The sequence below is a fragment of the Coregonus clupeaformis genome, chromosome 36 (assembly GCF_020615455.1).
Source record: "Coregonus clupeaformis isolate EN_2021a chromosome 36, ASM2061545v1, whole genome shotgun sequence".
NCBI classification, from domain to species: Eukaryota; Metazoa; Chordata; class Actinopteri; order Salmoniformes; family Salmonidae; genus Coregonus; species Coregonus clupeaformis.
In genome coordinates this window covers 12,051,589-12,112,414 of record NC_059227.1, presented here as the reverse complement: position 1 = coordinate 12,112,414, position 60,826 = coordinate 12,051,589, and the positions used below count along the sequence as shown (strand labels likewise).

The 60,826-nt window shown below is 41.8% G+C and overlaps 1 protein-coding gene and 1 long non-coding RNA gene across 9 annotated transcripts in view; both read right to left on the bottom strand.

The window, feature by feature from the left end:
* Positions 1-4,585, bottom strand: part of LOC121552916 — a 5,664-nt gene extending 1,079 nt beyond the window's left edge. For 2 of the 7 annotated variants that reach the window (XR_005997329.2, XR_005997330.2), the window contains exons 1-8: positions 3,968-4,257; positions 3,631-3,706; positions 3,437-3,496; positions 2,124-2,180; positions 1,908-2,026; positions 1,731-1,823; positions 1,568-1,627; positions 439-1,153 (exon numbers count right to left, since the gene is read on the bottom strand). This is a non-coding gene — a long non-coding RNA (uncharacterized LOC121552916). Of the gene's footprint in view, positions 1-438; positions 1,154-1,567; positions 1,628-1,730; positions 1,824-1,907; positions 2,027-2,123; positions 2,181-3,436; positions 3,497-3,630; positions 3,707-3,967; positions 4,258-4,546 lie in introns of those variants that run through there. The other 5 variants (XR_005997331.2, XR_005997333.2, XR_005997332.2 and 2 more) reach the window with 5 other exon arrangements.
* A 14,075-nt stretch (positions 4,586-18,660) lies between these two features.
* snapc1a (small nuclear RNA activating complex, polypeptide 1a) lies at positions 18,661-57,026 on the bottom strand. Of its 2 annotated transcripts, none has more exons than XM_041865613.1 (11): positions 56,920-57,026; positions 56,700-56,838; positions 45,988-46,147; positions 43,565-43,705; positions 40,083-40,187; positions 31,293-31,436; positions 30,685-30,741; positions 30,316-30,378; positions 29,727-29,868; positions 21,314-21,373; positions 18,661-18,929 (listed from the first exon to the last, which is right to left on the bottom strand). In XM_041865613.1, exons 1-11 carry the CDS (start codon positions 56,927-56,929, stop codon positions 18,892-18,894), a joined length of 1,059 nt encoding a protein of 352 aa, XP_041721547.1. In that variant the 5' UTR covers positions 56,930-57,026; the 3' UTR covers positions 18,661-18,891. The 2 variants fall into 2 exon arrangements, with proteins under 2 accessions (XP_041721547.1, XP_041721548.1); XM_041865614.1 differs by having other exon boundaries at positions 45,988-46,063.
* Between the last annotated feature and the right edge of the window lie 3,800 nt (positions 57,027-60,826).

Genomic DNA, 60,826 nt, shown 5'->3' with positions numbered 1-60,826 from the left:
TGTGTTGAAGAAGTACTTGCAGTGTCACGCCCTGGCTCTGGGGACTTTTATATGTTGAGCCAGGGTGTTAGTTTAGATGTGTTAGTTTCTGGGTGTTAGGTTCTATGTTTCGTTTTCTATGTTCTTGTTCTAGTTTATGTGTTTCTATGTTGGCCGGGGTGGTTCCCAATTAGAGACAGCTGTGGCTCGTTGTCTCTGATTGGGAACCATACTTAGGCAGCCTGTTGTGCACTTGTCTTTTGTGGGATCTTGTTCCGTTTAGGTTTGTGTTGTATGACCGAGGACTTCACGTTTCGTTTTGTTGTATTGTGCAAAGTACGCATTAAAAGATGTACGCATATCATGCTGCGCCTTGGTCCACTTATTACGACGATCGTGACATGCAGTGAGAACATACCAATTGTTTGCGAAAATTCTCCACTGTTGAGATCCGCTTACACAGTAGCTTCAGGTCAGCCACAGAGTCTAACGGTGATGGCAGAATGTCGAGGTTCTCAGCTGTGGTCGATGGCCTTGTAGCATTAAGGAGCCTCAGTTGCTCTTACTGGTTCTCAATTATAATGTCTAGCTTCATCAGTACCTTTGTCTGGAAGGCTTAACAAGACAACATCATTGATTAGAACGGAGACACATAATTGGGTCCTAGACAAGCTGTTTTAGCAGAAAGGATTAAAGGGGAGTTGCTATTTTGACCAAAGCACTGTTAAATCACAGATGAACATTTACAGTACTAACAAGACATCATTGCAATTATCTCCTGAGACTGCACAGCACTTGTGGATGCAGATTCCTTTTGTTGGATATCTATGAGAATGGATAGGAGGTTCAGCGTAAAGCAATTAATTCATTCTTAACAGTGCATTGTGACATTTCAGAAAAACACAACAGTTTTGGTTGAGGGGAAAAATAGAGAGGGATGTGTTGATGTGGGTTCAATTCCCACGGGGGGCCAGTATGAAAAAAAAAAAAAAAAAAAGATAATGTAAGTCGCTCTGGATAAGAGCGTCTGCTAAATGACTAAAATGTAATGTAAATGTTGATACTGTTGGGCACTACTAAGGGAGGTTGACTATGTACTATAACAGAGATGCAAAATTCTTACTGGATGCTGCAGGTGGCGCTACTACGCCAGTTGTTGTTTTGGCTGGTAGGCCTGTAGGAAGTTGTAGAAGATTAGATAAAACTCAGGTATGTGAATTCAATATTCTATTACAGTCAACACCAAAGATAAATGGACAGTGACACATTTTAGATCTATACTACTCCACCTCAGATTTGAAATGCATTTTGGAGTGTGTCTGTGGGGCACAGTCATGCTGCAACAGGAAAGGGCCTTCCCCAAACTGTTTCCACAAAGTTGGAAGCACCCAATTGTCTAAAATGTCTGTGTATCCTGTAGCGTTAAAATGACCTTCACTGGAACTAAAGGCTTAGCTGGATTTATGCACCTGTTAGCAATGGGTGTGGCTGAAACACCTGAACTCAATAATTAGTAGGGGTGTCCACATACTTTTGTAGTATTTAGTATATGTCACTGTCCAAAACGTTGGTTCCTCTCAATACTCACTGCATGACACAGTTTGTGGTGCACTGGACACTTTGGAGACCTTTCCTTTTTGCGGGATATCTTTGGGTAATTACAAAATCACAAGAAGCATGATTTATTTGGCATTGCATTGGGCCAAAATTCTGTTAGTTGTGAAATCTTAAATCATTTTTCCATATAAGACCTTAATTTGTGTCCTAATATCTGGGCGGTAGAGGTAAACGTAAAGTTTTCACTGGAAAGCAGGGTTCCATAAAGAACTCATCTATATCAGTTGCTAGATACAAAAACAAAACAGAAAACATGTCATAAGCATCAGATCTACACATATGTTAATATACTCAGTGTATAATCAACTTACTGCTGCTGTCATCATAACAACCAGTTTGGTATCGAGCTGGGATGGTGTGTGGTCGTGCCTCCATTTCACTAGTGCTTTCCACATTGGAGGTTTTTTCTGCTTTTTTTGCAAAGCGGCATCTGAGAAATTTGGACAAATATGATTACATTTGGGGTAACAGTGACACAGTGACTTTTGGTTGATTATGGACAAACTACATTGGTGGTACACTTTTACCAGTTGTTGTGTGAGGATGACACAGATGCATGTTGATGGCCAGTAGCACAGGAATCCCTGAAAGGGAAAAAGTACTTGATTGTCATCCACGGGCATTAACAGCACAGTACAGACCAAGTATGAATTAGTTTAATGTTATGGTTCTATTTCACAGCTTCTAAAGGCTCTGGCTGGTGCATCACACACTACACATCTCAGAAGGATTTTTACTTGCCTGCCCCTATAAACCATTACCTCATCTTGAAGCTTCTTCATCTCTTGTATGGTATCATTAAGAAAGGCGAGATCATTCGGTTTAGAATTTCCACATGACAGTGAAACTGGGAAAACTATCGGTGGAGTGTTGACACCACACAACACAGACCAGGTTACGGTTTTTGAGCTCTGGAATAGGGGTAGTCCATCAACATTCAGAGACACATTCAAATACTCAGTCTCATCTGTGAAGCAACTGGGACACTTGTATAAGATCTTCTTCAGCATGTTCTCTACTCCCAAAAACACATAGTCAATGCCAGACTTCATTTCGACCCGCACATTTTTATCAGTTTTTAACAGTGTACGTGCACTACATGGCAGATCATCAACACCATGTTTTTTCAGTATCTTGGGAAAACCATCTGCTGCGGTGTGCTTTATATCATTCACAACAAGCCAAGAGGCTAAGTCTTCTTTTAGAGTGGATTCCATCACTGTGTCATTATCTGAGTCCCCATAAATATCCCTTTGACTGATTTCCCCATCATCGGCTCCATGAATGTCCCCTTCACTGATTTCCCCATCATCATCATTGTTGGCTCCATGATTGTCACTTTCTCTGATTTTGTTTGATGTGTCTAAGTCATAGATCCAGGCTCTGTCGCAGCCGGCCGCGACCGGGAGACTCATGGGCAGCGCACAATTGGCCTAGCGTTGTCCAGGGTAGGGGAGGGAATGGCCGGCAGGGATGTAGCTCAGTTGATAGAGCATGGCGTTTGCAACGCCAGGGTTGTGGGTTCGATTCCCACGGGGTACCAGTATGAAAAAAATAAAATGTATAAAAATATGTATTCACTAACTGTAAGTCGCTCTGGATAAGAGCGTCTGCTAAATGACTAAAATGTAAATGTCATAAGGACTTGGTCAATTTCCTGTTGTAGCAGCGTTTTCTCGCACTATCCATTATATCCTGAATTAAATGTATTGGTCGTGTCTTTGAGAAATATACACTGTGGCTATGGGTGCTTAGTTGAGTAATTTGGTGGGTTAATTCATTTAAATAATTCAGATAATCGCTTTATGTTAGCTGGCTGGAGGAGGAGGAAGACTCTTACTAAGAGTAAGTTACCAAGGGCTACAGCTGGTTCGTTGACTGGCTGGTTGGCAGGCTGTAACTGTAGACAGAAAACAGAGATTGCCATGTTTCAATGCAAGGTGACTTGATCTAAATTACATTGGAACATATGTGTCAGTGTCAGCGAACACACCCGGGGCTTGGCTTGAGAAATCCGAAGCAGCAGTAACTTACTTGGCAAAAGGAGAATGATGATCCGAAGAACACAAGGCAAGGGGGTAACGTTACGGCTGGTCAGCTGGCTGGTTAACTAGCAGAACGGTAAAGTTAGTGTTAATAAGCCTAGTTTACTCTAACGTTAGTCAACTTAGCTAACGTTAACATTACGTTAAGTGAGTCAACTGAGTTAGGTAAGCTAACGTTAGCTAACGTTACCTTGTACTAAAACGTTAACATACTTAACTTAACGTTAGCTAGCTAACTCCAGGCATTCAGTTGTTTAATAATCTAACATCAAAACTGATTACATAATTAAAAGCTAATGTTACATGTTATTACATATAATAATTACCAAGTGACACGACAACGTTACTGCAGTGAATTAACTTAAGTGACAGTTAGAAAAGAGCGTCTTATCTGCAAGCGGTCGCGCGTTTCGGCATTCCGCAAACAAATTGATGGAAATGTGCGTTTCTATGGCAATGGGAGTGCAAGCAAAAGTTCATTTTGAAACCTAGTGACAACGTTTATAAACGTTGGCCAAGAGTTCCCTTTCGTATGTGTCAAACAGTACCAAATCCCTACCTATTGGCAACTTTGGAATAGGTTTCAAATACATTTATTTTTAAACGTTCATTTTAAAACCTCCTGACAACGTTTAGAAACGTTGACCAAGAGTTCCATTTCATACGTGTCAAACAGCACCAAATCTCAACCTATTGGCAACTTTGGAATATGTTTCAAATACATTTATTTTAAAACGTTTATTTAGCAATGTTGCGAGAACGTTGTTACAACACCAATATACAACATTTCCCAACCTGTCCAACGTTGGTTTAGGTTCCAGGAACGTTTTGTGCTACATGGGTAGTCAGTAAGTAGTTAGACAGGCAGCCCCAGTGGCAATAAATGAATAAAACCAAAAGCTTACCTTGACTTAGAAGAGTTCCAGTGTTGTGTTGGATAGCCATTGCCAGCTACCTAACATAGCATCCCTCTGTTTGAGCCTGGTGTTTGAGTAACTAAACTAGCCAGCTGCATTTGCTAGCTAAGTAAGTGAAACTGAAAGTGAAAAGAAAATGACGAAATCTCTCTCTCTTGCTTCTCCTTCATTTTTCAAGAAATTAATTGGTTGAAAACTGTTCACCTATTGTCTCGCTCTCTTTGAGTCAACTACTCACCACATTTTATGCACTGCAGTGCTAGCTAGCTGTAGCTTATGCTTTCAGTACTAGATTCATTCTCTGATCCTTTGATTGGGTGGACAACATGTCAGTTCTTACTACAAGAGCTCTGATAGGTTGGAGGACGTCCTCCGGAAGTTGTAATAATTACTGTGTACGTCTATGGAAGGGGGTGAGAACCAAGAGCCTCCTAGGTTTTGTATTGAAGTCAATGTACCAAGAGGAGGACTGAAGCTAGCTGTCCTCCGGCTACACCATGGTGCTACCCTACAGAGTGCTGTTGAGGCTACTGTAGACCTTCATTGCAAAACAGTATGTTTTAACCAATTATTTGGTGATTTTAATATATTTAGTATAGTTTTATCTAAAAATGATAACTTTTTCAATGTTTTACCATTTTTATTTTTATGAAATTCACTGAGGAGGATGGTCCTCCCCTTCCTCCACTGAGGAGCCTCCACTGCTGTCCACTGCTCTTTCTCTGCCTTTTTCTCATAGTCCCCCCATAAAACCTAGCGGTCAAACATGGAAATGGTTCCAATCGTTTTTCCACCATTCATTTTTCACATAGTGAATTTTACAAACACTTCAAAAATAAGTATGTGTTTGGTGTTGGCTTACCTTGGCGTTAAGTTTTTAGAACCTTGTAATTCTCTCTCGGACAACGTGAGTTTTATCAATATATTAGCCTAAATGTACTCAAAAAAATAATTAGCAACAGATAAGACCTCAGCAAGACTACAGGAAGCTCCTGCACGTCATCTCTAGCCGACACTGTCAGCTACTGTTCACCAGCGCGATCAGAGACCTTCTGTGCCCAATCCATGATGTATCCATGTGCTGTATTAAAATGAATTAAAAAGTGTTTAACTTCTTACGTCCCCTTTCTCTGTCTTAGCTAGCCACTGACTACACTTTAGCTAGCTAGCTAGCTAGCTAGCAGAGCATCAAACAATTATTTTGTTTTAGTTACCTAGATAATTGTTTGTACAGTATGTCAACTTTGGTGTCTAGTTCAGACCTTATGGCATTTTTTATTTTTGTAAAATGTTAAATTTTTGCTAACCATAACCCTTTTATTAACCTAATTATCCTAAACTGCTACGTTAATTATCCTAACCTGCTACGAACAGTCAAATCTGATGTTAATTTGACAAATGCTGGATTCCTACTAGCCATGTCTATGTTCGAGAGCATCAAAATGACTGCAGGCGACTGCCGACTGACTAATCTACAAATCACCTTTCATCATAAATAACGACTCATTATTATTTGTAGATCAGTCAGTCAGTCACAAGTTACCCATGACACATTGCGGTTTTGATCCTCTCGAACATGGCCATAGCACAGAATGATTAAATGACAATATTTCTAATTAACTGGCAACAAAGCAAAATCAAAGCAACATCCCTCGTGCCTGGAACTTCAATGTTTCCACTGAACTCCAAATAAGAAGTAAGTAGAGTTGGGTAGGACACACTGTACGCAGTGGTGGAAAGAGTACCCAATTGTCATACTTGAGTAAAAGTTAAGATACCTTAATAGAAAATTACTCAAGTAAGTGAATGTCACCCAGTAAAATACTACTAGAGTAAAAGTCTAAAAGTATTTGGTTTTAAATATACTTAAGTATCAAAAGCAAATGTTATTGCTAAAATATACGTAAGTATTGAAAGTAAAAGTATAAATAGTTTCATTCTCTATATTAAGCAAACCAGACGCACCATTTTCTTGTTTTGTTTTTTTATTACGGAGAGCCAGGGGCACACTCCAACACTCAGACATAATTTACAAACAAACCATTTGTGTTTAGTGAGTCCGCCAGATCAGATGTACTGCTAGCCATTCAAAATGTAACGAGTACTTTTGGGTGTCAGGGAAAATGTATGGAGTAAAAGTAAAAGTTGTCAAAAATATAAACACCCCCAAAAACAACTTAAGTAGTACTTTAAAGTATTTTTACTTAAGTACTTTACACCACTAACCGTACGAAAATAATCTGGACTGCTTAACGAGAGAGAGAATCTAAGGATGGGAGAGCCATCACTTCCAGCCAATCTCCTTGCTGAGGGTGGTGTTGATCATGCACTGCTTCTCGTGGGGTGAGCCTGATGTTTCGCATGTCACGCCTCAAAAAAAAAAACATGGGGAAAAGGGGACAACGTAAAAATGTCGATGCATCTAGAAATGCAATGTTTTACACAGAATTGTATCATATTTGATGAGCTACTGATCTGAGTTACTGACAAAGAGGCATTTAGTCAGTGGTGGGTCTTGGAGGTTTACAAGTGCACAGCAAGTCTGCACCAGCACAGTACTATAAAGCAGATACGGTGGGATGAATCTCAGGATTTAGAAATATGTTAGTCAAGCATTTGCCCTCTCAACATAGATCATGTTTCTCACTATGTCTTTTGTGAGATGTATCTCACTCTCTGTGAACCTTCCGTGTTTCAGGAATGTAGGAATGTTCACTGACTCCTGCAGGCATCAAGCTCTGGATCAAGAAGCCTTTGTCTGCCAAAGTCATGTCTCCAGACGTGAAGATCTCCTCAAACTCAGACTTCTGGACAAAGTATTTTTCCGACACAGATCCTGGATACAGATCACTGCAGTATGTTATCACCGTATTAGGTGCATCTCCCAGGAGTAGCTTGAAGGAGTGCATTGAACGGTACACAGAGTAGGTTTGCTTCTGCAGATCCATCTGACTTGGAGTAGCAACTTCTATGTCAGTACAGTCAATGACCATCCTGAAGTTTCTGCTGGACCCCTGAAAAGACACAGGCAAGCACGTTTGGTTCTTCTCCCGACTTGGAAGTCTTCATGATGCTAATGAAAAAAAGCTTGTGGATCACATGAATGAAAGTGATGGTAACATTGCTGACAGTGCTTGCACTACAACGGAATAGTTGAGCCAGGTGCGAGTTGGTGTAGCTGTGACGCAACTTCATAAGCGCCATAAACACTTGATCCTCAAATGACAGCACCTCGACCCTCCACTTGGCAAAATAGACAACACAGTCCTTGTAACGTTCCAAGTATTCAACAACGATGTTGAACATGTCTTTGTCTGGAAGTCCTGTTTCCAAGTACTTTATCAGACAGCTGTGATGCTGCATACCTGTTGTGGGTATACAGCTCATTCTCCTGTAGAACCTTCAACTGCGCTAATGTTTCCTCAAGATTCAACTCAGTGAGAACATTCTGCAACTCTGCAGACAGCAGACACCTACATTCTTCAGCGGGGATTGTCTGAAAGGGACTGACATGCAGGGATGGAACATAAGGATTTTGGGCACTGGCCAGTAGACCATGGTTTCTACTAGCCCAGGTAACATTCAGGTCCTAAATCTATGGCATGCGATGTTTGTAACGGCAAAATGTCAATGCTGTGTCAGGCTAGTTTAGCACATTGTCTACAAGCCCAGTCTGAAAAGTACTAGCCTCGGGCTAGCTTAATTTCCATCCCTTCTGACATGTCTATCTGACTTCACAGATCATTTGATTAGTCATGTACAACAGATGCACTCGTGGAACAAACCCGTTTCTGTGTTTTGTATGGGGAAAACATTAAGCCCACAAGTCCTTTGTGAACTAGCTAGCCAGCTAGCTAACTTTAGCTAATGTAGCTAACTAGCCAACCAAGGTACCTAACTAGCTAGCCCACAAGGCGATATTTAGCTAGCTCACCGGTCATGTGGTCAGACTTTTCTAAGTGGTGACATGCTAGCTAACCAACTATCCTTGCCATGGTGCCGGCCTAACGTTAGCTAGCAAGTCTGACTACACGAATGGTGAGTTAACGTTAACTAGCTAGCTAAATATCCCTTCCCTGGTGGGCTAACGCTAGCTAGCATGTCACCACATGAAACAGTATGACTACAGAAACCGCTTAACTAGCTGGCTAGCTCACTAAAGACTTGTCAATAAAAGGTCACAACAGTCATTATGCTAGCCTATGCTGGTTTTCTTTTTATTTGTAAGGAAGGTAACGTGCATTGTCCACATAACTACAGTCAGTGGTTATCTAGCTAGCTAATTTTCAAAAGCACCTAGCTAACCACAGATCTTTGACCTAATGCAAAATGGTTTTGTTACAGTCTAATGCTATGTAAATGCTTGAGTTGCCCTTACAAAAAAGTCCTACAGGAATCCTGCATGAAAAATCCTGCAGGAATCCTTCAGAATATATATCCAGGAATAGGAAGTCCTGCAGGATATCCCACAGGATTTCCGGGGCGACTTTCCTGTAGGACAATTCCTGCAGGATCCTGTAGATAGTCCTCAAATAAATCCTGCAGGATTGTTTCCTGAAGGACTACCTGTAGGAATTGTCATAGAACAAAATGGCCCAAAAATCCTGTGGGATATCTTGTAGGTAAGAGTCCTGCAGGTAGTTCCACAAGATTTCCAGGGCCATTTTCCTGTAGGACAACCTGCTGGATTCCTTCCTCATCCTTCAGAGAATTTCATGTAGGACAATCCACATTCTTTCAAAAGAATGGACAGATTGCACAAGATATAAGATTGCATGGACATGTTATTATACAATGAAGCAACAGCTGACATGTTTGATTGTCCATTTCACCAGCACTGCATAAAATATGATTCCTCAGAGAAGAAAATGAGAATAAATAAATATGGTAAAAACATATTTTGTAACAAGAGTGAGAGTAATGGTGACATCACATGAACAGCTTATGTGTATCGGTGTGAAGGGAAACGGATGTCTGCAATGGTAAACTTGGTGATGGTTGGTTTTAATATGGCTGGTACACCAACAACATCTGTGAGTATGCATGTGTGTGTTAGGCTCCATTTTTAAAGGGAGAAATGAGAGGCTGAAACTGTGTGTGGTGTTACCTTCACCTGCATGGCTGTCCAGTGCTGCCTTCTGTGGTAGTCAGCCTCACTGTTGTTAAACAGGCCCTGTTAACTGGGAAGGACAGAAGAGAGATGAGAGGGGCAGAGTTCACAGGATGTAACAGCAGAAACTCTGTGTGTGTGTGTTTCATGAAGAACAGTGACAAAGGAAATAACAAGTAACAGTAAGTATTATTCTGGTAAGTATGACCCATCATGAATCAAACTCAATGAAAGCGGTCATACTTGGAACAGTAACAAACGTGATCGTTGTTAAACATCGCTATTAAGCCCATTATTGCGGTATTACTAATACGCTGTCAACTCAGTCACATGGGTAATGATTAGCATATGTAATGATATACTATTAAACATGTTACAAAAAAAACACTGGCCATAACTTCCTTTTTCCTTTTATAAAATATTGATGATCTTTTCTCTCTATGCTGAAAAAAAAGAAGCACATCTCATTGGTCCAAACCATGCAAATGTCCTCATTAAGACATGGTCAGTCAATACGGAAAATGTCAAGAACTTTGAAAGTTTCTTCAAGTGCAGTCGCAAAAAACATCAAGCGCTATGATGAAACTGTCACTCATGAGGACCGCCACAGGAATGGAAGACCCAGAGTTACCTCTGCTGCAGAGGATAAGTTCATTAGAGTTACCAGCCTCAGAAATTGCAGCCCAAATAAATGCTTCACAGAGTTCAAGTAACAGACACATCTCAACATCAACTGTTCAGAGGAGACTGTGTGAATCAGGCCTTCATTTTACATTTACGTTACTTTGGTCTGGAGTCCAAATTAGAGAATTTTGGTTCCAACCGGAGTCTTTGTGAGACGCGGTGTGTGTGAACGGATGACCTCCGCATGTGTATTTCCTATGTGTAAAACCCTTGTTGGCAATCACAGATGTCAGACGTTTCTTGTAGTTGGCCACCAGGTTTGCACACATCTCAGGAAGGATTTTGTTCCACTCCTCTTTGCAGATCTTCTCCAAGTCATTAAAGTTTCGAGGCTGACGTTTGGGAACTCGAACCTTCAGCTCCCTCCACAGATTTTCTATGGGATTAAGGTCTGGAGACTGGCTAGACCACTCCAGGACTTTAATGTGCTTCTTCTTGAGCCACTCTTTGTTGCCTTGGCCGTGTGTTTTGGGTCATTGTCATGCTGGAATACCCATCCACAACCCATTTTCAATGCCCTGGCTGAGGGAAGGAGGTTCTCACCCAAGATTTGATGGTACATGGCCCCGTCCATCGTCCCTTTGATGCGGTGAAGTTGTCCTGTCCCCTTGGCAGAAAAACACCCCCAAAGCATAATGTTTCCACCTCCATGTTTGACGGTGGGGATGGTGTTCTTGGGGTCATAGGCAGCATTCCTCCTCCTCCAAACATGGCGAGTTGAGTTGATGCCAAAGAGCTCGATTTTGGTCTCATCTGACCACAACACTTTCACCCAGTTCTCCTCTGAATCATTCAGATGTTCATTGGCAAACTTCAGACGGCCCTGTATATGTGCTTTCTTAAGCAGGGGGACCTTGCGGGCGCTGCAGGATTTCAGTCCTTCACGGCGTAGTGTGTTACCAATTGTTTTCTTGGTGACTATGGTCCCAGCTGCATTGAGATCATTGACAAGATACTCCCGTGTAGTTCTAGGGTGATTCCTCACCGTTCTCATGATCATTGCAACTCCACGAGGTGAGATCTTGCATTGAGCCCCAGGCCGAGGGAGATTGACAGTTATTTTGTGTTTCTTCCATTTGCGAATAATCGCACCAACTGTTGTCACCAAGCTGCTTGGCGATGGTCTTGTAGCCCATTCCAGCCTTGTGTAGGTCTACAATCTTGTCCCTGACATCCTTGGAGAGCTCTTTGGTCTTGGCCATGGTGGAGAGTTTGGAATCTGATTGATTGATTGCTTCTGTGGACAGGTGTCTTTTATACAGGTAACAAACTGAGATTAGGAGCACTGCCTTTAAGAGTGTGCTCCTAATCTCTGCTCGTTACCTGTATAAAAGACACCTGGGAGCCAGAAATCTTTCTGATTGAGAGGGGGTCAAATACTTATTTCCCTCATTGAAATGCTAATCAATTTAGAACATTTTTGACATGCGTTTTTCTGGATGTTTTTTTGTTATTCTGTCTCTCACTGTTCAAATAAACCTACCATTAAAATTATAGACTGATCATTTCTTTGTCAGTGGGCAAATGTCCAAATCAGCAGGGGATCAAATACTTTTTTCACTCACTGTATATATATTTGTTTAACACTTTTTTGGTTACTACATGATTCCATATGTGTTATTTCATAGTTTTGATGTCTAAATTATTATTCTACAATGTAGAAAATTGTTAAAATAAAAAATAAAAAAATAAAACTTGAATGAGTAGGTGTTCTAAAACTTTTGACCGGTAGTGTACATACAGCGCATTCGGAAAGTATTCAGACCTCTTGACTTTTTCCACATTTTGTTACATTACAGCCTTATTCTAAAATGGATTGAATTCATTTTGTTCCTCATCAATCTACACACAATACCCCATAATGACAAAGCGAAAACAGGTTTTCACATAAGTATTCAGACCCTTTGCTATAAGACCCGAAATTGAGCTCAGGTGCATTCTGTTTCCATTGATCATCCTTGAGATGTTTCTACAACTTGATTGGAGTCCACCTTTGGTGAACTCAATTGATAGGACATGATTTGGAAAGGCACACACCGGTCTATATAAGGTCCCACAGTTGACAGTGCATGTCAGAGCAAAAACCAAGCCATGAGGTCAAAGGAATTGTCCATAGAGCTAAGAGACAGGATTGTGTCGAGGCATAGATCTGGGGAAGGGTACCAAAAAATGTCTGCAGCATTGAAGGTCCCCAAGAACACAGTGGCCTCCATCATTCTTAAATGGAAGAAGTTTGGAACCACTAAGATTCTTCCTAGAGCTGGCCGCCCGGCCAAACTGAGCAATCGGGGGAGAAGGGCCTTGGTCAGGGAGGTGAAACTAAGATTGAACTCTTTGGCCTGAATGCCAAGCATCACGTCTGGAGGAAACCTGGCACCATCCCTACGATGAAGCATGGTGGTGGCAGCATCATGCTGTGGGGATGTTTTTCATCAGCAGGGACTGGGAGACTAGTCAGGATCGAAGGAAAGATGAACGAAGCAATGTACAGAGAGATCCTTGATGAAAACCTGCTCCAGAGTGCTCAGGACCTCAGACTGGGGTGAAGGTTCACCTTCCAACAGGACAACGACCCTAAGAACATAGCCAAAACAACGCAGGAGTAGCTTCGGGACAAGTCTCTGAATGTCCTTGAGTGGCCCAGCCAGAGCCCAGACTTGAACTCGATCGAACATCTCTGGAGTGACCTGAAAATAGCAGACAGAGCTTGAGAGGATCTGCAGAGAAGAATGGGAGAAACTCCCCAAAAACAGGTGTGCCAAGCTTGTGGCGTCATACCCAAGAAGACTCGAGGCTGTAATCGCTGCCAAATGTGCATCAACAAAGTACTGAGTAAAGGGTCTGAATATTTTATATTTTTAACAAATTAGCAAACATTTCTAAAAACCTGTTTTTGCTTTGTCATTATGGGGTATTGTGTGTAGATTGATGAGTGAAATAAACAATTTAATAAATTTTAGAATAAGGCTGTAACGTAACAAAATGTCGAAAGTCTAGGCGTCTGAATACCTTCCGAATGCACTGTATATGAGCTAAACATAATAAAATATGGCCAACCGGTGGCTTCAAAGCCTCTCAATGGCCAATACATAGCATCAGCAATCCAGGGATACAGTGGGGAGAACAAGTATTTGATACACTGCCGATTTTGCAGGTTTTCCTACTTACAAAGCATGTAGAGGTCTGTAATTGTTATCATAGGTACACTTCAACTGTGAGAGACGGAATCTATAACAAAAATCCAGAAAATCACATTGTATGATTTTTAAGTAATTAATTTGCATTTTATTGCATGACATAAGTATTTGATACATCAGAAAAGCAGAACTTAATATTTGGTACAGAAACCTTTGTTTGCAATTACAGAGATCATACATTTCCTGTAGTTCTTGACCAGGTTTGCACACACTGCAGCAGGGATTTTGGCCCACTCCTCCATACAGACCTTCTCCAGATCCTTCAGGATTCGGGGCTGTCGCTGGGCAATACGGACTTTCAGCTCCCTCCAAAGATTTTCTATTGGGTTCAGGTCTGGAGACTGGCTAGGCCACTCCAGGACCTTGAGATGCTTCTTACGGAGCCACTCCTTAGTTGCCCTGGCTGTGTGTTTCGGGTAGTTGTCATGCTGGAAGACCAAGCCACGACCCATCTTCAATGCTCTTACTGAGGGAAGGAGGTTGTTGGCCAAGATCTTGCGATACATGGCCCCATCCATCCTCCCCTCAATACGGTGCAGTCGTCCTGTCCCCTTTGCAGAAAAGCATCCCCAAAGAATGATGTTTCCACCTCCATGCTTCACGGTTGGGATGGTGTTCTTGGGGTTGTACTCATCCTTCTTCTTCCTCCAAACACGGCGAGTGGAGTTTAGACCAAAAAGCTCTATTTTTGTCTCATCAGACCACATTACCTTCTCCCATTCCTCCTCTGGATCATCCAGATGGTCATTGGCAAACTTCAGACGAGGCTGGACATGCGCTGGCTTGAGCAGGGGGGACCTTGCGTGCGCTGCAGGATTTTAATCCATGACGGCGTAGTGTGTTACTAATGGTTTTCTTTGAGACTGTGGTCCCAGCTCTCTTCAGGTCATTGACCAGGTCCTGCCGTGTAGTTCTGGGCTGATCCCTCACCTTCCTCATGATCATTGATGCCCCACGAGGTGAGATCTTGCATGGAGCCCCAGACCGAGGGTGATTGACCGTCATCTTGAACTTCTTCCATTTTCTAATAATTGCGCCAACAGTTGTTGCCTTCTCACCAAGCTGCTTGCCTATTGTCCTGTAGCCCATCCCAGCCTTGTGCATGTCTACAATTTTATCCCTGATGTCCTTACACAGCTCTCTGGTCTTGGCCATTGTGGAGAGGTTGGAGTCTGTTTGATTGAGTGTGTGGACAGGTGTCTTTTATACAGGTAACGAGTTCAAACAGGTGCAGTTAATACAGGTAATGAGTGGAGAACAGGAGGGCTTCTTAAAGAAAAACTAACAGGTCTGTGAGAGCCGGAATTCTTACTGGTTGGTAGGTGATCAAATACTTATGACATGCAATAAAATGCAAATGAATTACTTAAAAATCATACAATGTGATTTTCTGGATTTTTGTTTTAGATTCCGTCTCTCACAGTTGAAGTGTACCTATGATAAAAATTACAGACCTCTACATGCTTTGTAAGTAGGAAAACCTGCAAAATCGGCAGTGTATCAAATACTTGTTCTCCCCACTGTATATACATCATTGTATGCAAATCAAAGAAACACATTTTATTGGTCGCGTACACATTTTGCCGATTTTATCACGGGTGTAGCAAAATGCTTATGTTCCTAGTTCCAACAGTGCAGTAATACCTAACAATAGACACAAATCCCAAACATGTAAAGAAAGGAATAAAGAAATATTGAAATATTAGAACGCGCAATGTCAGAGTCCGGAATATAAATTTACATGTATGTGATGGTGTGTATAGACATAATGGACAGAATATGAATAGAAAAGGTGTGTACAGCAGTAGTTATAGGATGAGCATTCACTAAAATACAGTATATCCATATGAAGTGGGTAAAACAGTATGTAAACATTATTAAAGTGACCAGTGTTTAATGACGACGTACATAGGGCAGCAGTGTCTGAAAGGTTGAGAACTGGGTGGTTTCCGGCTAGTAACAGTGACTAAAGTTCAGGGCAGGGTACTGGGTGGAGGCCGGCTAGTGGTGACTATTTAACAGTCTGATAGCCTGGAGATAGAACCTGTTTCAGTCTCTCAGTCCCAGCTTTGATGCACCTGTACTGTCTCCACTTTCTAGATAGCAGGGTGAACAGGCCGTGGCTCGGGTGGCTGAGGTCCTTGATGATCTTCTTGGCCTTCCTGTGACACCGAGCGCTGTAGATGTTCTGTAGGGCAGGCAGTGTGCCCCCGGTGATGCATTGGGCTGACCACAGCACCCTCTGCAGAGCCCTGTGGTTGCGGACAAAGCAGTTGCCGTACCAGGCGGTGATTTAGCCCGACAGGATGCTCTCAATGGTGCATCTGTAGAAGTTTGTGAGGGTCATAGGGGCCAACCTGGATTTCTTCAGCCTCCTCCTTTTAGTAAATGCTCTTCACCACACTGTGTGTGACTGGACCATTTCAAGGTTGTTAGTGATGTGCACAGCGAGGAACTTGAAGCTTTTCACCCTCTCCACCGCGGCCCCGTTGATGTCCACGATCAGATCCTTTGTTTTGTTGACGTTGAGGGAGGGGTTATTATCCTGGCAACACTCCGCCAGGGCCCTCACCTCCTCCCTGTAGGCTGTCTTGTCGTTGTTGGTAAATCAGGCTTACCACTGTTGCGTCGTCTGCAAACAAGATGATTTAGTTGGAGACGTGCATGGCCACGCAGTCATGGGTGAACAGGGAGTACAGGAGGGAGCTGAGCGCACACCCTTGTGGGGCTCCCGTGTTGAGGACGTGGCTGATTTTCCTTTTATAATCCGTGATTGTCTGGAGTCCCTGCCACCTACGTCTCATGTCTGAGCCGTCGAATTGCGACTCCACTTTGTCTTTGCACTGATGTTTTGCCTGTTTTTTCCTTACGGAGGGCATAGCTGACTGTTTGTACTCGTCGATGTTCAGTCACCTTGCTGTGGTTAAATGCAGTGGTTCATGCTTTCAGTTTTGCGCAAATGCTGCCATCTATCCATGTTTGGTTTAGATAAGTTGTAATCGTCAGTGGGAACATCCTCTATGCACTTCCCGATGAACTCAGTCACAGAGTCAGTGTATACATCAATGTTATTCTCTGAGGCAACCTGGAACATATCCCAGTACGCGTGATCAAAACAATCTTAAAGCATAGATTCCAAATGGTCAGACCAACGTTGAACAGTCCTTACCACGGGTACTTCCAGTTTAAGTTTCTGCCTATAGGAAGGGAGGAGCAGAATGGAAGTGTGATCTGATCTGCTTTAGGGAGGGTGGGGGAGGGCCTTGTAGCCGTCCCGGAAGGGGGAGTAGCAATGGTCAAGAATTATTGATGAGCTAGTAGCGCAGGTGATGTATTGATTAAACTTCGGTAGAGTTTTCCTCAGATTTGCTTTATTAACGTCCCCAGCTACAATAAATGCGGCCTCGTGATATGCGGTTTCCAGTTTGCAAAAAGTCCATTGTAGTTCCTTGAGAGCCGTCGCGGTGTCAACAATGGGTATGCAGACCAGGTATTCAAAAAGGTTGCTCCGAAGTCTTGGTTGAATCTTTGCAATGCGCATTTCAGTCATCATGTGCTGTTTGAATGAACATTTCTAAAGGCTTTTCCAAAAAACCTCCCCAATTGAAATGTTGACTGCAAAGTAGTCCTACCTGGCAGAATGATATATTATGATGATTTGTATCTATCGATCAATGTTTTGCAAACTCTGCCATCACATTAACCTTCACCCTACTCGGACTGACAGATACTACAACAGCCCTATGCCTTACTTTGTGAGACTGCTTAAAGGGATACTTCGGGATTTTGGCAATGAGCCCCTTTATCTACTTCCCCAGAGTCAGATGAACTTGTGGATACCATTATTATGTCTCTGCGTCCAATGCTAAATTGCGTTAGCGCAATGACGAAGTCTATTGGTATATGCTAGCATGGTAGTAGTTACCAATAGACTTCAACTTCAATGCTAGTTCTACTAAGCAATATGGAATTGTTTTAAGATGGTCATACCATGGATCATTTAGCTAGCTAGTTGATTGAATTTTAGGACCCCTTTAGGTATCAAAAATATATAGCCCATAGAAACGCATTGAATAACATTCATAAATGGCAAAAAAAGACAGTCAAAAAATAAATCATAATGGTTCAAGTTTTGAAGTGTCTGTCCTATATCTAGGAGATGTAAGAATGCTCAATATTTGTTTTTGTTGGACATATTTAACCCCTTATTTTTGTTGGCACAAAACTACCTCCATACTTTCATTCATTTGTATGGGTCACCTTCAGACGAGTCCCGTGACACTTGTGGGGGTCGTAGGTGTCACGACATCTGCCAAGGCTGCCTCCCCTCCTTGTTCGGACAGGTTTCGGCGTTCGTCGTCACCGGCTTACTAGCTACTGCCGATCCCATTCTCATCACTCTACTTGTCATGTCTTGTCTTGTCAATCACACACACCTGGTGCTCATTCCCCTAATTAGTATGTGTATAAGTGTTCCCTCTGTTCCCCTTGTCTTTGTGAGTGATTGTTTCATTGTGAGAGCGAGTAGCTCGGTTGATCTACTCTTCCAGTTGTTATTGCCAAGGAATAGATAGATCGTTTTTTAATAGTAGTTTTGAAGCTGGGTGCGTTTTATTTATGTAAACAGAATAAACTCTGGACTTCGGTGTTTTACCTCCTGCGCCTGACTCCTTCATTCACACCTCGTCACAGTAGGCCAAACCGTTCGGACGCTACAGACGTTTTCTTGAGAAGACCAATTTTCGGGATGTCTCATGGTCTGACAAACACCACTGTAGCTCAGCCACCTTCCAACGCAGATGCGGAAGGCCGACATAAGTGGATGCGGTGGATTGGGACGCAGCCAATGCAAAAAAACAGAGCTACATCTTAAACTGACAGATTTTGTAAATGTACATTACTTAGATTGACATTGGCATTAATAGACTTAATGACTAAGTACATAGGGGAAAGTGGGGCTAAATGTAACATGGGTCAACTGTAGGGGAACTTGGGGTAAAACACCACCCTAAAAACAAGGGGAGGAGGAACCCCCACTGGATGGGCCATACCCAGTACAGTACGATTGTCAGAAGGACAAAGGACTAATCATGCATGCTTGGAAATTCAGGGAATGATGCAAATTTGGTGCCACATTTATTTGTACACAAAAACAAAACAAGTGTGTGCTATTAATTAAATGTCCTGTTATATACACAGTAATTAACTGGCTCAAGCCCTCAGAGAACTTGATGAATAGATTCATTATGTGGAGATTAAGTCTGCTCCTAATGTATTACATTTGTCTGAAACCAGCCTCTCCAAAAGTGCAGCAGTCATAGCCCAAAGCCTCTGCATTCTCTTCACCACCGGAATTTTTGTTTTCGCTTCGGTCTTTTCACTGAAACAAAATGTAAGAGAGAGTCAGAGCAATTTAGGAGAATGGAATGGAGTCTTAATTACATTGGGGTCCATTTATATGCACAAATAATCAGAGAATATACCATACCAATTTAAACTCAGCAAAAAAAGAAACGTCCCTTTTTCAGGACCCTGTCTGTCAAAGATAATTAGTAAAAATCAAAATAACTTCAGATCTTCATTGTAAAGGGTTTAAACACTGTTTCCCATGCTTGTTCAATGAACAATAAACAATTAATGAACATGCACCTGTGGAACGGTCGTTAAGACACTAACAGCTTACAGACGGTAGGCAATTAAGGTCACAGTTATGAAAATTTAGAGGAAACTAAAGAGGCCTTTCTACTGACTCTGAAAAACCCCAAAAGAAAGATGCCCAGGGTCCCTGCTCATCTGCGTGAACGTGCCTTAGGCATGCTGCAAGGAGGCATGAGGACTGCAGATGTGGCCAGGGCAATAAATTGCAATGTCCGTACTGTGAAACGCCTAAGACAGCACTACAGGGAGACAGGACGGACAGCTTATCGCCCTCGCAGTGGCAGACCACGTGTAACAACACCTGCACAGGATCGGTACATCCGAACATCACACCTGCGGGACAGGTACAGGATGGCAACAACAACGTCCTGAGTTACACCAGGAACACACAATCCATCAGTGCTCAGACTGTCCGCAATAGGCTGAGAGAGGCTGGACTGAGGGCTTGTAGGCCTGTTGCAAGGCAGGTTCTCACCAGACATCACCGGCAACAACGTCGCCTATAGGCACAAACCTACCGTCGCTGGACCAGACAGGACTGGCAAAAAGTGCTCTTCACTGACGAGTCGCGGTTTTGTCTCACCAGGGGTGATGGTCGGATTCGCGTTTATCGTCAAAGGAATGAGCGTTACACCGAGGCCTGTACTTTGGAGCGGGAGCGATTTGGAGGTGGAGGGTCCGTCATGGTCTGGGGCCGGTGTGTCACAGCATCATCGGACTGAGCTTGTTGTCATTGCAGGCAATCTCAACGCTGTGCGTTATAGGGAAGACATCCTCCTCCCTCATATGGTATCCTTCCTGCAGAATCATTCTGACATGACCCTCCAGCATGACAATGCCACCAGCCATACTGCTCGTTCTGTGCGTGATTTCCTGCAAGACAGGAATGTCAGTGTTCTGCCATGGCCAGCGAAGAGCCCGGATCTCAATCCCATTGAGCACATCTGGGACCTGTTGGATTGGAGGGTGAGGGCTAGGGCCATTCCCCCAAGAAATGTCTGGGAACTTGCAGGTGCCTTGGTGGAAGAGTGGGGTAACATCTCACAGCAAGAACTGTCTAATCTGGTGCAGTCCATGAGGAGGAGATGCACTGCAGTACTTAATGCAACTGGTGGCCACACCAGATACTGACTGTATTTTCGATAACATTTGCATTGATGTCAGAGCGATTAGAGGGACGATTAGAGGGAGTGCTGAGTACCAGGCAGTTAGCAAGTTTGGTAGGCTACTAATGACCAGCAGCAGCATCAGAGCTTGCAGAAGCCTAATTACCATGACTAATCAGTCACGTGGAATTTGACTGCCTTCATGACACGTGACCGTCCGCAGTGTGCCGGTAATACGGTCACCGCAACAGCCCTAGCTGGGGATCGAACTCCCAACCTTCCAATCTCAGGGCGGACACTAACCGCAAGGCGGAGTTGGTACAATCAATGACTTGTGTCAACGTGAAGGGTGCACCTTGTTAACTACGTAAACAAAAGAGACAATTTGTCTACGTTTGGATTTACAGTACCTAAAATATACATCAGCAAAACACTCATAAATAAGTTGTAAAAGTTACGCGTTAAACGTAGCAGGCCTGTAATGCGGTTGTTGACAAGTGATTATGACAACTGTATTGGTATTACATACGAGCATTATAATCCCATTTTAGGCCCAAAATAGTGAAATTCACACAGCCTAAATGGCTAATGTTGATGTGCTGTGGAAAGATCAACCAATTGCTTAATCATTTCTATAGCACATGCCGCAGAATCCCATGGAATCTCCCTCGTAGCGGTGTTTACACCCATGGGGCGGCAAATAATTGGCCCAGCGTCGTCCAGGGTAGGGGAGGGAATGGCCGGCAGGGATGTAGCTCAGTTGATAGAGCATGGCGTTTGCAACGCCAGGGTTGTGGGTTCGATTCCCACGGGGGGCCAGTATGAAAAACATAATGTAGGCACTCACTAACTGTAAGTCGCTCTGGATAAGAGCGTCTGCTAAATGACAAAAAATGTTAGTTTTTTTAATGTACACCTACGACAGATTTTTTTTTTTATATGGATCTGCATTGAAATAATCCCCTATTCATACTGGTAAGTGGCATTGGCCTGTTCTTACATGCAGTCTTGTCCTCCTCTGCAACACTAAGGAGCCAATATTGGGTCTTCTGTTCATCTCCTAATGGAAAGGGACACAGCAAAACAAAAAGCTATTGTAAGGTTGGTGATGACCGGAGTTAAATCAGTGAAATAAAGAGCATAACTTGGCTTGTGGTAAATATGGATATACAGTATCAGAGGAGGCTGGTTGGAGGAGCTATAGGAGGATGGGCTCATTGTAATGGAATAAATGGAACCGTATCAAACATATGGAAACCACGTTTGACTCCATTTATTCCATTTTAGCCATTACAATGAGCCCGTCCTCATATAGCTCCTCCCACCAGCCTCATCTGGTATCAATCAAGGGACTTAAAGCCTGGACAGACAGGTAAAATGCATCAACACAGTACACATTCATCTATACCTCAAAAGTTAAACTAAATTTGACTTCAAAATAGAGTTTACGCCGATGGTTTGCGATTCAGCTGGCATGCACTGAAACGCGGTTCTGTGGTTTTCTTTTGCAAATTACTATGAATTAACTGACTTATTTGCTAAAACTTTTCAATACTAAATATCATATTAAAAGGTGTGGGGACATGTATTGTGTGACAAGAAATAACTAGCAGGTCTATTACGCCCCTAGAATTTGTCCGTCCACAATTCAACTGTAGGAACATGGCGGCTCTCATTACCAGGCAACAGAAATAGCAGGCCGCTACTACTATAGAACAGATTGTTCTTGAGGAGATTACCTCTGCCCTCGACTTCCAATTAAAACCGGTAAGAATCATTGGCAGTGTTCACCGCTAAAGTGGCTACCTATTCAACCAAAGTGGGAAATGTGGAGAAGACAGCCAATGGTGCGACTCCATGACCTAGAAACAGCTCGAGCTAAGTTGGAAGGGATAATCAAAGTCCTAAAAGAGAAAATAGAATCACTCAAATCATTCTCGTAAATTAAAATGTACGAGTCACAGGTCTTGAAACTGGTGTGGAAGCGGGCAACCCAACTTCCTTCATGAGCAATCTTTTCTATGAACTGTTCGGGTAGGAGAAGCTGGGTCCCATGCCGCTGATTAACATTGCGCACCACACGGGTCAACTCCACAACAGCTCTCGCTGTATTGATTGTACGGATCCACAGCTTTAAGCCAAGCGGCGAATTGTTCGCCTTGCAGCGGGATCCAGGTGTCTGACCTATGCAGGGAAGAGGATCAGCATCTACCCAAACCTGAGTGACAAACTGCTAAAACAGAGGGAGACCTACAACCAGGTGAGATTCCAGCTACGCAAGCTAAACCTGAGATGCGGCTTCATCCACCCGGCAAAACCTCATTGACCTTCCAGAACATAATACACGATTTGCACTGCCAAGGAAGCTCAAGAGTTGTTGGAGAAGCATATGAAACCCAATTCACAACCGGACAAGCCGACAGATGGAACCCCATGACGGCTCATTCAGGTATGCTATCCATGCACAGTCATACAGCATAGCTTATGGCTATGATGCTGCCCTCAGCATAAGAAAAATGATGAGTACACCCCTCATGTTTGGGTAGAAGGAAGAATATGAATATTATTGCTGAGCCTATGTTCCAGGACATTTACACAGTGATGACACCATTCCAATTAATGAAGAATATATGGATCCTACTGCTATCCTATTTTTGACTGATAATGGATTAGGCTTGCATATGTTATATCTTTGTTTAAAATTGTATTTTGTTTATTACCCACCCTTACTTCGTAGGTGGTGGTGGTGTAGTTGTAGTAGGTATTTAATAATAATAATGGTGTAATAATAATAATAATAATAATGATACATAAACTCAAAATCACCATCCTTGGTAAAGGCGAAGACCACGAAAGCAGAATCACTTTCCTTAAACTATTCATAATGGAAAGAAAATTGCCTTTATTAATGTGTATGCTCCAAATTCATATGATCCTACGTTTTTTGATTCTCTGAACAGCATATTGTTAGAATTTACTGAATTCCAACTGGTTATTGGGACAGACGAATGCCATTCTGGACAAATCTAATAAGACCAACTACAATCCACAGGCAACCAATGCCCTTCAACATATACTCTCTGATTACAACATAATTGACGCATGGCGAGTTCATAACCCTAAAGCAAAAGAGTACACTTTCTATTCAAAAAGGCACAAAACATTCTCCTGAATCAATTTATACTATTATCTACTCCTCTATTTTCTTTAAATTAAGAAAATACAAATTCGACATATGACCCTATCCTCATGCCTATTACTGTCAGATACAAAATGTGACTAGTTTCAGGAAACTAGGCGTATGTCGCGCGTCACTACTTCACAGGAGAGCCATTTGAACGTAAATGTATTGTTTTATCAAAATTCGTTTTTTGGCAGAAATAATTCTAGAACATGTGAACTTTCATGTGCCTTTATAACACACTTGTATGCCATCTGTAAATATGAAAAACACTGTTAAATTACGAGCCTAGTTGGTTTAGCCATAGAAAAAGACAGGAACCTTCCCGCTAGCCATGATTGGCTGAGATAATGTGTGGGCTGGACATGCCGAGAGATGAGTTCGGATTGGTCTGCCATGTAGCACTCTTCTGTCTATAACATGAGCTGGTCAGTATGTGTAGGTAATCCTTTCTAATGTGGCTTTTTTGAACAATATCAAGTAATAGAACTGCAAAAAGCAAAAGTGTTGCACTCCGGTGGAATTAGAGTATGATAGCTAAGGAGACAGAGGGAGAAGCATACATCCATGTATAAGGGTAAGATAGTCTAGCTAGCTACATTTTCAGATATTACACGTTTCTAATTTTGTAAGAAAGTCGTTTATTTCAAGTTAAAGCGTACTGTTAGCTAGCTAGCTAACGTTAGCTGGCTGGCTCGCTAGCTAACGTTACGTGTATGATCTGTGTAGTAATATTATTCATATCTCAGAGCCATTGGCATTGCTAGTTATAGCCTAATGTTAGCTATCTAACATTGAACCTGTTTAGTTAGCTACCTGCAGATTCATGCAGGGTAGTAACGTTATGAGTTGGGATTATGGTTAATTGTTTAGCTAGCTACATGTCTAAACAAAAAGACTCCACTAAGCAAGTAACCATTTCAATAGAATATTCATGATGTCACTGCGACAACTGTCGATAGACGTAGCTGGTAAAACAACGCTCTGAGTTTACGAATGCCCAGAGCGCACACTGGCACTCCAGATTGAATTGATGAACACACCCGTAGTATAAACCAGCCTTTAGTCTTGAAATCTTTGGTTGTTTAGTACATGGCCTCCTTAAAGAGATGGGTGGGGCTAAGGCTTAAGAGGATGTGAATGACGCTGAATGGGTGTAGACAAAGACGAGCTCCAGTAGGTGTACCAAAACATTCAAGGGCCATTTTCTCAAAAAGTGAGGTTACAAGTTTATCAACTTTCAAAGCAGAATTACTTTCCCATTGTTCCTCAACTGCAGTGTATTACATATCATTATCTAGCTCTGTGTCTCTACTTTTATTCAATGTAAAAAACACAATTTCAAAGACCAAATCGAGCCTGTTGGTCACAAATGTCAGAATCTCCTAAAAGAGCCACAAGATGGACTGCAAAATCCATCTTTCTGTGAACAATTTGAAACTGAATTGAATTATACTGAACAAAAAAACGCAACATGCAACAATTTCAAAGATTTTACTGAGTTACAGTTCATATAAGGAAATCAGTCATTTGAAATAAATTCATTAGGCCCTAATCTATATTCACCAGCGCTCTATTTTGTTTTAGCTTTGCAACCAGCTCACTGTAGTTAAGCTTGAAAATGAGCTTTGGATTTCACATGACAGGGAATACAGATATGCATCCGTTGGTCACAGGTACCTTTAAAAATTATGGGCCTCAGGATCTTGTCACGGTGTCTGTGCATTCAAATTGCTATTGATAAAATGCAATTGTGCTCATTATCCGTAGCTTATGCCTGCCCATACCATAACCCCACCATGTGGCACTCTGTTCACAACGTTGACATCAGCTAACCGCTCTCCCAAATGCCATACACGTGGTCTGTGGTTGTGAGGCCGGTTGGACGTACTGCTAAATTCTCCAAAACGAGTTAGACACGGTTTATGGTAGAGAAATTAACAGTAAATTCTCTGGCAAAGCTCTGGTGGACATTCCTGCAGTCACCATGCCAATTGCACGCTCCCTCTAAACTTGAGACATGTGTGGCATTGTGTTGTGACAAAACTGCACATTTTAGAGTGGCCTTTTATTGCCACAGCACAAGGTGCACCTGTGTAATGATCATGTTCAATTAGCTTCTTGATATGCCACACCAGTTAGGTGGATGGATTATCTTGGCAAAGGAGAAATGCTCACTAACAAGGGTGTAAACAAATTTGTGCACCAAATTAGAGAAAAATACGCTGGAAAATGTATGTGATCTTTTATTTCCGCTCATGAAACCAACACTTTACATGTTGTGTTTATATATTTTTGTTCAGTGTAATTCATAATGATTAACAAAAATTCAGTCGACGATCCTCATTTTATGGGATGCCATTAAAAGGTTTTATTAAAATTCTATTACTCTTCGGGCGCTAGTGCGCATGGAGTAGAAGCGTTCCCATAGATATCCTGTTCGCAAATTTTGAAATCTGTCATTTTTACCGTTTTATTTCCAAGAATGCCCCCCAAAATATATACACATTGTTTAGTATATTCCCCAGGCACTAACTAGCAGCGAAAAAGTGAAATATGGCGACGAAAACCAACAGAACATTTGTCAACTTAATGCTAAGTTGACAAAGGCCCAGGCCCAACAAGCAGCAGCTAGCTCCATTTTGAGTACTGATGACGACAACTCTCCAGATACCCAGCAACAAGATTCTGCCACGGCCATGTGTCAACAAATGAAAGAGGCTGTAATTCAAACTATCAACTATTGAAAGGCTAGAAACAAAGTATGAGTCTCTCAAGACAGCACAGGCCGAACTGAAGGGCCGCATGGACACAGCCGATGAGGCCCTGTCTGATCATGACACCTGGATCAACGGCCTGGAAACCACCTGCGCAGAGCTTAAAAAGAAGAATGAGGAGCTCCAAGCCAAGGTTCTTGATTTAGAGGGCAGGAGTCGCAGGCTGAATATCAAACGAGGGGACTTTGGAGGACGAAGAACAAGGGAAACCCACAGAATTCGTGTCCAAGCTCATCTCTAAGCTGCTGGGCGATGACAACTTCCCAAAGCCCCTCATCATTGCCCGTGCACACCGCGCTCTACAGGCGAAGCCCTCACCAAGTCCCAAGCCGCACACCATAATCGCAAGGGTGCATCACTTCCAGGAAAAGGAGCTCATTCTACGACATGGACGACAGCAAGCTATGGAATACAAAGGCCAAAAAGGTTCTCATCTTTCCCGACTACACCATGGAGGTGATGGAGCAACGGCGAGCATTTCAAGATGTGATGCAGACCATGAGAGAGGCGGAGGTGAAATACAGCCTGCGTTTTCCAGCCAAGCTACATGTCCATCACAATGGCATTACAAGAGTCTTCACCAAGCCCGAAGAGGCTGCAAGCTATGTGTCAAAACTACAGCAAACCCCCTGAAAGGGTGAAATCACTCGCCACAAATTTTGGGGATATTGACTGAGCAAACAGTTTCTTCATGAACGGTAACGTATTCATTTATTTTCCAACAACCACTGGAGAGGGCTGTTAGTTAAGTCTGACTGTTGTTAGCGTGCTAGCGTAGTATTGGGTCTGTTCTAGCCATCATGCCCGGCGGTCCTCATTTACATGAGATGGGGAGAACAGTGCTTCATTTGGGAAATCAGTGGGGAGGGCGGGTTTCTCTGGGGTCGGTTACTGTGTTTTGTTTTTGTTTTCTGCTGCCAGACAAGTTTTATTTGAATTCGTACATGTTGAAGATGTTATATTTGAAATGCCCTTGGATATAAATGGCAGGAAACGATCATGGGAATCAGTCAGATGTTAAAGGTGTCACAGTCTTGTGGAATGTGCACGGTCTCGGGCATGCGAGCAAAAGGGGTATGGTATTTAAGCACTTGAAGTCACTTGGTGCTGACATTTTCCTGCAAGAAAGGCACATAAAGGCCACCGAGCAGCGGCATGTGAGATCCAACTGGATTTCCCAAGTTTATCAATCACCCTTCTCTTCCAAGGCTAGAGGTGTTACTATTCTCTTTTGTGAAAACATCCCTTTTCAACTCTTGTCCATGTCTACAGACCCACACGGTAGGTACATCATAGTATCAGGGAACATTAACTCTTTCCCTGTCACCCTATTGAACATCTATGGCCCAAACATTGATGACCCACATTTCTTTCGTAATGTTTTTGATTTACTCCCAGACCTTAGTACCACTAATCTAATAATCGGAGGTGGTTTTAATTGTTACCTTGATCCGTATCTTGACAGACTGTCTACACGTACTCCACCAAATATCACATCTGTCCAAGTGCTAAATAATCTTATAAAATCCAGGAATCTAGTGGACATCTGCAGACTGCAACATCCCACAGACAAAGACTACTCATTCTACTCTCAAGTTCACAAGTCTTATTCTACAATCGACTACTTCCTAATAGATTCCAAGTTGATACCCAATGTGCTCAATTCGAAATACCATAGCTGTTTAACACTTTTTTGGTTACTACATGATTCCATATGTGTTATTTCATAGTTTTGATGTCTTCACTATTATTCTACAATTTAAAAAATAGTAAAAAATAAAGAAAAACCCTTGAATGAGTAGGTGTCCAAACTTTTTACTGGTACTCTATATAAAAACGGGTTACTCAACTCAGGGCTCTATGCGTTCTATGGAAAATAATTGAATTCCGAGGAAGGTTAGTGCCACTCCGCGTCACACCTTCCACGTCATGCATTATTTTCTATAGAACACATTGATTATCCCTTACATAAGCTACAAGGTAAAGATGTATTATTCCAATTCCAAATATATAAACAGGAAAATTATAAATCAAAAACTCATTTCTGACCTGAGAACTGAAGGATTGACCGAACGGGTCTGTTTTCAATTTGAAATTGTCAATTGAGAGCTCTGCAATACACTGCAAGCGCCATCGTTGGTCGTAAATTGGGAATTTGCTTGTTGGTGACAATTGCTTACCTATGTTCATAATTACAAACTGGGTAGTTTGGGACCTGGATGCTGAAAGCAGTGGTATATCAGACAGGGGTATAAAGCAAAATTACTTGTTCTAATTATGGTGGTAAGCAGTTAATAGCAATAAGGCACCGCTGTGGTTTATGGCCAATATACCACGGCTAAGGGCAGTATCCAGGCACACCACATTGCGTTGTGTATAAGGACAGCCCTTAATCGTGGTATATTGGCCCTATACACAGTGTATAAAACATTAGGAACACCTCTTTCAATGACAGACTGACCTGGTGAAAACAGGTGAAAGCTATGATCCCTTATTGATGTCACTTGTTAAATCCACTTCAAAATCAGTGTAGATTAAGGGTAGGAGACCGGTTAAAGGAGGATTTTTAAGCCTTGAGACAATTGCGACATGGATTGTGTATTTGTGCCATTCAGAGGGTGAATGAGCAAGACAAAATATTTAAGTGCCTTTGAACGGGGTATGCTAGTAGGTGCAGGCGTACCGGTTTGAGTGTGTCAACAACTGCAACGCTGCTGGGTTTTTCACACTCAACAGTTTCCCGTGAATATCAAGAATGGTCCACCACCCAAAGGACATCCAGCCAACTTGATACAACAGTTGGAAGCATTGGAGTCAACATGGGCCAGCACCTGTGTAACGCTTTCGACAACCTTGTAGAGTCCATGCCCCGCAACGAATTGAGGCTGATCTGAGGGCAAAAAGGGGATGCAACTCAATATTAGGAAGGTGTTTCTAATGTTTTGTACACTTGGATGGCCATATACCACAACTCCAGGCCTTATTGCTTAATTATATCGTAGCATATTATTTTCAAAGATACATTACTGTATTTCTTACTGCATTTCTTGCTCAGAACATTATTCATCCGCTCAAGAGGTGCCATGGTGATTTAATTTTAAAAAGTAAGACGCCAAAAGCATAAGTGGCCCCCCCTAATCTGATAGTGGTGTGGCAGATGCCAAGTTTACCCCATGGTTCAGGTGCCTATGAGTGAACACGCCCTGAAGAGTAAATAATGCAAGTGGAATTAAAATAGACTAAGCAGAATCCATCTTGGGGTGACCACTGTTGTCTAGCTGCCTGTTTGTGGTGCATCCATAACAGAACCTCAGTCTGACAGGCCTGCAGGTGTTCTCTTGCTTTGCGGCTAGCTTTAAAACGTTTCTCCACATCACTGTTGACTATGGAGAAACTCACCCAAACATTTCACCAAAATCACCATTGAGTTCTCATCCAACAAGAGGTACACTGACCTTCCCCACAGAGGTTCTTGCAGGTTCGGGCCCTGAGTGATGGAGCCCTACTTTTGTGATATTTGGGGGCCTCTTGGAAGTGGTCTGTTCCAGAAATTGATGCGTCCATCTCCACCTGGCGATGCCGCCGTGACTTCGAGGCCTGTGGATAAACATAAAATGATCAATCAGTTGACCTACAGGTGAGCTGAAAAGTAATTGCTCAGATTTTTTAGCTCATTGTGCGCCTTTTTGCGAGAGGAAAATGTTGCCCATAATTTGCTATTAATAAAACACATTTTTCTTTGAACACATGCATAGCCATTAAAAAGTGGTGTAAGAAAAACTATGTATTGGACCAGCGGTGTCAAACTCAATTCCTGGAGGGCTGTATATCTGCTGGTTTGTCATTTTCTTTCAGTTAATGTCCAATTATGACCCAGACAACCAGGTGAGGGGAGATCCTAACTAATCAATAAAGCACTAGGGAGGAGCAAAAGGCCGCAGACACTCTGCCCTAAAAGACTGGAGTTTGACAGATATGCATTGGACACTAAAACAACAGTGGCACTTGAAATGAAGTGAGAGAATCGCTTCTTGTTCAGCAGACCTCTGCAAGATGCCCGTATGATTTTGTCTTGATGGATGCCAGAAGCTGTGCCCTATTGGAAGACTGGACAAAAAGAGAGAGCTTATTCAGGAAAGGATAAGACCTTCAATGCTTGTAATGTCACCATCTGGCCAACTGTGGTCCTCACTAGTGTTGATGTAAAACCATTGCACACTCCCAAAGGGTTTCTTAGTTTCAGTTAGTCAATGTACTATATTCTAGCAATGTTACTACAGCAGCAAAACAAGCACTGCTGTGCAAAAGGCTTTCTAGCATTTTTAACAGTATGCCAAGTTCCCAAATAGTCATAACCTAGTTATTTCATTACAGTACAAAAAAAGGATAACTATGCTAAAGCTTAAGGCTTACCTCGACCTGCTGGGCTTTTTCCTCAGCAGCAACCAAGAGGTCTGCATCTCCACGGTCCTAAGCGCAACAAAAAGCCCAGTTTAAAATCGCACCCAGTTTCTGGGCTCAAATATTTATTATTCAGAGTAGAAATGTACATTCGATGCATTCTCAACAAAACACTACTGCATTGAAATATGCTTTCTCGCTGCGCTATAAGATTGTTATTTTTACCAGTTCCTGGTTTTGATTGAATAACCCAAGTTGTACACAAAATAAAACTGTTGTAAGTTATTGCTGTGCCAACACACAAGCACGTGTCACAGCCAAAATGTCCTATCTCCATCGGTGACAGTGTCACAACAGCGCTATACAGAATGGAGAAACTAACTATAGAACAAATCACAGGTTCTGAACTAAGCAGACAACATAATGCTTATACTTCACTCCTGAACCCATAGACATTTCCGTTCATAGTACTGTACTATGGTTGTTTTAACAGCAAATCAATTAACCGGTTCATTTTAAAACGATTGTCTTACTCTTAACCATAAGGATTGAAAATAACAGCTTTCTTGATATCACAGTTACATTGTGACCCCTACATATTGCCCATTGGAGAGCCTCACCTCATGCCTGTCCTGCCAGTGGAGGAACTCGAGCACACAGCTGTGCAAGCGGGCCGGCAGGTCCTGTTGGGTCACTGCAATGGATGACCTCTCCAAGACGGACGCCTTCAGCCGCTCATAGTGACCCTGAATGTTGGCCACCTCCTATGTGCAAAACAAAACACACACACTTGCCAGACAACAGTCTGATATGCTAAATGAATCCAGAAGGACATTCAGTGTGAAAATAGTATCTCATGATAAACCGTTACATAAAGCTAAATACCAATGTAAAACCATTGCAACAAGTTTTGCAGTGACATACAGTGAATTCGGAAAGTACTCAGACCCCTTGACTTTTTCCACATTTTGTTACGTTAGAGCCTTATTCTAAAATGGATTAACTTATTTTCTCCCCTCAATCTACACACAATACCCCATAATGACAAATCGAACACAGGTTAAGAAATGTTTGCAAATAATGTTTTATTTTTATGCCTTATTTACATAAGTATTCAGACCCTTTGCTATGAGACTCGAAATTGAGCTCAGGTGCATCCTGTTTCCATTGATCATCCTTGATGTTTCTACAACCTGACTGGAGTCCACCTGTGGTAAATCCAATTGATTGGACATGATTTGGAAAGGCACACACCGGTCTATATAAGGTCCCACAGTTAACAGTGCGTGTCAGAGCAAAAACCAAGCCATGAGGTCAAAGGAATTGTCCGTAGAGCTCAGAGACAGGATTGTGTCTAGGCACAGATCTGGGGAACTGTACCAAAAAAATGTCTGCAGCATTGAAGGTCCCCAAGAACACAGTGGCCTCCATCATTCTTGTATGGAAGAAGTTTGGAACCACCAAGACTCTTCCTAGAGCTGGCCGCCTGGCCAAACTGAGCAATCGGTGGAGAAGGGCCTTGGTCAAGGAGGTGACCAAGAACCTGATGGTCACTGACAGAGCTCCAGAGTTCCTCTGTGGAGATGGGTGAACCTTCCAGAAGGACAACCATATCTGTAGCACTCCACCAATCAGGCCTTTATGGTAGAGTGGCCAGAAGGAAGCCACATGACAGCCCACTTAGAGTTTGCCAAAAGGCACCTAAAGGACTCTCAGACCATAAGAAACAAGATTCTCTGGTCTGATGAAACCAAGATTGCTCTTTGGCCTGACTGCCAAGTGTCACATCTGGAGGAAACCTGGCACCATCCCTACGGTGAAGAATGGTGGCGGCAGCATCATGCTGTGGGGATGTTTTTCAGCGGCACGGACTGAAAGACTAGTCACGATCGAGGGAAAGATGAACGGAGCAAAGTACAGAGAGATCCTTGATGAAAACCTGCTCCAGAGTGCTCAGGACCTCAGACTGCGGCGAAGGTTCACCTTCCAACAGGACAACAACCCTAAGCACACAGCCAAGACAACGCAGGAGTGGCTTCGGGACAAGTCTCTGAATGTCCTTGAGTGGCCCAGCCAGAGTCCAGACTTGAACCCGATCTAACATCTCTGGAGAGACCTGAAAATAGCTGAGCAGTGACGCTCCCCATCCAACTTGACAGAGCTTGAGAGGATCTGCTGAGAAGAATGGGAGAAACTCCCCAAATACAAGTGTGCCAAGCTTGTAGCGTCAATCCCAAGAAGAGGGATGTAATCGCTGCCAAAGGTGCTTCAACAAAGTACTGAGTAAAGGGTCTGAATACTTATGTAAATGTTATATCCAGTTTTTTTTTGTAAGAACTTTGCAAAATTTTCTAAAAACCTATTTTTGCGTATGGGGTATTGTGTGTAGATTGATGAGGGGGGAAAAAACAATTTAATACATTATAGAATAAGGTTGTAAAAAGTCTATGCGTTTTAATTATTTCCTAATTGTAGGCTACTACCTTTAGCACTTGATGTTGATAAAGTATTTTAATGTTTAAATCTTTGTTTTTTAAGCACTACCTCACTGCTTTAGCACATGGCCACAGTCACGTGTTCCAATGTGAATTCTTTAAGAGATGGTCGATCTAAGGCTTAAGAGGGTGTGAACGATGCTAAATGAGCAAAAACAAAGAGCAGCACTGTAGCTGTTCAATGTGAAAGGTTATCTGTACTATACAACAATAAGCAATGTAATACTGTTAATGGTTTGCCTAATGGGGGAACTTGGTGAGATAATGTTGGCAATTTGTTAAAAGTATTCCCTTTCTAAATAAGTTTCCCAACGATTAATGTAGAACAAGTGTGAAAATCGCAGGAAAATGTTTGAATGCCCTTTTCTCCTAAATTAGATTACAATTTATCAACTTTTAAAGCAGCATTACATCCCCCATGTTTTCTCCAACTACAGTATGAGGGATCACCAACATTTTCTAGCAGGAGAGCTACTTAAAAATGAAACGTTGCAAGCTACAAAAAAAAAAGTATATCGTTCAAATAGGGACATTCTACTCTTCTCCCCTGTACAAGATAAAGTAGTGCACTGTCTTCTGTACATATCAGTCTATAATTTTGATCAGTCTATAATTTTAATGGTAGGTTTATTTGAACAGTGAGAGACAGAATAACAACAAAAATCAGAAAAAAAGCATGTCAAAAATGTTATACATTGATTTCCATTTGAATGAGGGAAATAAGTATTTGACCCCTCTGCAAAACATGACTTAGTACTTGGTGGCAAAACCCTTGTTGGCAATCAGAGGTCAGACGTTTCTTGTAGTTGGCCACCAGGTTTGCACACATCTCAGGAGGGATTTTGTCCCACTCCTCTTTGTAGATCTTCTCCAAGTCATTAAGGTTTCGAGCCTGACGTTTGGCAACTCGAACCTTCAGCTCCCTCCACAGATTTTCTATGGGATTAAGGTCTGGAGACTGGCTAGGCCACTCCAGGACCTTAATGTGCTTCTTCTTGAGCCACTCCTTTGTTGCCTTGGCCGTGTGTTTTGGGTCATTGTCATGCTGGAATACCCATCCACGACCCATTTTCAATGCCCTGGCTGAGGGAAGGAGGTTCTCACCCAAGATTTGACGGTACATGGCCCCGTCCATCGTCCCTTTGATGTGGTGAAGTTGTCCTGTCCCCTTAGCAGAAAAACACCCCCAAAGCATAATGTTTCCACCTCCATGTTTGACGGTGGGGAAGGTGTTCTTGGGGTCATAAGCAGCATTCCTCCTCCTCCAAACACGGCGAGTTGAGTTGATGCAAAGAGGTCAATTTTGGTTTCATCTGACCACAACACTTTCACCCAGTTCTCCTCTTAAATCATTCAGATGTTCATTGGCAAACTTTAGACGGCCCTGTATATGTGCTTTCTTGAACAGTGGGACCTTGCGGGCGCTGCAGGATTTCAGTCATTCACGGCGTAGTCTGCTACCAATCGTTTTCTTGGTGACTATGGTCCCAGCTGCCTTGAGATCATTGACAAGATCCTCCCGTGTAGTTCTGGGCTGATTCCTCACCGTTCTCATGATAATTGCAACTCCACGAGGTGAGATCTTGCATGGAGCCCCAGGCCGAGGGAGATTGACAGTTCTTTTGTGTTTCTTCCATTTGCGAATAATCGCACCAACTGTTGTCACCTTCTCACCAAGCTGCTTGGCGATGATCTTGTAGCCCATTCCAGCCTTGTGTAGGTCTACAATCTTGTCCCTGACATCCTTGGAGAGCTCTTTGGTCTTGGCCATGGTGGAGAGTTTGGAATCTGATTGATTGATTGCTTCTGTGGACAGGTGACTTTTATACAGGTAACAAACTGAGATTAAGAGCACTCCCTTTAAGAGTATGCTCCTAATCTCAGCTCGTTACCTGTATAAAAGACACCTGGGAGCCAGAAATCTTTCTGATTGAGAGGGGGTCAAATACTTATTTCCCTCATAAAAATGCTAATCAATTTATAACATTTTTGACATGCGTTTTTCTGGATTTTTTTGTTGTTATTCTGTCTCTCACTGTTCAAATAAACCTACCATTAAAATTATAGACTGATCATTTCTTTGTCAGTGGGCAAACATACAAATACTTTTCCCCCCTCACTGTACCTGGTAAAATAATGGTTAATAAACTACTAACATCTGTGCTTTTTCCCCCAAATTATGTTTTATATTTTCCCAAATTATGTTCAGTAAAAGGTTTCTTGGTTTTAGATTTTTTTAGTTATTCCACTCTCAAAATTTGAATTATTCACAGATAAACATGTTCTGAGTCCATGTCAATGCTTAAAATCATATCTGAAGACCATTTTTTAGGTCTGGAAGAAAGCAAACACAGATGTTTTGTGTAATACCCCTTCAATTGCACATCTGGCCCTTTAATTGCGGGAATAGCGAGTGAGGAATGTGCCAGCTAACATGCTGGTCTAGTGATGACTGTACTGCTGCTGCGCATTTCATGGCAAAGCTTGCAAATAAGAGATACAAATTATATATTGATATACTTCTGCCAGGTAAGCCTACTAACATTTAATTGAGAAGGTTTTGGGGAAAGTATTTCTGTCAACCCACAAGACGGTAATCACATCAACTAGCTACACACGGAGTGATGTACAAACGCACGCACCAGAGACTGTCAATATTCCTGGAAATGAATTGGCAGATTGTATTAGGTTTGGCTTTTTAAGCCAATAGTGGTTATTGAAGATAACAGACATACAGTAAATAATTATACGGTCTTGAAAGGATTTTTGGATTTGCACAAATAAAAATCCCATTAAAAAAAACATTTCTCTATTGTCCATTATCACTAGCTTTGACTTAATAACATTCCTTTAAAATGGGCAACTCAACCGCCTGGTAGAGCATATTTTTGAAGAGTTCCTAAAATGGTCAAACATTAGTAATTCACTCATTCTTAAAATGTTGTTTGAGGTCAACCTTGTAATTTGGCATTTTATATGGTCCTCTGTAGCTCAGCTGGTAGAGCACGGCGTTTGTAACGCCAAGGTAGTGGGTTCGATCCCCGGGACCACCCATACACAAAAATGTATGCACGCATGACTGTAAGTCGCTTTGGATAAAAGCGTCTGCTAAATGGCATATTATTATTATTATTATATTATTATATAGAATTGGTACAAAAAGAATGTGGTAATTGAGATTCCATTTAGGTCACATTCACTTCCTGGTTTTCAACCATCTTTGAATGGGTGTGGTTCGATAATGAAAACCACATGATAATTTTACTAAATGGCATTGGTTGAGAATATAAAATATGCCAAACAAAGTAAATGTAAACAAACTGCATAGGCTCAAAACATCTTGATATCATGATGTCAGTCCCTGTATCAATAGTTCTGTACATGAGTTTGAGAGTGGTTACATTTCTCCAGCCCCATCCCTCTGCTTTTGACAAACAATGGGGTGGGGTCACCGTGTTTTTTTAGTGTTTTTTTTTAGGGGGTAGATCAGCTTTAATATTGCAGATAGATTGTAACTTCCATCAATGTAATTGTCTGCATCACTTCCAATCCCCCATATGTTTTTTTTCTTGCAAATATATATTATACATACACACACCCTTTTTCAAAATATATTTCCCTTTATTACTTTCCAACCCCACCACCCCTTCCCTAATTGGAGTAAACTAGTGAACAACAATGCTTAGGCCTCTACTTCCAGCTTATACATACTATATACATTTTATGGACACAGTCAATTTTACAATAATTATATTTAGTTTGTTTTTACTCCTGAACTTCCTCTACCCTCAACCTTTCTGATTATTTTCATGATGTCCATCCGGTTTGCTTCTATATGCCATATCTTTCTAACTGTGCTCTTTGACAAAAGCGCTCAACCTATAACCTATATACTTATTATGGACACAGTATGTTTTACATTAGTTATGTTGTTGTTATTAGTTGCTGTTAGTTGTTATTAGTCCCATCCTTCAACTCCTCCCATCTATCTCTTAACACCATCCATATTAGATTTCTATTTGCCATATATTTTTCAACTGTACTGTGATGTTTTACAAAAGTTCTGAACCCTTCTATTCTCATTGTTTCTACAGATTGTAAATTGAAAATAAACATTTTTGCTAAAAGTATTATTACATTATTGATCGATTGACTATGACTTTTCAGATCACCCAGTAGTGCTATCTGCAGGGTTAGCTCCAGGTAAATATTGCAATACGCATTACTGTTTTAACTGAAGACTTTAAGAAACCTGAATTTGACAGGCGAACAAGCCTGATAACTTTCAATAGTTTGACTAACCTACAAACTCATGAAGAGCAGCGGAACATCTCTCATCCGTCAATGCGCAAACCTTCAGTAAGGCAATAAGATATGGCTGTCACACACCTAAATCAGCTATCAACAAACGCTTAATTTTTATAGACCTGTTGAATAAAAAATAAAAAATGCAGAGATCGAAATACAATTGACAGTTTCTACTGAAAATGTATCCCAATCACAATTCATTCACACATATTTAAGATGGAATTAACATGGACCATCAAGCCATTTCATTCTCTATTTTAGAACACTTGGGGGTATCAAACAAATGTGTAAAAATAATTTGATGACTTAAACTTGCATCAATAAAATGTGCAAACAGCCCCCCCCCAACAAAAACTGCTAAACACCAAAACGTTGTCATAATACACTGAACAAAAATATAAAAGCAACATATACTGCTCAAAAAAATAAAGGGAACACTTAAACAACACATCCTAGATCAGAATGAATGAAATAATCTTATTAAATACTTTTTTCTTTACATAGTTGAATGTGCTGACAACAAAATCACACAAAAATTATCAATGGAAATCAAATTTGATTTGGAGTCACCCTCAAAATTAAAGTGGAAAACCACACTACAGGCTGATCCAACTTTGATGTAATGTCCTTAAAACAAGTCAAAATGAGGCTCAGTAAGTAGTGTGTGTGGCCTCCACGTGCCTGTATGACCTCCCTACAACGCCTGGGCATGCTCCTGATGAGGTGGCGGATGGTCTCCTGAGGGATCTCCTCCCAGACCTGGACTAAAGCATCCGCCAACTCCTGGACAGTCTGTGGTGCAACGTGGCGTTGGTGGATGGAGCGAGACATGATGTCCCAGATGTGCTCAATTGGATTCAGGTCTGGGGAACGGGCGGGCCAGTCCATAGCATCAATGCCTCCTCTTGCAGGAACTGCTGACACACTCCAGCCACATGAGGTCTAGCATTGTCTTGCATTAGGAGGAACCCAGGGCCAACCGCACCAGCATATGGTCTCACAAGGGTTCTGAGGATCTCATCTCGGTACCTAATGGCAGTCAGGCTACCTCTGGCGAGCACATGGAGGGCTGTGCGGCCCCCCAAAGAAATGCCACCCCACACCATGACCCACCGCCAAACCGGTCATGCTGGAGGATGTTGCAGGCAGCAGAACGTTCTCCACAGCGTCTCCAGACTGTCACATGTGCTCAGTGTGAACCTGCTTTCATCTGTGAAGAGCACAGGGCGAATTTGCCAATCTTGGTGTTCTCTGGCAAATGCCAAACGTCCTGCACGGTGTTGGGCTGTAAGCACAACCCCCACCTGTGGACGTCGGGCCCTCATACCACCCTCATGGAGTCTGTTTCTGACCGTTTGAGCAGACACATGCACATTTGTGGCCTGCTGGAGGTCATTTTGCAGGGCTCTGGCAGTGCTCCTCCTGCTCCTCCTTGCACAAAGGCGGAGGTAGCGGTCCTGCTGCTGGGTTGTTGCCCTCCTACGGCCTCCTCCACGTCTCCTGATGTACTGGCCTGTCTCCTGGTAGCGCCTCCATGCTCTGGACACTACGCTGACAGACACAGCAAACCTTCTTGCCACAGCTCGCATTGATGTGCCATCCTGGATGAGCTGCACTACCTGAGCCACTTGTGTGGGTTGTAGACTCCGTCTCATGCTACCACTAGAGTGAAAGCACCGCCAGCATTCAAAAGTGACCAAAACATCAGCCAGGAAGCATAGGAACTGAGAAGTGGTCTGTGGTCAGCACCTGCAGAACCACTTCTTTATTGGGGGTGTCTTGCTAATTGCCTATAATTTCCACCTGTTGTCTATTCCATTTGCACAACAGCATGTGAAATGTATTGTCAATCAGTGTTGCTTCCTAAGTGGACAGTTTGATTTCACAGAAGTGTGATTGACTTGGAGTTACATTGTGTTGTTTAAGTGTTCCCTTTATTTTTTTGAGCAGTGTATAAAGTGTTGGTCCCATGTTTCATGAGCTGAAATAAAAGATCCCAGACATTTTCCATATGCACAAAAAGCTTATTTCTCCACATTTGTGCGCAAATTTGTTTACATCTCTGTTAGTGAGCATTTCTCCTTTGCCAAGATAATCCATCCACCTGACAGGTGTGGCATATCAAGAAAATCATTAAACAGCATTATCATTACACAGGTGCACCTTGTGCTGGGGACAATAAAAGGCCACAGCACAATGCAGTTTTGTCACACCACAATGCCACAGATGTCTCAAGTTGAAGGAGCGTGCATTTGGCATGCTGACTGCAGGAATGTCCACCAGACATAGAGAATTTGGCATCCAAGTTCTTAAAATTAAATCGATTAGGGCCTAATTTATTTATTTCAATTGACTGATTTCCTTATATGAACTGTTACTCAGTAAAACATATAAAATTGTTGCATGTTTATATTTTTGTTCAGTCTATATGCGCGTAACAGCCCGACCACATTTTGACTGGATAGTATGCGACGAGCTTTAGACGCACACCCATGCCTGCATTATAGCCTACTGATGTTCAAAGGGCCTATTCACACATTCAGCGTGACATGGAACCGTTTTTACAAATTTACTGTAACAAAGATTTTAATAGCGGAAAAGCCATACCTGTAGCATATCTGTAGAGATGAGGTCCTTGACCCTTTCCGGTCGGTCACGGAACTCCTCGCACACCTTGTGATGCTGGGGCTTCTTCTTCACACGGAAGGTCAACTGCAGGTGGACAATGTGAACAGGAGTATAGGGTCAATTCCATCTAAATCAATTAAAAAGTGCAATCTGTTTTAATACAAGTTAAATCAGTTACATTTCTGGTTTAAAAAAACAATTGACCCTACAAGACTAAGGGGGAGGGTCTATACGCGTGTACTGTGCTGCACTGATTGGCTTAAATGGAGCCAAGTTTGGTGTGTGTGCGCGCAGAGACAGCGGAAGTAGGGGAAGTAGGGGTGTGACAGGTGCGCACCTTTGAAGTTTAGATGGGTTAAATGGAATACACTGAAATCTGGACACTGACTGTAGGCCTAGAACCTCTCACATGTAACCTAATACAATATAAACTCCTGCAGAATTAAGTGTTTCTTACAGTAAAATGATACACCAAATATAACATTGTTTCGGGAACAGGAGTGGAGAAATATGATTTCTTTCAGCATCTTGAGAGTATAGGAATGTGTGGTTAAAGGCGCTGCATGGTCAATCCGACGTCTGCATTGGCTGTGCAGCATTTACAGTGATACAGCCTCTGCAGAAGTCAGGGCATTCATACTTCTTGCGCTACGCGGAGCAGAGCTGATGTCAAGGAAGTGAGTGTTTATACAGGACCTCCCTCCCCGATATACCATCAACCAATCATGTCAATGCAGAGCGATAAGGAGCCCTCCGCATTGTTACAAAAAAAATTCATAAATTGTCTTTTAGGGACAGTGTATAAACTTTATTTTTCAGCAATATAAAAGCTGCCAGTATTTAAAACTCCCAATAGGCTATGCATTCAAGACGAACTGAAATCATTGGATCGTTTTCACAGATTTTCTTAAAACCAGTCAAACTGATGTCATTTGGACACTGGTGTGTATGGGAAATCTTTCCGCTGTTTGAGTTACTGCATTTTCCCCTGGTTCCTTAAACGTCCTCACTCCGTGAGAGAAGCAGAAATGAAAGAGAAAACTTTAAAGAGAACAGATGTCAACTAGATTGATGCATTCATTCTATCGATTTATGACATTCTGGTGAGAAGGCTTTATTTAGACTTCTAGGGCATCAAGTAATGACAAAGAGAAGCATCACGTATCCAATTATAGACAAATTGACTAACAAATAGGAAATAGCCTACCAAATGTGGAGATTCTAAGCAGAAAAATACATAACTAGGCTCAATGTTTCTCACAACGTCAAGCAATCATTCCGCCGTCTAGCCATGATCTCAAATGTTCGCTTGCTCGAGTCGGCTGCACCTGCAACAAAACGCCAAAACTTTTCACCCTAATAGCTTGTTTTCCATCTAATAACTTAGTTAATGGTGAATCAACAAATGTCAACACTGACTCATCAAAACTGGTTGTCATGGCTTTGTCTTGTCCCTCTGCAGCACACGTTTTGGGCTTCTTTGGCACGCTCTGGAATGTTGAGTGTTACGCCCGCAGCTTGTGCTCCAAGCGAAAACATTATTTTGTAAATACTTGAATAATCAAAAAGGGATTTTAATTAGAGTAAAACTAATCGAATCACACTAATTCAAGTTGGGGTCAGGGTTGGGGTCAATTCAACAAATTCAATTCTAATTAAATTCCCTCTCACTGTAAATTCCATCAAGGAAATTCTAATTCCAGGTCAATTAATTTTATTCTAATGTCAGGTAAATTCCCCCCCAAAATGTATATTCTCCAACAACAATTCAACAAATTAATTTTGAATTAAATTCCCTCAAGCTGATCATGTCACTGTTCAGACAGCCCTGCTATACTGAAAATATATAAATACAAGTTGAAATGATTTAAGCCTTAGATGAACAACCCAGTGTTTCCTCTGGAAAATGTGTTAGCTGTCGGGGAAAAGTTAGTGGGAGTGGGGGTGTCCCCCCTTTTTTGGGGGGTTCCGGGGCCCTCCCCCCCAAAACAAAATATGTATAAGTACTGAAAAGCTTGGTTCTGGTGGAGAAAAAAATTTAATCTAATTTTCACCCCCAGAAATTAGCTCAATAACGTATTGGTAAAATGATTATAATTACTATACAGGACACGATTTAAGGTTGAGTGCTGCAGCTATCCAAAGAAACAGAGACCTTTCTGAAATAAAAACGTTTATCTTGACAAAATTAACAGAGGAACATTTGACTGAACATGAATTAGAGCCCACTAATTCATGTTCATCACAAAAAAAAAATATCAAATTTAAGACCGATAAATGTAGCTATCTTGCTTGCACTTGATACAGCTCCAAACGAACTAGCTAGCTAACTTGCTAGACTAGTAACGTTAGTAAACCATGTTTCTATCATCAACATACTTGTGGATATTGGATAGCTAATTGCCGTTACAATTGTGGCAGAAATATTATAGATCTAAATGATGTTAGTAGAGTTTAGGTTATAGCTATCTTATGTAGTTAACTAGTTGGCTAGCTAATGTTGGTCAAACAAACTAACGTACCTTTCTTGCAGTTTCTCAAGCAGGAGCACTCGGAGGTGATTCAAGTGAATTGTGTTTCGCGCCGCAGAGCTTCTGTATTCCGCACTGGTCACTCGCACACTGATCCATGGTGTGCCGTTTCTCCCGCAGGTGCATTTTGAAGTGATTCATGTGAATTGTGTTCTACGCCGCAGAGCGTCTGTATCGAGCCCTGGTCACTCGCGCACTGGTGTGCTGTGTTTCTTGAGTTGCAGGCTGCCTGCCACAGCTCATAGAGCTAAATAACCTTCAGAACTGTGTTGAACACAGACAGATGATCTACTTACCAAGAAAATCACTTTATTGAAACTATGTTTGGTAGAAATAGGATGTTTATTTTGGTGTGGCGGCAATGATTCTGCCTTGGCGCAGCGCCACACTTAAATGAACTCAGAGGAAACACTGGCACAACATGGGCCTCGGAGGCCCATAACATGATTTATATATTTATACAAGATTGTGTAGAAACACTGACCAAGGTGACTTTTTAATGAAAAACAAACATATTTTAAAGCTTGCAATGTCATCAGTTGGCCCAAAAACGTTTGAGACACTAATTATTATATTTTCCTATGAAGAAGGGTTGACAAAAACACGACAAAAAAGGACGCCGGCTCTGAGGTAAAAGGCTGTCATTCGGATTGGTCAGATAGGTAGCAACATTGACTAGAAGCTCTGCTGTATTTTGTTCATTACAATCTCTTGTTTTGACCAATGATGTAAATAAACACCAGATGACTGACAGGGGGCACTGTTTTCAAGCTACTGCACTGCAATTGTTGTACTCCATTTAAAAAAAAGGTTTAGGAAGATATAGAAATCCATTTAATGTCTACATTCGTTTTTGCCAAGTATGTTATACATTACAGACACCTTAATGCATACTTTTAAATTACAATATGTAATTTGGGAGTGCCTTACCATTTGAGGCATGGCGGTGTAAAGGACAGCATTCTCAGCGATTAGCTTCCTGATAATGTAAACTGCATCATAGTGCTGCGAATTCACCGAATCCTGGTAAAACTTCTGAATTTGCTCCCAGTCCTTCAGGGCAATCCTGATCTGGGAGGGAAGAGGGAACAACACACTTACTCATCTTGACGTATTGTGCACGATCGCATCCCCCTAATACGTCAAACAAAAACACCCAACAAGTTGGATACATTTATTTTTTAACATATCATCCAACCCCAAGAATCAAGTTGCCCAACCAGAATACATAAACCAAACAATAATGATAACAGCAAATTCATATGGATATACAGTACCAGTCAAAAGTTTGGACACACCTACTCATTCAAGGGTTTTTCTTTATTTTTACTATTTTCTATATTGTAGAATCATAGTGAAGACATCAAAACTATGAAATAACACATCTGGAATCATGTAGTAACCAAAAAAGTGTTAAACAAATCAAAATATATTTTATATTTTAGAGTCTTCAAAGTAGCCACCCTTTGCCTTGATGACAGCTTTGCACACCCTTGGCATTCTCTCAACCAGCTTCATGAGGAATGCTTTTCCAACAGTCTTGAAGGAGTTCCCACATATGCTGAGCACTTGTTGGCTGCTTTTCCATCACTCCGCGGTCCGTCTCATCCCAAACCATCTCAATTGGGTTGAGGTCGGGTGATTGTGGAGGCCAGGTCATCTGATGCAGCACTCAATCACTATCCTTGGTCAAACAGCTCTTACACAGCCTGGATGTGTGTTTTGGGTCATTGTCCTGTTGAAAAACAAATGATAGTCCCACTAAGCCCAAACCAGATGGGATGGCGTATCGCTGCAGAATGCTGTGGTAGCCATGCTGGTTAAGTGTGCCTTGAATTCTAAGTAAATCACTGACAGTGTCACCAGCAAAAGGACCCCCACACCATCACACCTCCTCCTCCATGCTGCACAGTGGGAACCACACATGCGGAGATCATCCGTTCATCTACTCTGCGTCTCACAAAGACATGGCGGTTGGAACCAAAAATCTCAAATTTGGACTCATCAGACCAAAGGACAGTTTTCCACTGGTCTAATTTCCATTGCTCGTGTTTCTTGGCCCAAGCAAGTCTCTTCTTCTTATTGGTGTCCTTTAGTAGTGGTTTCTTTGCAGCAATTCGACCATGAAGGCCTGATTCACGCAGTCTCCTCTGAACAGTTGATGTTGAGATGTGTCTGTGACTTGAACTCTGTGACGCATTTATTTGGGATGCAATCTGAGGTGCAGTAAACTCTAATGAACTTATCCTCTGCAGCAGAGGTAACTCTGGGTCTTCCTTTCCTGTGGCGGTCCTCATGAGAGCCAGTTGCATCATAGCGCTTGATGTTTTTGCGACTACACTTGAAGAAAACCGTCAAAGTTCTTGAAATGTTCCAGATTGACTGAACTTCATGTCTTAAAGTAATGATGGACTGTCGTTTCTCTTTGCTTATTTGAGCTGTTCTTGCCATAATATGGACTTGGTCTTTTACCAAATAGGGCTATCTTCTGTAGACCCCCCCCTACCTTGTCACAACACAACTGATTGGCTCAGATGCATTAAGAAGGAAAGAAATTCCACAAATTAACAAGGCACACCTGTTAATTGAAAAGCATTCCAGGTGAAGCTGGTTGAGAGAATGCTAAGAGTGTACAAAGCTGTCATCAAGGCAAAGGGTGGCTACTTTGAAAAATCTCAAATATAATATATATTTTATTTGTTTAACACTTTTTTGGTTACTACATGATTCCATATGTGTCATTTCATAGTTTTGAGGTCTTCACTATTATTCTACAAAAATAAAGAAAAACCCTGGAATGAGCAGGTGTGTCCAAATTTTTTACTGGTACTATACTTCATAGCTACATAAGCTATCGCCAAGGGGGTATTTACTGTCAGGGACATGCATAGATTTTCTCCTGTGCTAGTGAGCGACAGTTTCACCCATATGTATCAGATAAACATTTTCTGATCAGTTACAAAAATGTGACATTTCAAATAGATTGACAGTGACCACTTGGATCTGGAAGATTTACAGTCATTGTGCGGGAAACTCAGATATTCCGCGAGACTATGGCTGTCTGCAAGTTGTTGCACACTATGGGAGAACCTCAATTGCATAGTCATCAAGTACTTCTCAAAACCCATTGGATGAGAAAGCCAGATGTCCATCCCCTCTAACCTTCTCCTCCAATGGGTTTTGAGAAGGAGGCGAGGAGAGAGGAAGCAAGGAGTATGCAATTGAGATTCTCCACAGACATTGTTCAGTACAGCATATTAGTTTAGCCAGTGGAAAAGTATATCAAGTCCATTGTTAAAGTTAAAAATAGAAAACATTGAATAATGAGATTCAAAGTAAGAGTCTTTCAGCACCTTCTCTTTAGGTGAAGCGAGCTGTGTGTGGTATAGGCCATAGAGCAAGTACAAACCCCCCACTCTGATCTGGAAGCTATATGGGGGCAAGAAGTAGTTGAAGGCCATGGTCAGGGTTAGGTGGCAGAATTCCCTCATCTTATTACCAGCAAGTGAACCGCTAAAATGAAAAGGAGATCAGAGGGAAAATTAAGAAGAGTGGGAGCTGTTACAACAGTAGCACTGGTATTGATTAGCTAGGACAAAACAGGTGTGAAAGAACACAACATGGAATCCATTTTAGATTTTTGGAACAACTGGATTTAATTATTTATTGGGCACTGCTCAGTAAAAAGCCTTTTTAAAATCAGAACTTTCTACCAATTATTACAGATATACCTTCCAACGTGGGACACATGCTGCTAAACAGGTACAGTCATTTCAGTGTGACTTAACCCAAACGCATATCCTATGGTATCCACTGAGATGGTAACTCTGTACACAATATGTGTACAGTTAGCCAAAAACTTAGAGGTTCAGTACCTCCTGTTAGTCGAAACAGGCACACGCCAATATGTTTTCACCGCGGTGAACGAGAAGTGAAATGGTTTGAAAACATACCTCAATCCAGGGATGGAATGTGTCGCTGTACTCCTAATTATCCCATTGAGCAAATCGATAAATAAATAAAAACATGTTGGCATAGCTCTGTTTCAACTAGAAAGAAGAACTGAACTTCTAGTCGAGTTTGCCGTATGCCGTCGAACTTGTGGGGCAACATCCAGGGCCCAGCTTCCCGATAGCGATTAGGCTTACGAGTGTATTTTTGTAAATTTTTTATTTCACCTTTATTTAACCAGGTAAGCCAGTTGAGAACAAGTTCTCATTTACAACTGCGACCTGGCCAAGATAAAACAATGCATCGTTCCGACAACGGCCGAAGAACTCACATGCGTTTCCCAAAACACCACATAGGGATAACTTTCACTAAGTGCGTAGTTGGAGCATGTGTCGACACTGATAGGATCAAAAGAAAGGCAGCACTGCCATCGGATCAGCTTTCTCCATTCAAATCCTGCCTTAACATTATAATTATTCCACAATACTGACAGATCAGCTCCTAGAGAGATATCATCACCTATAGACTATGGCTGCAAATATTGAGGTGGCTTATTCTAATGCTTAGGCCCTAGCCTACACTATAAAGCATTAAATCCCAAATTTGGCACATCATTGCGCACGTTACACATCATGAAGGCAAAAATTACAGACAGTAGCCTACAATTAGCAAATTATAACTCAATTGAACAAGAAATTGATTACAATACGATTTAAATATATAGGCTTACAGTGCCTTCAGAAAGTATTCAAATCCCTTGACTTATTCCATAGTGTTACAGCCTGAATTCAAAATTGATGAAATATTTTTTTCCCTCCCCCATCTACAAACAACACCCCATAATGACAAAGTGAAAAAATTATTTTAGAATTATTTAGCAAATTTACTGAAAATGAAGACAGTAATAAGTATTAACACCACTGAGTAAATGCATGTTAGAATCACCTTGGCAGCGATTACGTGTGAGTTTTTCTAGGCATGTCTCAAAGAGCTTGCACACCTGGATTGTCCAATATTTGCATATTATTTGTTCTTCAACAAGTTGGTTGTTGATCATTGCTAGACAGCCATTTTCAGGTCTTGCCATAGATTTAAGCCAATTTAAAATAAAAACTGTAACTAGGCCACATTGTGTCATTTTGGTAAGCAACTCTTGATGTATTTTTGGCCTTGTGTTTTAGATTATTGTCCTGCTGAAAGGTGAAATTGTGTACCAGTGTCTGTTGGAAAGTAGACAACCAGGTTTTCCTCTAGGATTTTGCCTGTGTTTAGCTCTATTCGGTTTCTTTTTATAAAAAAAAAAAAAAAAAAAAAAAAAAAACACTGAAGCCACCACTATGCTTGAAAATATGAAAAGTGGTACTCAGTGTTGTGTTTGCCCCAAGTGTTGTATTCAGGACATAAAGTTAATTTCATTGCCACATTCTTTGCAGTTTTACTTCAGTGCCTTATTGTAAATATTTGTATTCTGTACAGACTTCCCTCTTTACTCTTTCATTTAGGTTAGTATTGTGGAGTAACTACAACGTTAATTCATCCTCAGGCCCCCCCCCCAGGGATGTAAACACATTTGTTTACATCCCTGTTAGTGAGAATTTCTCCTTTGTCAAGATAATCTATCCACCAGACAGGTGTGGCAAATCAAGAAGCTAATTAAACAGCATGATCATTACACAGGTGCACCTTGTGCTGTGTTGAGGGATCGTGTAAGTGGCATGCTGACTGCAGGAATGTCCACCAGAGCTATTTCCAGACAATTTAGTTGTCATTTCTCTACCACAGTCATTTTAGAGAATTTGGCAGTATGTCCAACGGCCTCACAACCGCAGACCAGGTGTATGGCGTCGTGTTGGCGAGCGGTTTTCTGATGTCACCGTTGTGAACAATGCCCCATGGTGGCGGTAGGGTTACGGTATGGGCAGACAAACTACGGACAACGAACACAATTGCATTTTATCTATGGAAATTTGAATGCACAGAGACACCGTGACGAGGACCACTATCGTGCCATTCATCCGCCACAATCACCTCATGTTTCAGCATGATAATGCACAGCCCCATGTCGCAGGGATCTGTATACAATCCCTGGAAGCGAAAAATGACCCAGTTCTTCCATTGTCTGCATACTCACCAGACATGTCACCCATTGAGCATGTTTGGAATAATCTGGATCAACGCGTACAACAGCGTGTTCCAGATCCCGCAATTTAGCACAGCCATTGAAGAGGAATGGGACAACATTCCACAGGCCACAATCAACAGCCTTATCAACTCTATGCGAAGGAGATGTGTTGCCCTGCATGAGGCAAATGGTGGTCACACCAGATACTGACTGGTTTTCTGATCCACACACCAATTATTATTTTTTGGTTTCTGTGACCAACAGATGCATTTCTGTATTCCCAGTCATATGAAATCCATACATTAGGGCCTCATTTTTTTAAATTGACTGATTTCCTTATATGAAATGTAACTCAGTAAAATCTTTTAAATTGTTGCATGTTGTGTTTATATTTTTGTTCAGTTTAAATCCACAAGCGTTCTATAATTACACTATTAGATTGTGTTACTTACATCTGCAAACAGCTAGTTTGTCTATTCTTAGCAAGTTGTGGCTAATTTGTGTTAGCCGCTAATGCTAAATCACTAGTTAGCTGGCTAGCTAGCTAACAAATAAATGTACAGAGCAAACATAGCTAGCTATACCGCCTGATACCAGTGATGCTGTAGGCCTAAATCATCATGTTTGTACAACAGTATTTTCTAAATCAAAGAGGAATAAGCATGAATGTGTTACCTACACAGAGTAGCTAAGAGAAAACATGTTTTTCCCCTCAGCAATCTACACACAATTACCATAATTACAAAGTAAAAACAGGTTTAGACATTTTTGCTAATATATACATACAAAAAAAACTGAAATACATTTACGTAAGTATTCAAACCCTTTATTTAGTACTTTGTTGAAGCACCTTTGGCAGCGATTGCAGGCTTGAGTCTTTTTGGGTATGATGCTACAAGCTTGGCACACCTGTATTTGGGGAGTTTCTCCCATTCTTCTCTGCAGATCTTCTCAAGCTCTGTCAGGTTGGATGGGGAGTGTCGCTGCACAGCTATTTTCAGGTCTCTCCAGAGATGTTCGATCGGGTTCAAGCCCGGGCTCTGGCTGGGCCACTCAAGGACATTCAGAGACTTGTCCCGAAGCCACTCCTGCGTTGGCTTGGCTGTGTGCTTAGGGCTGTTGTTCTGTTGGAAGGTGAACCTCCGCCCCAGTCTGAGGTCCTGAGCAGGTTTTCATCAAGGATCTCTGTACTTTGCTCCGTTCATATTTCCCTAGATCCGGACTAGTCTTTCAGTCCCTGCCGCTGAAAAACATCCCCACAGCATGATGCTGCCACCACGCTTCACCGTAGGGATGGTGCCAGGTTTCCTCCAGACGTGGCGCTTGGCATTCAGGCCAAAGAGTTCAATCTTGGTTTCATCAGACCAGAGAATCTTGTGTCTCATGATCTGACTTTAGGTGCCTTTTGGCAAACTCCAAGCAGGCTGTCATGTCTGGCCACTCTACCATAAAGGCCTGATTGGTGGAGTGCTGCAGAGCTGGTTGTCCATCTGGAAGGTTCTCCCATCTCCACAGAGGAACTCTGGAGCTCTGTCAAAGTGACCATCGGGTTCTTGGTCACCTCCCTAACCAAGGCCCTTCTCCCCGAATTTCTCAGTTTGGCCGGGCGGCCAGCCCTAGGAAGAGTCTTGGTGTTCCAAACATCTTCCATTTAAGAATGATGGAGGCCACTGTTATTGGGGACCTTCAATGCTGCAGAAATGGTACCCTTCCCCAGATCTGTGCCTCGATACAATCCTGTCTTGGAGCTCTACAGACAATTCCTTCAACCTCATGGCTTGGTTTTTGCTCTGACATGCACTGTCAACTGTGGGACCTTAATATAGACAGGTGTGTGCCTTTCCAAATCATGACCAAATCAAATGAATTTACCACAAGTGGACTCCAATCAAGTTGTAGAAACATCTCAAGGCTGATCATTGGAAACAGGATGCACCTGAGCTCAATTTCGAGTCTCATAGCAAAGGGTATGAATACTTACGTAAATAAGGTATCCGTTTTTTTTTTTTTTTATACATTTGCAAACATTTCTAAAAACCTGTTATCACTTTGTCATTATGGGGTAGTGTGTGTAGATGGATGATGATTTTTATTTATTTAATCCATTTTAGAATAAGGCTGTAATGTAACAAAATGTGGAAAAAGTGAAGGGGTCTGAATACTTTCCGAATGCACTGTATGTGTTGCCACCCTAGGGGTCACGCCCTACTCAGAGCAAATTTGTAACGATTATTCAAAAACATACAATTTAGAAAAAAATAAGTGATATGAAATGTTGGCCATGCTACCAAAGTGTAATTAATAACTTAACCATGCTCAAAGGGATAGTCAATGAATGCTTTTATTTCATTTTTACCCATCTACCAATAGGTGCCCTTTTTTGCAATGCATTGGGAAACCTCCCTGGTCTTTGTGGTTGAATCTGTATTTTAAATTCACTGCTCGACTGAGGGACCTCACAACGAATTGTATGTGTGGGGTACAGAGATGAGGGAGTCATTCAAAAATCATGTTATTCACTATTATTGCACACAGAGTGAGTCCATGCAACTTGTGACTTTAAGCACATTTTTATTCCTGAAATTATTTAGGCTTGCCCTCAAAGGGGTTGAATACTTAGACTCAAGACATTTCAGCTATTCATTTTTAATTAATTTGTAAAAAATTCTAAAAACATACTTCCACTTTGACATTATGGGGTATTGCATGTAGGCCAGCGGCAAAATCTCAATTGAATCCATTTTAAATTCAGGCTGTAACAGAAATGTGGAAAAAGTCAAGGGGTGTGAATACTTTCTGAAGGCACTGTATTAATATTTTTATGCAGTCAACTCGGTTCATTCAGCATATTTTTATCCTTCACTTGTTTGTAACTCCTGAAAAGTCATTGGTAACTTTGTATTTGTAGTAAACTTCGTTCTGAAGTTATAGCGGTCACAGAGAAACATCTTCATTCTATGTTTAGTGGAGATCTTCTGTGTATAAAGCTACGCGGAAAGGCAAAAAGGCACCCAACGACACACTTAAATGTTCTCTGAGTCGTCTAAGGCAGTCAGTAAATAAAGAGTGTACTCAAGTTCATCTTTAGTAAGGAGGGTTTTGGGAAACAGCTCGGAAATGTAACTACGCTCCTACGAATGTTCTAACGATGAACTAGCCTAGATGCTTTTGGGAAACAGGCCCAGAATAATTAGGAGGACTAGTAGTCCTAGAAACATTGACAGATTTTAGGCCTATATTTTGTAATTGCATGTTCTTAAAATATAATTCCCCTCCAACAAAATATATGCTATGAAGTCCTCCATTAGTGGTGCGCGGGATGACACATAACCCGCAGTCCTCATGGTTAAACCCGTGGTTTGGCGGGTTTAGGGTCATTAAATATTGTGTCGATAAAGGACAGGTGGGTGGCAGGCGGGTTGAATAAAGAGAAAACAATACCTTTAAAAAATACAAATGTATCATTCTTATTGCCATTTATAGCTATAGGCTACATTGAGGTTTTTCTTTCATTATTTTAGCCTATCTGGCATTAGTGCGTAAGTCTAAGCTTTAGGGTCTAAATGCACACTCGTCAAATAGCATAAACGCCAAACGCTTTTAGGAACAGGCAGAAAAAGTTGACGTCGATCCACGGAGGCAAAAAGGACAATGTCGAAGTTTAATTCAATAAGAGAATAGCTGTGAAATACAGAGTTAAAAATAAAGATAAGGGAGGGCCAGAAAAGTAATGTTTGGGAAAGTGGTAAAATATCATTGTGAGGCGCTATACAAATTCGACAGTCACAAGACAGGGACTTCAAATAGGCCTATGGCAAGTTAAGAGGACTGTAGCCTACTGTTCAGATGGGTTAAATGGAAACTGAAATCTGGACACCGACTGTAGGTCTATAACCTCTCACATACTGTAGCATTAATATTAACTCCTGCAGAATTAAGCATTTCGGTGCCTCTGGCAATTATACGGTTAAACAAACCTTACAACTATGCACAAGGCAGTGGTGTGTATGCATGGATCCCAAGGGAATCCAGGCTTCCCAAAAACATTTACCAATAAAATAAATTAACATTAAATAATTTATTTAGTCTCTGTTTCATAATTTTCCATCATTTCGCAAGAGGCTGAATGTATCTCACAGGAGAAAGCATCCAAGCCAGTGAAACAGCGCCCCTCTGTCTCTCTATGTGTAGGCCATCTATCTGATGCGGGCGGCAGGTAGCTTAGTGGGTAAGAGTGTTGTGCCAGTAACCGAAAGGTCGCTGGTTCTAATCCCCGAGCCGACTAGGTGAAAAATCTGTCGATGTGCCCTTAAGCAAGGCACTTAACCCCAATTGCTCCTGTAAGTCGCTCTGGATAAGAGCGTCTGCTAAATGACGTAAATGTAAATGTAAATGTCTGGTCCAAACAAGTATGACATTGTTGCCGCCCGTAGCATTGAAGGCAAGCCAGCAAGCATTTGGCCTCCCTTGCTAAAAACGTATAAAAAAATGTGTCAATCAGCGTTGAGCTAAACTGAGTGAGCGCAACTGCGAATGGTCCTGGCGCACCAAAAGTGTCAAGGGAAGCCAGCTTGGATTTTGGAGTCACTCATATCAAATCCCAATGAGAGCATACATCACTGACATAACTTGAATTGTTGCATCTAGCTGTGTTGTCCTCCAGTGGCTAGCTAGCTAAAATTGTCCCTTTCCTAAATTAGCCATGGATGGAGATAAGGATTTGGACTTGTGGTTTTATTTAATTCTCCGTACTGGCCAATGATTATAACGGTGATTCTGATCCAACCATTAATTTATATATCGTTGTGCCTTTAGCCTGAGAGGATGGAAGTTCAATATGTAGTTAGATGTAGAAGGCTAATGTTAACTAGCTAATGTTGCCCATGAATGGAAGTTAGGCGAGCAAGCATTTTAGCCAGGTAGCCTAGGACAACAAAAAATAAAAGCATGTACTGCATGACAGTGTGATAGACCTTTTCGTCAACATGAAAGAGGATGGCGGCATTGGCTTTTCTCTACAAGTAGAGACATGTTTTTCTACTTGCATGAACGTGCACACACACAGAAATCAGAACCGTGGAGAGCCACATCATATTTAGCTTACGTTGATTGGACTAAATAGTTTTTGGTATCTTTTAGTCGTCATTGTATTAGACTAAGCAGAGGTGATTTGATGATGTTGAAGTTGAAATGGTGCTGGAATAGTGGAGGCAGCTCCTGTTTTCTTTGCGACTTGTGGTAACTCTGGTTCTAAATCAATAGTTGTTTAGTGGTCCGAAAAAGTCAGAAACATTAACTTGCTTGACCATGCTGTAGGTCATGTAACTGCCTGTTACTGTATATGCAATATGCTTTGTGGACTTCACTGGACCAGTGGTGATTTTAGCATGTAAATCTTGGTGGGGCAAAAAATATATAAGTGGGATGCATACCAGCAAAGCCACTACACAACACTAAACAACACATTCATTGCATTATAACGGTGACAAACTGTGCCCACAAACTGTTAGGGCCTATATAAAGCTGTCCCAACAGCAGTCCCAACACCTTCCCACTTCTACACCTGGCTATCAGCGGAGCCTTGTCTGGCAGCGAAACAGTTCATTCAGCGTAATTTACTGCATAAAAAAATTAAAAACACAGCTCATATGGCTGACTTGCTTAAACAAATGTGGTTTCTACTGACAATTGAGATGTACAAACTATGGCATAAGGGGAAGACAAGCAGACAAGAGGCAATCTATAATTTCAATGAAGACATTAATGAGCGAGCTAGGATGGACGTAGTCAATATAACTATTCGTTCACCACTTTTTAAATGCACAGCGACAGAATTCAGAACATGGGCTGTTCTTACAGCGTTCTCCCTGTACACCAAGTCAGAACCGTAGGATGAATAAAGGTGGCATATAAGCAGACAATGAAAGCTCTTACAATATTTGATGACATTTCACTAAAACAGGCTATAGGCTACATCTGCACCACCAAGTCAGAACAGTAGGTGAAATTAAGAGGGGAAAATAGACCAAATTATTAGGGTGAGGCACATGGGCTACTAACAACTTACTATACAACATACACTTAGTATTACTTTCTTAGCCACAGTATACATATCTCCCTGGCATTTTATGCAGCAGCATACAAGACATATTTGGACACCTTGTTGTGCTGTGCTCACTTGAACAGGAAAGTGGCGTGGCGGTCCTTCGTGGGCAAATTTTGTCATCAAACTTTGTCATCAAAGTCTGGAATTCTCTGGATTGATGGTGCTTTCAAGTCAGACTTGGCGGTGACGTAGTGTCCCCCGTGAGTGACAGAACACTGAGCCAATCATGGCGCAACTAGAGAACATTACCAACACCTAGAGAACAAGCCCCCAAAAAAAAAAAACTCAAAACATGTGGGGCTAAATTTATTCTGCCACTGTGTCTTCTTATTGTCTTGGCCTTTAGCCTATATATCACGATCACAAGGCATATGAATTAACAGGATTTATTGAGCAAACAACGCAATTATCACAACACATAGGTTGTAATATGGCTCTTTCACCCCACGCACCGTTACTGGCACAAGGACTACTTTTAACAATTTCTACGAAATGTTACAAAAACACATTTACTTGGAAAAACAGCGCAAATGCTAATTTTGGTTACAGAATGACGATTTGGGCCGTCATTCTTTTACCAAACGTTGTATCTGAACTGTTCAAGTAAATGTGTTTGTGTAAAATTTGCTATGGAAATTGTTAAAAGTAGTCCTTGTGCATAGAGTTGTATGGTTTGTTTAACCCTGCATAAAACATTTTTGGGGGGGCATTCATTTTAAAGTAAAAAATCTGAGTCTCAGCATCGCTCTGGATAAGAGCGTCTACTAAAATGACTAAAAATAAAAACATTATTTTACTGTGTTATTGAGCTCACATAATAATCTCTTAATTTAAGTAGCACCTCTAGGAACAGCACCAACTATTGTTGTGAATTCCTGATATGTGTCAGCTCTGTTCATGGCATGAACCATCTACAACATTGACTGCACCCTCCGGAACGTGACCATGGCCCAGTTTCCCAAAAGCATCTTAAGGCTAAATTCAAAGTTAGAATTTTCGTAGGAGCGTCGTTAAAGAACAGCTAAATGCTTAATTATATGCTTTTTTTGCCCTCCCGCGTCACTTTAGACACAGATCTCCGCTAAACATAGAATCATAAGGTTTATCCGTCTCTCTGCAATTGCTGAACAAAGTTCACTACAAATAAAGTTGCCAATGTCTTTAATACAAACAAGCGGGGTATAAAATCAACTTTAAATTAAAACCGAGATGACTGCATTAAAATATAAATACAGTAGCCTATAGGCCTATCTCAATCATGTTTAAATACATTTCATGTTCAATAGATTGAATATATTTTGTTAATTGTAGGCTACTGCCTAATTTGTCAAATACATTTCATGATGAGTAGTCTAACATGTGCGCAATGATGTGCCAAATCACTGATTTAGTGCATTTTTATTGGGTATTGCAATAGAATAAGCCGCCTCAATATTTGCAGCCATAGATTGTAATCTCTCACTAGAAGCTGATCCGTCGTCAGTATTGTGAAATACTTATCATATTAAAGTAAGATTTCAATTGAGAAAGTTGACTCGAGAGTAGCGCTGCCCTTCTTTCGATCCTATCAGTATCAACAAATGCTCCGACGACGCACTTAGCGTTGTTCTCTGCGTGGCGTTTTGGGAAAATAATGTTACATCTTCGGCCGTTGTAGGAAAGATGCATCGTTAAAACACTAACTTTAGTAAGCCTAAATTCCATAGTTATCGGGAAACCAGGCACAGGTTGGCAGTGTGTTGTGGTCTAATAATAATTTGCATGTTTTAAAAAAACATTTGAGTGTGTATTATAGAAACGACATATTTCGCAACAAATTGTCGACAATAGGTAGGCCGGCAGGTAATCTTAAAGAGATGACTGATGAAAAGAGAAAAGGGACTTACTAAAATAAACTGGAGAAGCCCATGCTTCTCCAAATAGCAGTAAATTCCTCAAATCGCACGGATTCCGTCTGTTGGAAACGACCCAGCAGTTCCTCGTAGTCTGCTACCAGTGGCTTCAGAAAATAATCCTTCGCTTTACCTGATCAACGATAATGTTTAAACTGTACGCCAAATAAATGTATAGTTAAATTCACAAGTGTGGTACTGCAATCCTACTTACCATTCGGCATTTCAGAAGTATGGTGGTTTGCTGTATGCTGCCTTTTTCAATGAAGTTGATATGCCTCTCTGAGCTGCACATGCGAGGGTTTCAATACAGCTGTTTGCTGTCAGTACCTAATCTTCTTCTTTGATATTACGGCGGTCTGCAAACAATGTTATAAGTGCATGCCGCCACCTACTGTATTGGCTGTGTTTCAGCATACTACTTCTTCTTCGATGAGGTTTAACGGCGGTTGGCATCCAATAAATGTTGCATTACCGGCACCTACTAGACTGGAGTATAACTTCCTTATACTTTGCTTTAAAAAAATTAAATAACTAAATATCTTAACAAACCCTATAACCTACTCCCTAATTTCTTCACTCTTCCATAGCTCCCTCCCCAGGCTCTGAGAGGGTAGCACTGCTCGTAACAGCACTTCAAAGGAGGACTGAGCACACCCCCATTCTCATCGACGGGGCTGTAGTGGAGCAGGTTGAGAGCTTCCAAGTTCCTTGGTGTCCACATCACCGACAAACTATCATGGTCCAAACACACCAAGACAGTCATGAAGAGGGCACGACAAAGCCTATTCCTCCTCAGGAGACTGAAAAGATTTGGCATGGGTCCTCAGATCCTCAAAAGGTTATACAGCTGCACCATCGAGAGCATCCTGACTGGTTGCATCACTGCCTGGTATGGCAACTGCTCGGCCTCCGACCGCAAGGCACTACAGAGGGTAGTGTGTACAGGCCAGTACATCACTTGGGCCAAGCTTCCTGCCATCCAGGACCTCTATACCAGGTGGTGTCAGAGGAAGGCCCTAAAATTGCCAAAGACTCCAGCCACCCTAGTCATAGACTGTTCTCTCTGCTACCGCAGAGCCATAAGACTCCTGAACAGCTAATCAAATGGCTACCTGGACTATTTGCATCCCTGGATCCTGCTGGCGGGAAGCCAACTCCGCAGCCTGCATTGAAGGTCTACCCAAAACAATGGAGTCCTCAGTAGTACCTTTTGTTCCATCCACCCTTTTGACAACCTCTGCATATTAAATGCTCTGGATGGCCCTGACTTTGGCAACCTCATTCTCTTTCGCCCTCGTCGGGCGCTCTGATGATGTAGCTACATGCTTTCCACAACAATTGCAACACTTCATCTTCTTCATAACTTTCACCATGATATTCTCTTCCACAACTTCCACATCTCGGATTCCTCCGCCTGCAGACGCTCTCTACATGTCCAAACATTCTATACCGTTTATACTGCAACCGCCTGGATGTAAAAGCTCTTACAGGAGAGTGCACGTACCCCAGCTCCACTCGGATCGGGAGGGACACCATAATAGACAAGCTCTTTTCTTTCTTGCCATTGACCCAACTCCAGCAATGACTCCCTTGACAGGCGCTCTTCTCCTTAGCTCAAAGCACAATACAGCATGGTCATCAATTCGTCTGATAGCCAACAGAAACACAAAAAATCCAGACCAGCCCACTCCTCGTGAGCCTCACCGACTCCACTTTACCCACACCTCTCCACCATCTCAGATACTTCCAACGAATTTGACAATTCGGCCCCAATTCTCCCAGAAACCAGACTTCCACCAAATATGATGAGGTATTCTCAACACTAGGGATCTTCTTTCCCCTCCCAACTTTGCTTCTTTTCCCGTTCTTTTGGACAGAGGTCCATTCTTCCTTACTTCCACTGCCATCTGATTCATATTCCACATCCACCTCCGCAATCCTTCATCCGAGTCTATGCTCTCATCTTCTCCCGAAGTCAGTTTCAACCAGAACTTCTGCCTTCTTCCTCTCAACCACCCGAGTGAAAATACGATCTGCCATCTCCAGCAGCGGCAAAGTTGCTCCTTAGTGCCTAATCATGACAATCAGCGTGTTTGAGGGAATCCGTTCGAGCTGTCTCGATTTAGATCAAATTCAGTCTGGGTCGCAGGATACCCGGGCCAACGCTAGCCTGGCTACCAGTCTGTTTCTGCTAACAATTCACTCCTTGTAGAGTACTTCGTATGATATGCCAAACAGACTGGCCTTTCGGCAATCTTCAAATATGAACATTTTATCATTAATGAGCTTGAGGAGTAGAGAGGATTTGATCCGATAACCCTCACAGCTGTCCTCCAATCACAATGTTTATGAATATTCTGATACAAAAACATTGTTTCATACATTTGATAGGAAACATTATAACATTTGTATTAATTTGATTTAACCATTATTTATATAGAGAATCCCAATTGAGACCAGGGTCTCTTTTTCAATGGTGTCCTGTGTTACAACAAACAACAATTCAAAAACAGCTTAAAGAGATACAATTACATACAGAGCAGAAATTATACAGAGCAAAATTATTTGATTTTCAATCACAAAAATATACAGTTCACAATCAAGGCAGCATGGCATTGTAATACGATGTGAAAGTGAGGGGTCACTCACATCCCTTTCCTGCCATTGATTTGGGATACAAATCCCTTTCCCACCCCCGGTCCCCGTCTCTCACTCACTCGCACACACAGTGTTCATCAGAATGACACAATCACAAAGATAACCATCAAACAACCACAACCAACCATCAAACAGCTAAATCTTGTAATAAATAATGTGGAAACTGAGCAAGTTGAGGTGACTAAACTGCTTGGAGTAACCCTGGATTCTAAACTAAACTATCAACAAGGCAGGTCCTACAGGCTCTAGTTTTGTCGCACCTGGACTACTGTTCAGTCGTGTGGTGCCACAAAGAGGGACCTCGGAAAATTATAATTGGCTCAGAACAGGGCAGCAAGGCTGGCCCTTAAATGTACACGGAGAGCTAACATTAATAATATGCATGTAAATCTCTGTGTTGACATGCTGGATGCACCATGGTGTCTGTTTAAACTACTAGCGCACAGCTCGGACACCCATGCATACCCCACAAGACATGCCACCAAAGGTCTCTTCACAATCCCCAAGTCAAGAGCAGACTATGGGAGGCGCACAGTACTACATAGAGCCATGGCTACATGGAACTCTATTCCACATAAGGTAACTGATGCAAGCAGTAGAATCAGATTTAAAAAATGGATAAAAATACTCCTTATGGAACAGCGGGGACTGTGAAGAGACACACACACTCACAGACAAACATACACATGATAAGACACGCACTCTACACACACATACACATGGATTTTGTATTGTAGATATGTGTTAGTAGAGTAGCGGCCTGAGTGAACACAATTAATGAATTGTGTAAAGTGTTATGAAATGTAATGTCATGTAATATTTTAAATTGTATATAACTGCCTTAATGTTGCTGGACCCCAGTAAGAGTAGTGGTTATCCTTAATAAATACAAAAACCAACCATCAAACAGCAGCAGGTAGGCTGTGCAACCATTAGACACACTCACAGGCACTAAAAGCTTGTGCCCCACAAAACTGCCTCGCACGAACAGGCATCTTTCAGCACCACAGACAGCGACCCAAATGACAGCGAGTAGGCCTAGTTGTAGACAGTGATACACACAAAAGGCCTAGTCGTCAGCTCTACTGACTGAGATATACAGTGCCTTCAGAAAGTATTCACGCCCCTTGACTTTTTACACATTTTGTTGTGTTACAGCCTGAATTTGAAATGGATTACATTGAGATTTTGTGTCACTGGCCTACACACAATACCCCCTAATGTCAAAGTGGAATTATGTTTTTCAAAATGTCTACAAATTAATAAAAAATGAAAAGCTGGAATGTCTTGAGTGAATGTATTCAACCCCTTTGTTATGGCAAGCCTAAATAAGTTCAGGAGTAGAAATGTGCTTAAGTCACATAATAAGTTGCATGGACTCACTCTGTGTGCAATAATAGTGTTTAACATGATTTTTGAATGACTACCTAATTTCTGTATCCCACACGTACAATTATCTG

Bases quoted from the DNA above. Each gene is read 5' to 3' on its own strand.
- snapc1a (XM_041865613.1), bottom strand. The intron at 46,148-56,699 runs GTAAGTCCCTTT...TTTTCATTTTAG, and splicing joins GGCTTCTCCAGTTTATTTTA to CGGTTCACTTGCTGGTAATA. The intron at 30,379-30,684 runs GTAAGCCTTAAG...CTTTTTGTCCAG, and splicing joins AAAAAGCCCAGCAGGTCGAG to TCTTCCAATAGGGCACAGCT.